Source organism: Silurus meridionalis, chromosome 23 (genome assembly GCF_014805685.1).
Source record: "Silurus meridionalis isolate SWU-2019-XX chromosome 23, ASM1480568v1, whole genome shotgun sequence".
NCBI classification, from domain to species: Eukaryota; Metazoa; Chordata; class Actinopteri; order Siluriformes; family Siluridae; genus Silurus; species Silurus meridionalis.
Window position 1 is genome coordinate 9,201,526 of NC_060906.1, and position 68,320 is coordinate 9,269,845.

The 68,320-nt window shown below is 38.0% G+C and overlaps 1 protein-coding gene across 3 annotated transcripts; it reads left to right on the forward strand.

The window, feature by feature from the left end:
* The first annotated feature begins 16,901 nt into the window (after positions 1 to 16,901).
* kita (KIT proto-oncogene, receptor tyrosine kinase a) lies at positions 16,902 to 45,737 on the forward strand. Of its 3 annotated transcripts, none has more exons than XM_046836324.1 (21): positions 16,902 to 17,127; positions 23,118 to 23,378; positions 23,801 to 24,100; positions 24,309 to 24,448; positions 24,941 to 25,109; positions 25,371 to 25,557; positions 25,660 to 25,775; positions 26,064 to 26,178; positions 28,525 to 28,709; positions 32,092 to 32,198; positions 34,366 to 34,492; positions 34,861 to 34,965; positions 36,780 to 36,890; positions 37,334 to 37,472; positions 37,579 to 37,658; positions 37,792 to 37,925; positions 40,189 to 40,311; positions 40,661 to 40,772; positions 41,693 to 41,792; positions 42,034 to 42,139; positions 42,239 to 45,737. In XM_046836324.1, exons 1-21 carry the CDS (start codon positions 17,073 to 17,075, stop codon positions 42,410 to 42,412), a joined length of 2,946 nt encoding a protein of 981 aa, XP_046692280.1. In that variant the 5' UTR covers positions 16,902 to 17,072; the 3' UTR covers positions 42,413 to 45,737. The 3 variants fall into 3 exon arrangements, with proteins under 3 accessions (XP_046692280.1, XP_046692281.1, XP_046692282.1); XM_046836325.1 differs by having other exon boundaries at positions 23,813 to 24,100; XM_046836326.1 differs by having other exon boundaries at positions 23,816 to 24,100.
* The last annotated feature ends 22,583 nt before the right edge of the window (positions 45,738 to 68,320 follow it).

The following is a 68,320-nucleotide window of genomic DNA, read 5'->3' on the forward strand; positions in this document are numbered from 1 at the left end:
AAGTTTGTGAAACCGGGAAAAACCCAGGAAAAATCCATAAATTAGCCGCTTCATTGTTTAAGCCACGGGGTTCAAAACGTGGGAAAAAAGTAGCGGCTTATAGTCTGAAAAATACGGTTTATATATGTACATTGACCATACAGTTCACAGTTTATATCACATTAAAATGTCTGCAGTTTCTCCTACTTTAGGTAAAAAATACATAATTTAGATTTTTGCTTCGCTGTATCTGCAGCATTAGAGTTGACAATTCACAGTGTTCATAGTAGGTGGGAGAAAACTATTTAGTTATTAGTACTATTCTTAGATCAATAGGGTTTTTCTAATAAATATTAGTTAATGTTCTTCAACTAATATTTGTCTAAGATAATTCCGTCATGCTTATTTGCGTTATGTCTGAGTTTAATGGGCTAACTACAACGACTGCCTTCCCTAAACAACTGCAATGTTAAACAATGTTAGCCATTGCAATTTAAATTAAGCTTAGTAAAATTTTCAGGTGAAAACATTTGAAAAGCTATTCCTTTTGCCACGTTTTATCGCTTTCTACCCAACTTTCAAAATACTTAGCTAAGACAAGCATCTGAATGAACCCATATATATATACACACACACACACACACACACACACACACACACACACACACACACACACACACACACACACACACACATGCAAACTCACAAGCAAATACACACATGCTATTTGGACAGCAGACATAAAACAATGGAGTGTCTTCATGTTCTCTGGGTCTGTGAGGGGAGAAGGGACAGTGCTGCCTTTGGGCAATGTTTCTAAAATCACATGCACTGGTCTATAAAGAGGTTGTTAACTGAAAGCCAATTTCATCTTTAGACTTAAATAAAGTCTACCCTTTTTATTGTATTATATTACTGCTAGATTCAATTGGAATTCAAGATAGTACAAAACATCATACTTTACACTAATTTACGTGCTTAAAAAATTCTAGAAATCAACAAGTGTTATGCAAAAGATTTTGGCAAGAATAGTCCGGTCCTGAGCCAACAAAAACATCAGTGCATCAAAAAGCCCTACAGAAGGATCCGTAACACCACCTAGCTAAATTAGACATTAGCTAATTTAGCTGCCCTGCTAAAGATGGCTGCCTAGCTAAAATACAAGATATATGTATAAACGATTATATTTTCTCTCTCTCTCTCTCTCTCTCTCTCTCTCTCTCTCTATATATATATATATATATATATATATATATATATATATATATATATATATATTCTCTTTATAACGATTATATTTTCTCTACATACATATATATATATATATATATATATATATATATATATATATATATATATATATATATATATATATATATATGTATGTATGTATATGTATGTAGAGAAAATATAATCGTTTATAAAAAGAGAATTACACATCACAAATAACACAGTGTGGACATATAGGATGATTTCCACTAATTCAGAAAAAATTAAAATAAAAGAAAGAAAGAAAGAAAGAAAGAAAGAAAGAAAGAAAGAAAGAAAGAAAGAAAGAAAGAAAGAAATCTATAATTCAATCATGCATGATTTTTCTCTGTCAATTTTTCTACTGATTGGTCAGGATGTAGTCTAGTTTCTTTCATGCATAAAGTTGGGGTATGGTGAGTTATGGAAATATCATCCGTATATGAAAAAAATCAATAAAGACTGTTGGTTTATAATCGTTTGGTCTTCCAAAGATGGCCCTTGTTGACCTTTAATTTGGCCTGCCATGCCATATTATGAGAACCAGAACAAGTTTAATGTCTCTCATCAGAGGTTACTAAATAGCTGTATAAAGCACTGAACTCTAATGTACAATAAATAAGATTTTCTCTGTGCATTGTAAGTTTCACTGAAATAAAACGTCACTAGATTACGTATGTAACCATAGGTCCCTGAGGGAACTTGAGCTGTGTCGAAAACGCTTTGGGAAGCCTCGCGTTGTTCACGCTGAATCATGTTTAAAATCCGGCCAATAGGCAGTTGTAACGTCATTGGTGGGCAACGTTGCACAAACCAGGAATCTACAAAATAGGAGTACGATGGCAGCGACATCAGCTTCTGAAAAAGAAGAAGGTAAGCACTGCAGGGATGCAGGGATGCAGGGAGTATAGCCCGTTGACGCAGCTCAGGTTCCTCAGGGAAATAGGGCTACATACGTAACCTAGTGACGTTCCCTTTCAGGAATGAGAGCTGCGTCGAAAACGCTTTGGGAACGAGTGTCCAATCATGCCATACTGACCAGTCCCTGCCTAGTGTGTCTGAGCACAACCTGTATGCAGGACAGAGGAGCCGGGAATGGCTCTGATGTCGAGGTCGTAAAACCTGACAAAGGTCAGCGGGGTGGACCAGCCTGCAGCGTTGAAAATGTCTTGGAGCGAAACTTGAGCAGACCAGGCCGTAGAGGCCACCATACCCCCGGTGGAATGAGCCTTAACTCCGAAAGGAGTGGGAAGACCAGAGGACTCATAACACAGACAAATGACATCCACAATCCATCTACTGAGCGTCTGCTTATTAGCCGGGAAACCTTTCCTATGAGGGCCATAGCAGACAAACAGCTGCTCCGACTGCCTCCACAGACCGTACTGTATAGGTATGTGTCCAGTGCTCGCACACAGTTGATTTTACTTTTCCTGGTTAGGGGCTAGGAAAGGAGGAGGGCAGAATGCCTGCAAAGCTGCAGGCACCACAGGCAAGTAAGGCATGTACCCAGGTTTAGGGTAAAGGATCGCACTGGCCATGCCAGGGGCAAACTCCAGGTGAGACAGGGCCACAGAAAGAGCCTGTAGGGTCGCCGACCCTCTTAAGGGAGGAAATTGCCAGGAGAAAAGCGGTCTTAACGGACAGATACCTAAGGGCCAACTCAGCCAAGGGCTTGAAGGGAGCTCAGATAGAGCCGCCAGCACAATGGCCAAGTCCCTCACAGGCAGTCTGGGTTGTGTCCCAGGCCTCAGCCTTTGGGTGCCGCGTAGGAAATGTGTCACAAGGAGGTGTTTCCCCAGTGACTGCTCTGCTAGCGGTATAGGCTGTGATAGAGGACACGTTAACCTTCAGGGTTGACGAAGCCAATCCAGTGGCAAACTGTTCATGCAGGAACTCCAGAACTGAACCAACCAGGCAGTTAACTGGGTCCAACAACCACCACGTGATGAACAGATGCTATTTAATTTAAATTAGCACTTTCCAAGTTTGTAGAATTCGAGTTATATTTATATTGAGTTTGTATTCTTGCGTACCATTGTAGATTTATTCACTACTAGAGATTTAAAGCACGTTTGTACGTCGCTCTGGATAAGGGCGTCTGCTAAATGCCGCAAATGTAAATGTAAATGTAAATTTAGCAGCATACAACTTCCTCGTGAAGGGAGCTCTGGAATGGTGAATGGTCTTTACTACCTCAGTAGAGAGACCACCTGCTAGGAACTGCACCCCTCGGGGGCCACAGCCACAGCTTCCATAACTCTGGGAGGGGGTGAACCAGGGTTCCCACTGCCAGTGAGAGGAGATCCCTCCTGGAAGGAATTTCCCAAGTAGGTCCCTAGAGGACGGGCAGAAGGTCCGTAAACCACGGTCTTCCTGGCCAACGAGGTGTCACCAGGAGAAGACGAGCTCCTTCTGGACACACATTTGCTTCTAAGCCATTGCTGCACAGAATCACACACAAAGACATCCATCGCACTCCCATGTTGTAGCTTCCTGGTTTGTGCGAGGTCGCCCACCAATGATGTCACGACTGCCTATTGGCCAGATTTTACACATGATTCAGAGCATGAAAACTGCGAGGTGTTCCCAAAAGGTTTTTCGACGCAGCTCGATTTCCTGAAAAAAAATGATGTTATGTATAATGTAACGCCCTCAATCAAATTTGATTTTTGGCCCTTTATAAGAAAACAGTTTGGTTCCTCTGTTCTAACATATTTTCATCGATCAGGGCATAAAAGATAGAAAATGCAGTACTACAACAAAATTTTATAATAATAATATACAGTATATATAGGGGTTACGTTCTATGAGGTTCTATTGCTTTTTTTTTTTTTTTTTTTTTTTTGGTACTGCATTTTAATGTATTTATTTCATGACAGAAAAGTGTTTTGTTATATATAATAAAACTATACTTTATAGCATTGTTCACCAAACTGACACACAGCTGTACAACTGGCAACAAAGAGAATACACATACTCACTGGAGTGTGCATACTCGGCGAGGTTGTGTGTCATGTGATTGAGATTGGGGATGAATAAAACAGTGCAAAAATAGTTTTTCTTTCTGTTCTATGCCTGCAGACATGTACTATAGGGTGGCTTCACACAGAGTGCACACAGAGGCTCTTGTTTTCTGAGGCTGTTAGTAGGCATGCACACAAACACACACACACACACACACACACACACACACACACACACACACACACACACACACGTACACACTATCCAAATCTCTCAGAGCTTTTTATTGTGGACCAAAAACACAATCTTATTATCACATGCATGAAGAACCAAGCTGTTTATTTGAATACATTTTTATTTAATTCTTCTGTCTTTTGATTCCTCCTTCAAAAAGGCAATGCTTACAGATGGAACACAATGTTTATAATGTTCAAAGTGCACATGAAGGTGCTACAGTATTATGATGGATCACTGTTACCTCAGAAGCGGGCTTTTCCCCAGGGAAGGATATGTTGTGCTTAAACACCAGGCTCTTGTACGAGATTGGAGAATGAGTAGCTCAGAGCATGAGAATCGATCAGGGGCTTTATAAGAGATATTTATGTTTCTTGTTAATCATTTGAAGTGGTCTGATTAAATTGACAAGGAGATCAAGTTACGCTTAAGGCTAACCACCTGACCTCTTTATTGACCACTTATTTCCAAAACCATCTGTGAGACATACGAGCTGTGGGTGTATTGCGTCCTGTAAAGTTTAAAGTGTTCCAGGTTGCTGTGATGTATTCCAGTGAATGTAGTTAAAGTTTGTGATGAACGATAAAACTAACTGTATTAGTATAGTGGTTAATCCGGCTCAAATTCTAATGTAGGGAGGGTAAAAAAAACCCACAAAACATATGTACATGGATTTTCTCTTATATGTGGTTCTTCCGCTGATTACACACAATTATGTTGGCCAACTTTGTATGCTGTAGAATTACATTTTGCTCCCATAGAACCTTGTGATGTTCATTCATGACAATATACAGTACAGTTGCACAAATAAAAATGGTGTGGAAGAACATCTCCAGGTTACGCATGTAACCATGGTTCCCCCAGAGACCTCAAGCGGAGCGGCCACTGATGACTGCTCCCCACCCGTTATGGGACGCGTCTGTCATAAGCATTATCCGACGCCCAGGAACTTTGAGTCAAGAACCCGGGATCTCTCCACACATCTAAAACACGTACGACTCGCCTCGTGACCTTGATCGTTGCCCCTTCGAGAAATCCCTGGGTCTTGAGCCACCAATTAAGGGGTCTCATGTGCAGGAGGCCAAGTGAACCACATTGGACACTGCTGCCATCAGACCCAGCAGTCTCTGAAACTGCTTCACAGTGAGTGACTGGCCTTCCCTTACTCTCTTGAGGACGGAATCGACAGGGGACAAATGTGCCCTCATAAGGGTCGAATCAAATACTACTATTTAAGTGGTTCTCTGTGACGGAGAAAGCACACTTTTTCTGCCGTTCAGCTTTAACCTCTGTTCCTTCATGTGGGCAAGGAATACATCTCGATGCCGGACTGCCAGTTGCTCTGATTGAGCCAATATCAACCAATCGTTTATATAATTTAGAATGCGACTGCCCTCAGCACCAGTGCCGCATCCACACACTTTGTGAACGTGTGGGGTGAGTGGCAAGACCAAACGGAAGGACCTGATAATGGTAAGTTACGGCCCCAAAAGCAAACCTCAAGAACTTCCTGTGAGCTGGAAGGATGGATACATAAAAGTATGCATCATTTAAATCTATGGTCACTGTAAAAAAGGATTCATATTTAGTTGTAATTCCATGCTCCATGAAGATATACAGTTTACCAAGCAATGACAAGCTACCCGTGACATCACAGTGCACCGTCCTCCACCAAGAGTATAAAAGGCCAGAACACGGAGCCGCAGCATGCATTCTGCATCACGCAACCCACTGAACAGCAGCTAGAAGAAGACAGCAAGAATCACCTCATATACAATCAATTCTATACCCAGTAAAGTAGAGTGTTCTGAATCCTGTATCGTGTTTTTACTGACGCGCTGGGGCGAGTACAATCCCCTGATCAGCGCATACCAGATACCAGATACCAGATACCAGAACACGTAGGCCAGAATCTGAATAATTACCTCTTCGCTGGACCTACACTTAGCCCTTCCCTCTTAGGAGTGCTGTTGCGCTTTAGGGAACATTCTGTAGCAATAAGTGGAGATATTAAGGGTATGTTTCATCAGGTTCGCCTACTGCCTGAAGACAAATCACTCCTTCGCTTTGTATGGCATGACCTTCAAACCAATAACCATCCCAGTATTTAAGAGTGGCAAGTACTACCCTTTGGCACAACTTGTAGCCCCTGTTGTGCCATCTATGCTTTGCAATGCCATGTTCTCGACAACACCCAACATAACGATATTCTCAGATCGACAGTAGAAAGGAATTTTTACATAGACAATTGTCTTAAAAGCTTAATGACTGCAGATGAAGCCAAGCAAGTAGTGGATGGGTTATGTGGCCTTCTTGCTAGTGGTGGGTTTGAGATTAGACAGTGGGCCTGTAATATCCCAAGAGTCGTTAATCATCTCCCCAAAGAGGCCCGTTCGGATAGCATTGAGCTTTGGTTATCACATGACAAGACTGATCCCCAAGAATCCACTCTTGGACTGAGATGGAATTATAACTTAGATATACTTGGTTACAAACACCGCCCAACACCCAAAACCACACCCACTATGCAGCACATCTATAGGATAGTAGCAAGACAGTATGACCCCTTGGGATTCATCCTTCCATTCACCACCCGCGCCAAAATTCTAATTCAGCAGTTGTGGAACAAACAGAGGGGTTGGGATGATCCCATGTTGCCCACAGATTTGGTGAAAGCCTGGTGTGAATGGGAGAATGAACTACCCATTCTTTCTCAGGTCACACTATCCCGATGTTATGTTACGCCAGATATGGATAGGCCCAATACCACGAAACAAATCCATATCTTCAGTGAAGCTTCAGAGCAAGCATACGGTGTCGTAGCATACTTAAGAACTGAAGATCAGGAAGGTAGAATACAGCTTGCTTTCCTGATTGGCAGATCCAAAATTGCCCCAAACGTAAACAAACCATTCCTAGACTAGAGCTATGTGCAGCCCTTATTGGTGCCCAACTATGGAAGCTTCTTCGAAAATGAACTCACTCTTAAGTTCAGCCGAGTGATCTTATGGTCCGATTCAACTACAGTTCTTTCATGGTTAAGATCTGAATCTTGCAGTTTTAAAGTCTTTGTAGGCACTAGAATAGCAGAAAGCCAAGACTTAACTGAGTCACATGATTGCCGATATGTAGATACAGCCAGAAACCCAGCCGATGATCTAACAAAGGGGCGTAGCTTAGTAGAGCTTGTTTCACCTAACAGGTGGAGTTTAGGTCCACCCTTTTTACTTAAAGCAGAATCAGAGTGGCCAACCCTGCCACCTCTTAAGACCCCTAAAGATAAAGTGGAAAGGAGAGCTAGTATATTCTGTGGTGTCACACAAACATCAAAGCCCTTAGACCCTAGTGAGTACCACTCTTGGAAAGACCTTGTTGAAGCCATAGTTCAACAACATCCAAGTGACTTAGATCAATCTAGTATACCTACAGCTAAGGACTATGTGACAGCAGAACATCTCCTCTTCCGCAATATTCAACAAGATAGTTTCCCAGAAGAATACGAGCAACTAAGCTCTGGTAAGCCCGTATCCCCTACAAGTAGATTACTAACTTTAGCCCCAGAATTCGATAAAGCCAGTCAGCTTATACGGGTAGGAGGACGCCTACGTTGTGCTGAAGGCCTAGAACTCCAAACAGTTCACCCTATTGTCCTAGGCCCTCATCATCGAGCTACCAAATTACTCATTCAAGACTATGATAGTAAGCTATATCACCCAGGACCAGAACAAGTATTTGCTGAAATGAGGAGAAGTGTCTGGATACTAAGAGGTCGTGAAGCAATTCGAAAATCCCAACATAACTGTATGGAGTGTTGTAAGTGGAAGGCTAAACCTGAGAACCCTAAAATGGCTGACCTTCCTCCAGCACGCTTGAGACTTCATAAACCACCCTTTTATAGTACTGGTATGGATTGTTTTGGACCTTTCCAAACCAAAATAGGCAGGCGTTTAGAGAAAAGATGGGGAATAATCTTTAAGTGTCTTACAACTAGATGTGTACACATTGAGCTTCTCACAGCTATAGACACTGATTCCTTTCTCATGGCTCTGAGGAGATTTATAGCACGTAGAGGCACCCCCTCAGAACTGATATCTGACCAAGGCACTAACTTCCAGGGTGGAGAGAGAGAGTTAAAAGATGCTTTAAAGAATTGCAGCCAAGACCTTCAACGGCATCTTGCCAAACAGAAGATCGAATTTCGGTTCAACCCACCTAGGTGGCAGCTGGGAAAGGGAGATCCGATCTCTTAAAAATGCCCTCCGTACAGTAGTAGGTGCACAAACAGTAACAGAAGAAGTTCTTCAAACAGTACTTATCGAAATAGAGGGAATCCTTAATAGCAAACATTTAGGTTATGTTTCCTCCAATGTAGCAGATTAAGACCCAATCACCCCAAATCTTCTGCTCATGGGGCGGCTAGACAGCTCTTTACCTCAAGTGATATACCCTGCCGATGAATACATAGGACGATGTAGATGGAGACAAAGTCAAGTTCTCACTGATCATTTTTGGTCAAGCTTCATGAGACACTACTTACCCATTCTCTAACTACGCCACAAATGGCATGCAGAGACTAAAACTCTTGCAGTCGGGTCTGTCGTCATGATTGTTGATCCCCAGTTACCACGAGCCCTTTGGTTGATCAGGAGAGTGTCAAAGACATTTCCTGGAGCAGACGGACAAGTTAGGTCTGCAGAGGTCAACGTTAAAGGTCGATTATACACACGGCCAGTTACCCGACTCATTAATCTACCAGAGATAGCAGTTGAAGACGACACCAAGATCAAACCGACTGACTTTTAACTAAGATTTAGAAGCAAATATGATATGCATATTTGGGGGCGGCAGTGTAAGAAAGGATTCCTATTTAGTTGTAATTCCATGCTCCATGCAGATATACAGTTTACCAAGCAATGACAAGCTACCCGTGACATCACAGTGCACCGTCCTCCACCAAGAGTATAAAAGGCCAGAACATGGAGCCGCAGCATGCATTCTGCATCACACAACCCACTGAACAGCAGCTAGCAGAAAACAGCAAGAATCACCTCATATACAATCAATTCTATACCCAGTAAAGTAGAGTGTTCTGAATCCTGTATCGTGTTTTTACTGATGTGCTGGGGCGAAGAACAATCCCCTGATCAGCGCATACCAGATAGTGAGAATCCTTATATGGTCCTTCGAGCTAGAGAGGAAAACTTCCTAACATTCGGTCTATTAAGCCGGATAGGAAACTTCCTAACAGTCACAAACAGTCCTCAGACCTGATTTGGGACACGACCTGCATTAAGGTCTGCATCTTGAACCTGAGTCTTAAAGGCAAGCGGTTCAACTGACGCAAATTCAGAATCAGACGCAACCCACCATCCTTTTTGGGATCTATGATGTACCGGCTGTAGAACCCAAACTCTCTGTCTGATGGAGGGACCACCTCGATGGTCACCTTTCTCAAGAGAGTGTCCACTTCCTGTTCCATGACCAGAGCCTGCTTGAGCCCCACCAGGGTGTTGAACACCCCGTTTAACCAGGGGTGGGTAAGACCCCAACTGAATCGTATAGGCTCTCTCTACAGTGTGCAGTATCCACTGAGACATGCAAGACCAAAGAGACTGATTCCCTTTAGAGACTATCTGGCAGAGCCTGCCAGACTGCCAGAAAGTGATAGAAACCTGTTGACGATTGCATTAACAGCCAAACAGGCCGGTCTGCACCAGCGGGGCATCCGGAGTGCAGCCAAATGGGTCTCTCAGTGGACACAAGGGTGGCCATGGACCAGCCAATGGCCTTAGTGGTTTTTTTGGTAGCCCTAATAGCTAGGTCCATAGAACAGGGGAGCTTACGGACTTGATGACCACCCGAGACTTCTCCAAATTCCAGCTCCCGCAGCAGATAAGCCTGATAGGCCTGCAGGACAGCCATGGTGGGCACACAGCCTACGGCCTGACCTGTTGAGGCATACACCTTGCATACTAGCGCTAAAGTGGTTCTCAGGACCTTGGTGGGCAGCGCTAGCGCCGAGGTAGTTCTCAGGGGCTTGGTGGTCCTGAAGGAAGAGTATAGTAAAAGTGTAGTGGAGGTGAAGAGAGTTTTTGATAGGGTCATGAACGTGAAGCTGGAAGTTGAAGGGATGATGATAAATGTCAAGTGGGCTGTGAGATGGAGGAGAATGAAAGATTCTGGAGTGAATTAGATGAAGTGGTAGATGGTGTACCTAGGAATGAAAGATGTGGAATGTGGAAGGGCAGATGGTGGTGGATTTTGCTAAAAGGATGGAAATAACAGTGGTGAATACGTATTTTAAGAAGAAGGATGATTATAGGGTGACCTATAAGAGTAGAGGAAGGTGCACACAGGTGGACTATGTTCTATGCAGGAGATGCAACCTGAAGGAGATTGGAGACTGTAAGGTGTTGGTGGGGGACAGTGTAGCGAGACATCATCAGATGGTGGTCTGTAGGATGGTTTTGGAGGCAAAGAAGAAGAGGAGGAGAGTAAGGACTGAAAGAAGAATAAGATGGTGGAAGCTGAAGGAGGAAGAGTGTAGTGTGAGGTTTAGGAAAGAGGTCAGACAGGGGCTCAGTCGTGGTGAAAAGGTGTTGGATGATTGGGTAACTACTGCAGGAGTGATGAGGGTGGCAGCTAGAAAAGTACTTGGTGTGACATCTGGAAATAGAAAGGAAGACAAAGAGACATGGTGGTGGAATGAGGAAGTGCAGGAGAGCATAAGGAGAAAGAGGTTTGCAAAACAGAAGTGGGATCGACAGAGTGATGAGAAAAGTAGGCAGGAGTACAAGGAGATGCGGCAGCAGGTAAAGAGGGATGTGGCGAAGGCCAAGGAAAAGGCATATGATGAGCTGTATGGGGGTTGGACACTAAGGGAGGAGAAAACGATTTGTACCGATTGGCCAGACAGAGGGACCGAGCTGGGAAGGATGTGCTGCAAGTTAGAGCAATAAAGAATGGTGATGGAAATGTGTTGACTAGTGAGGAGAGTGTGTTGAGAAGGTGGAGGGAGTATTTTGAGCAGCTGATGAATGAGGAAAATCGGAGAGAGAGAAGGTTAGATGATGTGGAGATGGTGACGCAAGATGTGGATAGGATTAATAAGGAGGAAGTGAGAGATGTGGAGATGTTTAGGAGAAATGGCAGTGGAGTTTTTAACCAGATTGTTTAACAAGATTCTGGAGGTGGGAGGATGCCTAAGGAATGGAGAAGGAATGTGCTGGTACCAATCTTTAAGCATATGGGAGATAGGCAGACCTGCGGTAACTACAGGGGAATTAAGTTGATCAGTCACACCATGAGGTTATGGGAAAGAGTAGTGGAAGCCAGGCTGAGAGAAGAGGTAACCATCTGTGAGCAACAGGGAATAAAAGTCAGTAGGAGTAAGACAGAGTACATGTGCATAAATGAAAGGGAGGGCAGTGGAGTGGTGCGGTTACAGGGAGAAGAGGTGGAGAAGGTGGAGGAGTTCAGGTACCTGGGGTCAACAGTGCAAAGTAATGGAGACTGTGTTAAAGAAGTAAATAAAAAAGATTGCAGGCAGGGTGGAGTGGGTGGAGAAGAGTGACAGGGGTGATTTGTGATATAAGAGTATCTGCAAGAATGAAAGGGAAATTTTATAGGACTGTGGTGAGACCTGCGATGTTGTATGGATTAGAGACAGTGGCATTGAGTAAAAGACAGGAGCCAGAGCTGGAGGTAGCAGAGCTGAAGATGTTAACGTTTTCGTTGGGAGTGACAAGGATGGACAAGATTAGAAATGAGTTTATTAGAGGGACAGCCCATGTAGGATGTTTTGGTGACAAGGTGAGGGAGGCGAGATTGAGATGGTTTGGACATGTGCAGAGGAGGGACATGAGTTATATTGGTAGAAGAATGCTGAGGATGGAGCCACCAGGTAGGAGGAAAAGAGGAAGGCCAAGAAGGAGGTTCATGGATGTGATGAGGGAAGACATGCAGGTAGTTGGTGTGGAAGAGGCAGATGTAGAGGACAGGGTGGTATGGAGACGGATGATCCGCTGTGGCGACCCCTAATGGGAGCAGCCGAAAGAAGAAGAAGGAAAAGATATTATAATTTACTATAGTGTTTTATATTATATTACATTAAGAAGAAAAATAAGAGTTAAGTATTAATAAATCTGGCTTGAGATCTTCCGAAATAACTTTTGGGTGTGATAACCAAATGTCCAGATACCTTCGGAAATATACTGTAACTAGACTGAGGGAATGGATGCTGTAGCTTTTAAATTTCCCTTTATTTCAAATGAAATGCCTAAATGTGATTGATCACAATAATTCTATGCTGAAACATTTATATCTTGATATAAGTGCCCTAAATGATAAACATACATGCCATGTATAAAAGCTTACATATTTTTTAATCTTTATGGTCAGCAGATCTGAGATCAGCTAAATAAAGTTTTAGATTTCGGAGCAACATGGTAGACAGCATTCACCACCATCATCAAAAGAACAATAAGAAAAAAATGAAAACAGTCCTTCACTCATCCATCCAGCTGCTTTATCCTGGTCAGGGTCTCTAAGCTAATCATGGTAAATATGGAACAGGGCAAAAAACACAACATGAACCCATCAAAGCAAGTTTTCTTTGTGAGCAACTGAAATCACTGTGTGTCATATTTATTCTTCATACCAAAAAACCACAAGATTACAGTACATACTAGGAATTGTTCACACTTCATTTTCAAATATTTTTCAGTCTTCAAGAAGAAGTGTCTGCCAGAACTCATTATTGTTTTCTGTCCAGCATGCCACAACAAAATGTAATGCACTGCAGATTTTTTAAGCTTTCCTTGACATAAGAAAATGTCTACACTCCATTAAATCTGCAGGGTTTTGTAATGTAAAAAAATAAAGAAACATTATATATTATATAAATTAAATATATTTCCACCTTCAATATGTTTAACATCCAACAAAACTCAAATAAAAACATTATAAAATATAATTAGGACTGTATAAATATTTGTAAATAAAAATGTGATAATGTGATAAATAAAAACTAATACTTTATTAAAGACCCCTTTGCTTGTAATGCAATTCTTTGTTTAGTTTTTTTTAGTTTATCAACTTACCGATTACTTTACTGATTAACATATGGAGTCATGGAAATGGAATTTTCACCTGCCTTTAATTCGATTTTTAATAAAAATAAATAAATAAATAAAAGTTTTCTAAATAACCATATCATTCAAATAGTGCTCACCAAAATGTTCTTTCTGCGCACTGTGGTTACAATGAGGTTTTTTCATATCCCTGATCTCTGTTATTATATTCTTGATCTCTGTTATTATATCCCTGATCTCTGTTATTATATCCCTGATCTCTTATTCTCTGATCATTTGGTCAACTTGATGTTTCCGATAGAAATGTAGCTTACTCGTTCTTTTCTGTTTTTCACACCATTCTGTATTAGAGAATCTGTTGTTCTTTTATCTGTACTTTATACCAGTGGTCCCCAACCCCCGAGCCTCACTCACTTGGTATCGGGCTGCACAGAAAGTATGCATAACTTACATTATTTCCGTTTTATTTATTATCTGATTCTAAGCGATGTTTTATTTTGGAAAATTATCGGATTCTCTCCGCCACATTTGTCTATGACTTACTCTTGATCCATGTGATGATGCCTCGGTCACATGTCATTATTTGAATGCATTGTACTGCTGCAAAATGATTGGCCGATTGGACAAGCAGGTGTAAAGGTGTGCCAATTAATGTGAACAGTGAGTGTCTGTGTAGTGAGTGTTATACTGCTGTTCATAAGGTTATGAAATTATTTTTATCATAAGCACAGAATATAGAATATATAAGCACACAGAATATAGAAATAAATGCAATAATTCAATAAATGTGAAAGGTAATCATTTAATATAGAATAATAAAGAATGAAGAGCTGCTTGGAAGCTGAAAAAATTTCCAGCACTATTGATGGCTGCTTAGCAACCCAGCACACAACATGATGAGAGCTGACTGGAAATCATAAGCTATAACATTATACCAGTCCTAATTCCATACTAGGTTTGGTTTTATTTTTACTTTATTCTTATCTAACAGTTAAGTATTAAAGATGTCTACAAAATATATTTTCCGGCGATTATGCGAGTAGGAATAACACACAGGTGAACTAAATGATTATGTGGTTAGTAGAGCACCAGAAAATTAAGGCGGTGGCATAGCCTGGGGTGTAACAGGTTAGGAAATGGCAGGTGAAAATTACACTCCCTGGTTTTTCCCTGGTCGGAACTTGAGCAGAACACTGTTGCTTTTGTCTCCAGACAGTATAGTGTAGGTGTGTTGGGAGTTTCTGCTATTTTCATAACCTTTTTCACAGTAGTCATCGAATACCAGCACTGCCATCTGTACACAGTTCCAGTGAAACAATAACACAGCAGAAGACTTTTAGATATGTTGACAGTTTTTTCTGCTTGAATACTGAATTGTATAACTTGTTATTGATGTAAAAAGCTCTCTGCATACACCAAAATCTGGGAGACAATTACATTGTAATTGTAGCTGTATTGTTTACTTGGAAATGATGGAATGATGAAGTGCTGCAGACGTATAGGCTGTACTGTATGTGTGCTTGATAAAAACTAGAATGGAACACACTATTGAAGAAAAGGCAAAATCTAGCAGAGTCTAGCACAGGCATGTATGCATTTAAAGGCAAAGAAACAGTGAATAATCAACTACTTTTATAGTTAGTAGACTAGTGACTCAACATGTGGTGTGGATGAACTTGTGGAGTCACATAACCTCATATCTAAGGAGAAAATGTGATTTTTGTGGTCTATATAATTATTGTTATAATAACCTCCATTCTTCTGTTAAGGCTTTCTAATATAGTTTTGAATGTGAAAATTGTTTTGCTTATTCCACCACAGGAGCAATAGTGAGGTCAGGGACTGTTCAGTAGGAATGAGGCATTGGCTCAAGCAGGACATTAGAGCTCTTCCACTCCAACCTGGTCAAACCTTGTCTTTATGGACCTCATTTTGTGCACAATAGCATTGTCGTGCTGGAACATGTTTGAGCCTCTTAGTTGCAGTGAAGGGATATTTTAATTTTACTGCATACATTGGCCATTAAGGGATTTTAGACAATTGTTTGCTTCTTACTTTGTGCCCGCCGTCTGAAGAAGCCCCACATATTGGTGTGATTGCACTAGTGACATTTTTAAGCTTGTGATTAGAGAGCACTTTTTTGCTTTTGAACTACTTTAACTGCATGCTTGAATGCATATCTGTGTGTGTGTGTGTGTGTGTGTGTGTGTGGGTGGCTGGGCCCCCCAGGTTTACCCCAGGTGTCCAGAGAATGACTAGGTCTTCTATGAGGAGCATAATATCTGCCTTTGTGTTTGCATTCGAATTCATCAAGCATTAATGAATCATTATCGATTTTATAAGGACAGGACAACACAGGGAAAACTCAGCTCAGAGGGGAAACTAAATCAGCAAGGATGAAGGCAACAAATAATCCAGGGGCCTTGTGACTATGTAACAGAGCTATATTGTCCTGAAATGTAGCACCCTATATGTAAAATGTGCAGGATAATAAGCCTTTCATTCATACAAATATGCATAAAGTGGCTTATATTGTATTGACTAGTACTGAGTAGTTGGTGGCCATTTTTAAACATTAAAACAAAGTTTTTAGTGTGCTTTTTTGTTTGTATAGACATATTCCCTGTCTATAAAAGCTTCTATTTCTCTGCACTGCTTGTCGAAATGTAATATTATAATTATTATAATATTACAAAAAAACTCAATGCTTCTAAAAAAATGTCAATAATGACAATGTTTCACTTTTGCTATTGTATCAATTTTCTAGATTTTGATAGACACCTTGAGAGGTATACAGAACAGTTTATGAATGCGGGGAAAATATTATCACAGATGTGTTTATGACTTTTTTTTACTGAATAAATGTTTTGAAATGGAGCAAACACTTTCAGAGAAAGTATGCTTCAGGGAAAGGAAAAAATACAGAGACAAGTCATTTTTTTTAATCTAATTTTATGTGGGTTTCATTTGAATCTTCATGTGAACATTATTATTTGACATTCTATGATTTTTTTTAATATCCTTTTAAACTCAGTGTTTATTAATACACCTTAACAACAACAACAAATAACATTTTATTAGTCTTGTATAAATTGTGGGGATTGTGGTTCTGAGAGTAATCATTACTCTGGTGACTTTAATTATCAGCCATCCCACTTCCCTACAGAATGAAAGCAGACGCTTAGGGCTACTGACATCTTGTAATTTGTGCATGTCAGAACTCAAGGTATGACAAGACGCTTCGAAAACACACACACACACACACACACACACACACACACGCACGCTCTTATTATTGTAGACGCATGAGCCCCGCCCACTTTCCTCGGAACCCTTCACGTTAGAGCGGCTCCTTTAAGAGCGCAACACGCGTCGCGACACGCCAGAGCCCCTACTACAGTGGCGTTACTGAGCGCCCAGGATAGGATACCGTGCGGACACGCGCATCCACACGCACGTGTGCGCGCACACATACACACACACACACACACGCATATACACTTACATACAAACGCACACAAACCTCAGAGACACATAGATGGAATTATAAGAATGGAATATCTCTGGGTTCTGTTTACTGTTGTTTCACAGTTTGTCGTCAAACCAGGTAAGATGCTGCTTTGGAATTGCAAAAAAAAAAAAGTTATTGAACACTGTTTTTGTGCGTAAAAATGGTGAATCGTAAATTGGGTTGTGTGTGGGGAGAGAGGGGGTTTGTTTGAGGATTAAGAGTGTGTATTGGTGTTTTGCGTTAGATGCGTGTGCATGTTGTGCTTTGGTGCGTAAAATGGTTTGGATGCGTAAACTGTGTATTAGGATTGCTGTGTGTGTGTGTGTGTGTGTGTGTGTGTGTGTGTGTGTGTGGAGAGAGAGGGTGCGGGGTCTGAGGGGATTAAGAGTGTGTAGCTGTTTTGTATTAGATACATGGTGCGTAAATATGTTTGATATGCTGTGGATCGCAGTGTGTGTGGAAAGAGAGAAAGAGGGAACTGGCTGGGAATTAAGAATGTTCACAGATGTTTTGTATCAGATATGCGCGCATGTTGTGCTTTGTGGTGCTGGTGGTGATGGTGATGGAGTTTGGTATTATGTGGGATGAGAGACGTATATGAAAGTCTCGAGCTTGAAGCACCTAAGCGCTCGAGCCGTTCGCACTATGCATCCAGGGATGAGGGAAGCGCACGGGCTTTATAACGCAGCAGTGTGGAAAAGTGACACCTGTAGGTTTGCTGAAGCGTGGTGTTCGTGCAGTGGAAACTTTTGGGTCATACTTATTGGAGCACGCTTTGGCTGTTCGGATGCATGGTGCATTGATGGAATGCGTGTTCTCTTTCTTTCTTTCTTTCTTTCTTTCTTTCTTTCTTTCTTTCTTTCTTTCTTTTCTCTCTCTCGTGTGTCTTGGGCCTTGGTGATGAGCAGTCACTGGAGGAGATCAGGAGAAACCGGATATTGGCGTGCCTAGCCGCGGGGTGATAACGTAACGCAGCGCTGCTCGTGCGGCTCGCGCTAAATAATTCATGGCGCGCGCCCATGTCCGACGCGCGCATCACGGCGAGAATAAAAAAAAAAAAAAAAAGGGATATATGTTGTGCATTTACTAAATTGTTTAGTTATAATATATGATGCCTATAAATATTTAGGCTGTAGCCTTACAGCGTTTTAATAGTAGTAGGAACGATTAGGCGCGCGCTGACGGTAAGCGACACCGTCACGTGAACGACCTCGTTAAAGCGCGTCTGTTATCCCAGACGACCAGACGCACCTTGCTGTACGTTCCGAATCCATCCTTTTATATCTCATAGCTTTGAGGAAAAGACTTTATCAGATGCCAGAATCCTTCTAGACTCTCAGAAACAAAGGGTACAAAAGGGTTCTTTTGCATGCGAGCCGCTGGTGCGCTGCCCTTATCTAACATTCTCTTACAGAACCAGTCTCCCAGGCACGGATCCAGGGGCCCAAAGGAGTCAAGAGGCACCAAAGCCATTGCCTTATACTGTATAAACGTAAAGGTCCACACATTAATTTTAAAGATGGCACCAGACATCATGATCACTTACAGAGCGAGTATTACAGAGGGTTGGAATTGTTATTGATGGCATTCAATACATGCCCAGGAGTCGTTCTTTCAGAATCCTCAACTTATCTTTGTATCTGGAAAGATGCACTTAAAGAGCACATATTTGTAGAATAAAAAGTTCAATACGCACATTGGCAGGAGTATGCGCATTATATTATATGCGCCATGCGTTTTGCACACTTTTATTTCGTGCCACACTGAACAAACAAACAAATAAAACAAACAGGCAAACAACTAATATTTAAATGCTAAGACGATTGTTTGACTTGCTGTAGCAACAGCAACACAAAGCAGTAAATGTAGACTGTGTTCTTCACGGGACCAAACCGGTTCTTCTGATGCACCTTTTTTTTTCTTCTGGCTTGTTTATTTTCCTGGAGGTTGCCAGATAAGCCGCAGGCTGCATTATAATGAACGGCCATACTTGAAGATAAAAAACGTCGAAGGCGCTTTAATAGTTGGACTCAGGCCAAGACAGCAGTGTGGAGTTGGAGTGTGGAGAACACACCGACTGAACCAGCTAGTTTAGTTTTGGATGGAGACCTTCTCGCTCAAACGACGGCGTTAAGACTGATAGTGCAGGATGTCAGGAGGTCTTTCCAGGTCGTACACTGCTTCCAGAGCCAAATAATGTTCAGAAATACATCAGCCGGCGCAGACAAATCAGCTATATACACATAAACTCAATTAATCCCACCAGTCTAAAGCGATTTTGCAGACCAACTGGCCCATTGTGGTTTGGTCATCGAGGTCACATGACGGCTGTAGGTATTCATTGAAGAAAGACCTATGGAAAAACCTATGCAAACTGAGTATATTTAAAATATATAATGTTCTTTTTTTTTTATTATCTTTGTAAGGTGTTGTCTGATTCGCATGCATCTTATTGGAAAACTACGGTTGCAAATAATTAGTTTTGACTTTAGTGTTCTGTATTGGAACGCGTTTTTTGGCTAAACCCTTACCCCAGCAGTTTTCTGTTCATTCGGATTCTGTATTTGGCATTGAGTTGTTACATAAGGAAGTACATGATAGATATGCATCAGTTAGATGCATTGAAAAACGATAGGAAAAATAAAAAACATTCACTATGTAACCAAACGTTTGTGGAGATCATTGATCATTAAGCTCATAATTTTATTTCCCACAAAATGTTGCTACAAAGTTGTCACTCAACTGTGTTGGTTATTCCGTTAAATTTGGGCTTTCCATTCCCTGTTCCATCATCACAATGCCTGTGCGCACAAAGCAATGTCAACATAGTTATACTGTGCATCCGTGACTCAACTGAAAAAACTGACTGAACCCCAGACCTCCTTACAAACATCAGTGATATCTCAATGCTCCTGGAGCAGCTGAATGATGAAAAGACACTTCAAAATCTAGTGCAAAGGCTTCCCGGAAGAATGGAGACAAAAAGGGGGACAAAGTGTTGGAATGATAGGTATGATGGTCATCTGTCCAAATACCTTTGGCCACGTACAGAAGTCTATTTCTTTTGGGGATATTGTATGTTAATATTGCAATTTTATTTATATTTTTTAAATTTATTTTTTATATTGAAATTGCAGAAGCCAGCACAATGCAAATACGGCCTCTTACTACAGCAATGCATGCGATTCAGTACTTTTGCAACAGGTTCGACTGGTTTAATTACACATAAAAAGAGACAAACAATTATTTGCCTCTCTCCTTTAAATATGATGCAGTAATCGAATATGTGTGTATATGTCAGCTCTTCTACTGCAACAAAACATTTTTACCAGATTATTTGCCAATCCATGCCATTAAAGTCAGGCCGTCAATCACCAGTGTGTCAAAAGATGAAGCACTTTTTGTCACGGCAACCTGTTTTTCCTCTCAGGCAACAGCATATCTTGTTTAAACAAGTTTTTTTTTGCAAACAGTTAAATAGGGAAAAATTAAAAAGACTACTTTAATATAAGATCTTTTTTAGGTTGAGTTGAACAGTCAAAAGGTAGTACGAGTATGTCAAGTGATTGTCAAGGTAGTAAAAGTGTTTACATTGACACAATTAAGCAGATGGACCCAGCAATAGAAGCATGGTAGTGTTGGGATTTGAACTCCAGATCTTCCAGTCAGAATTCCATCTTCATCTGTAAGCTACCACTTAGCGTTTACTGGCAATGTTTTATGTTTGTTCTATGTCAACTCTATGAAGACATGTTGTCCCAAAGTTGGAGTGGAAGAACTCAAATGTTCTGCACAGAGCAATGACCTCAATCCCACTGTACACCTTCAGTATGAACTGGAACACTGACTGAATCCCAGACCTCCTCACAGATATCAGTACTTGATTTCATTTAAACTCTTGTAGATTAACAGCCACACTCCAAAATTCAGTGGAAACCCTTTCCAGAACAGTGGAACTTTTAATAACAGCAAAAAGACAACAATGGCATGTAAAAATGCACAAATGGGTGTGTTGTTTGGGTGCCCACATACCTGACATAGCAACTAGCTATTCTTAGTGAGTTCTAAGTGAGTCTTCGTAGCCGAATAATGATTTATACCTGGAAACATGATTAATTCATATTAATTACATATAATTTGTTTTGCACATCTAATAATTAATTTTGTCACATAGCATCAAAATAGAAACATGCATGCTGATATGCAAGGAAACAAAGCTGCCAAACCCAAAAACAAGTTTTTATAGCCAGATTATATTCAGCTTTGTCAGTAACAAAAAATGTAATCCTTGGCAAACTGCAATAAATATTGAACATTTAAATATTTAAAAAAGAATTGTTCTCAGTACATGACTTATAAAGAGCTCCTTAAAGCAGCACTAGATGTGGCAAAGATTGTTGTCCAGATCCTATAGTTTGGATGCTTTTTTCCCCCTTCACAGGTCTTTAACACACTGTAGCACACTGTAACCATCACTCATCTGTGCATCCACTGAGAAGCAAAACAGGCAACAGGAACCAGTCAAATCTCACAATAGAGAAATTTACTATAAACCAGGAACCTCTAAACCAAAGTAAACATGCCGGTAGCAGATAATCCTAAAGTATACACACTCATATATATCTGGTGACATATTTATTGTTGACTCTCTTTCTCACTTGCTTATTCATATGCACACACATACACACAAATACCTCTGCATAGGATTGAGCCATTTTCCCACTATTTAGCTTCTATACTTTTCTTATTTTTATGCTCTGCTTTTGTGTCACCTTATGACTACTATAAGCGGATGAAGCAGTATTTTTTTTTGGACCGTTTTTAAATCTTATCAGTAATTCAGAATAAGGAAGTGTTATTCATGTTATCTCAATCGCAAAGCACGATCAGTTAGTGGATACAATTTCAATGAAAACGTACAAATGGGGCTAGTTTATTTCTACCCTTTATGTGGAAAGGGCTGAACAGTAATTGTGTGTGTATATGTTTGCACTTTATGCATGGTTACTGTTTACTTTTGTAGAAAAAAAAATACTATATGCCATGCTGTCCTTCTGTGCAAATTCTTGTTCAAACATTTGTATCCGTGTTATGACTCCTTGGCATGTTTGTCAGTCACATGCAAGGAGTATTCCTGTGGAAAGTTGCACGCTCAAGCAGCTGACGTTTGATTCACGGAGTAGCTTGTACAAACAAACACTGAAAGGCAAATTAAAAGTGTATTCCTGAACAATACAATGCCATCAAAAAATAGTTACACATCAGATAATAGAAAGAAATTGTAAGGCTAGGTTTGATGGGCGTGTTGATTAGTATTTGTATTGTGTTGTTCAGAATTGCGAAGGCAGAGGAAGACACACCGTTTTTCCATTCCACTTTGCCAAACATGTTTGTAAGCTACTTAAACCGGTGCATGTTATGACAAGGTAATTTGTCATTAAGAGCAAGAGGAGCTTCAGTCATAGATAAGGTCATTGGGAAAAATGGCTCAAACACACACAGACACACACACATACAACACACACACGTGGAACTGATAATGTTCAAAACAAACGTGTGATGATTGACGAAGATTATAAATTGGGTGAAATTCTTGGAGAAAAATAAAGCAAGCTGATCTCCTGACTGTGATGAAATGCAGAGCAGCATAGTAAATGCTACAAAAGATTTTTTCTGAAAGCTCTATGACTCCAAAGGTAGAAATCGATTCAGACACTTGGTGTGCTGTAAATGAGCAGCGGTCCTATTTCTGTCAGGGAACCTCAGCCAACTCTTTAGTTGTTCGGTAATTACTGGGTTGCTCTTAAATTCCTATATGTGTAGGGTTGAGTGTTTATTTTTAATATAGTTACTGTGAACCCAGTAATATTTTTAGGTAAGGGTGGGTAGCGTAGTGGTTAAGGCGCTGAAGGTCATGAGTTCAAATCCCAGTCACACAAAGTTTCCACTCCTAGGCCCTTGAGCAGAGCATTTCTCTACTCAGTTGTATGTATGAGATAAAATGTAATATGTTCTGGATAAGGGCGTCTGACAAATGCCATCAATGTAAATGTTTAATACGGTAATTTCTTTATTTTTTAAACCAGGCAGTACCAGGCCCGTAATTACACCAGACGGATCCCAGCTTGCGGTGCAGCTGGATGAAAACCTCCTTCTTCATTGCCATGGTGATTCCGAAGTGCGTTGGCTACGGGAAGATCGTCCAACCCGGATAATAAGGGAAGAGCAGAGGGACCACCAACTGTCAACCATCAAAGTGCCGAAAGCGAAGCCGCAGCATCAAGGCAAATACATTTGCTTGGAGGAGTCTTCGGGAGAGGAGAGTTTCATTTATGTGTATGTGAAAGGTAGGTGACTCTCATAGTCTATTGTGTGTTTAGGAAAAAGAGTATTGTATCTGGTAGGCCGAATAGTAGAGTTCTTAGCTGTGATATGTATGCATGTAGGGACAGATGTATGCCATTTATAACCCTTCCCTTTATCTATGGACTGCTTATGAAATGATGGACCATTTGCTTTTTAAATAAGCCAAATCTTATAGAACCTGGTATGTTCTGTGTACAAGGGTGCTTGCTCAATCTTTTTTATCTGTCTTATTTTGTTTCCTTCCTCACACACTTTGTCTCAACCGTTTGCTTTGCCCCTCTCAATCTGGTGCCTCTCTCTCTCTGTCTCTCTGTCTTTCTCTTTCTCTATCTCTCTCTTTCATACTGCAATGTCATGTCTTAATCTAAGACCCTTGGTTGTGTTTCATTGGTTCTTGATTTAGCCTTCCTCTTAGCAGATCCTGACAATGCCTTCAGGAAGACAATCATCCCAGACATCATGGCCAAGGAAGGAGACACTGCTTTAATCCCCTGCATCGCCACAGACCCCAAAATGGCCAGCCTGCAACTGAAGACATGTGATGGACAGTCACTGCCTACAAGGCTGAGATACACTGCTAACACTGAGACAGGCATTTCCTTGTTAAATGTCCAGATCAGCTACAAAGGATGCTACATCTGCAGTGGAAAGCTGGGAGAGAAGACAGCCCTATCTAGGGAATATATGCTTAATGTGCTAGCGGGTGAGTGATAGTTCTCTTTCAGTTTTCTCTCAGTTTTCTGTATTAATCTGTATTAATCTGCTATATATATATATATATATATATATATATATATATATATATATATATATATATATATATATTGATTCTGCAAATCACTACTACATTACTACTTAAAGTTTGTTGAATATTTGTCCTGCTAACATTTTTTGCCCTGATTGGCTATCAGTTCCAGTTGGACGGCCCAATATTACACTTCAGGAGCAAAGCAGAGTTCTCCTAACTCAGGGTCAGAAGCTCACACTCACCTGCTCCACTTCCAATGTCAACAGTGAGATCAAGGTTAACTGGTTCCCACCACCTGGTGTGGTAAGAGCACAGGCAAATTCTTCTATGCACACCTGTACTATTTTACACACACACACACACACACACACACACACACACACCCGTGCACATTCGAAGTTTTTTTTAAGTAACGACCCAGTTACACTTTGCATAATAACTGCATAATTACAACATACACAAAATTACTATGCAGCACCAATGATAGCTTATAAAAAAAGCAATTTTTTACATGTAAGTACTATATTTTCAACATATGAGCATGTACATATTACAAAAATATTGAACTGGGACTGTAAACCGTTATATGATGCAAGATGTTGCAACCTAATATGCTTCAATATGTAATACAGTGGCACACTGATCAAGGCAATCTCAAACTGAGCCTTAAAATGAGCAACCTGCTTTATGGCTTAGAAAATCTAATCGGAAATCTATCATGTGACTTACTGTCTTTTGTCTGTCCCTTTTTTTTTTTACTGATTTGGAGACAATATTCCTGTTGTACTTCTACAGAAAGCTTCCGTGCAGCAGAGCTCCCAACTTTTGACAGATCCTGTCCTGCACAAACGCACAGCCACACTCCAAATGCAAGCTGTGACAGCTCAGGACTCGGGAAGCTACCGCTGTGAGGCATGGAACAGCATAGGGTCTACTGCTGAGAGCGTCTGGGTGGATGTCTACAGTAAGGCCGCTTGTCAAATGACACATAAATTTACACCACAACATAGACATTTTAGTTTTGCTTTAGTAAAATATCATTAGTCAGGTTCATGTACTCCAAAGAAATTTGCATGACTTTGTTTGTGCCCCAAATATATATGGGTATATGTGGGTTTTTACATTCAGGCAACTTTTTAAAAGAAAATTTTCTTCCATTCTTTTTTTGTCTCCCCACATTTCACTGTCTCCCCACCTATCCAACTTTACCATGTGTCTGTTCTAGGCAAAGGATTTATTAACGTGACCCATGTAGATAACAGGACGTGGAGAGTGCGAGAAGGAGAGAGCTTGTCCTTGGGTGTGAATTTGGAAGCCTACCCTAAACCACATGTCTTTTCCTGGAGCTACAACCGGAAAAATCTCACTAACACAACTGAGCATGTTATCACCACACACTCGCATGCACACAGGTATGCACACACCTGATGTACACATTTGAATTGATCACCATTCATTTGTGCTGTTTGTTTTTTTTCTACACATGATGCTTTATTGTTCTTTTTTCTTCACAGTTATCGCAGTCAGTTGAAGCTTGTGCGTCTGAAAGTATCAGAGAGTGGGGTCTACACTTTTCTGGCTTCCAATGGGGATGCTAGTGTCAACCTGACTTTTGAAGTTCATGTTCTAAGTAAGTGTCAATAACAAAATAAAATAAAAAAAGATATATATATTATATATAGGAAGTCGGGAAGTGGGTCCTCTTCAGTTAATCATGTGACTAACAGCAGTGTGTTACACAGTTGTTACTATAGTGTCAAATAGCATATGCTGTACAAACGTTTACGAACATGATTGGTTCTCTGTTTACTATAATCTATTATGGCTGCAGATTTAAAAATAATTTAATATTGCCCAAATAAAAAGTTCTTTTTTATTGCACATATCATCTAACCAGTAATTTGGCTTTATCCTTTAGGCAAACCAGCAATTGTATCTCATGAAGGTCCGGTCGATGGGCAAGTGCGCTGTGTGGCCGAAGGTTATCCCCCACCTCAGATCACATGGTACTACTGCGATCAACCCCATGCCAGGTAGGCATGCTTATACATTGCCAAAATGTTCAAATTTTGGTACATTGCAGTCTTTCCATATTAAACCTAATCTTCCAGGCAAATGGTGCACCACAGGCAGCAGTCGTGTTCATGGGGAATTCAAGAGGTGTGGTTTAAAAGAATGTAGTGTGTACAAACAGTCAGAATAAGTTTAATAAATGTCTGTATCTGTATAAGTTAAGCACACAAAATAATTATTTATTAATTGAAACTTTTTAAAATGAATTTAAATCCAGGTGAAGTGATTTGCTTTCTTTTTTCTCAGTGTTTTTTATTGTTTTTCTGTCCCTCAGAAATGCTAAAAAAAAACACTGGAAAAACAGCCTGTTTTAGCATGTCATAAATAATGTCTATAAACACTTTGTAAAACATGGCCTCTGTTTATGTTGTGAGCTTCATATTTAAGCATTTACTTAAAAAAAAACTTCTTCCACCTTATCCCACCCTATTCTGATGCGCACTTTCAGTCTCTGAAAATAACATTTTATAAAAAAATGTATCATGTACCATATATTTCAATCGGTATTCATATCCGTTTGAGTATATTTGTATTATTGGAATAATTAAGTATATATATTTTTTAGTTCTATCTTTGTTCACCAATCAACCTATCAAACTACCAATTAATGCTGATACTAAATCAAACAAAAAAAATGCTAAAATTATCTTTTTCTTAATAGGCTAAGGTGATGTTCGATGATCAGAGCAAGCGGATTGGTCAAATGGCTCTATCATGATCAGAGCAATAAGCCTATGATAGGTGATTAATAGTCATGTGAGTCTGGAAGATAATAGAGGAACAGTGTGTACTTAGAGGGACAGTTATTCTTAGATGACACACTACTGAGCGAAAACTCAGTATCCCGAACACCACCAAAACAAACACTGTACTATAACTTAGCAGACATTGAGTCATTATTTCTACATATAATCAAGCTTCCATCATTTCGCAACTTTAACATAAACTGTATGGTACATTGTTCTGTTCATAATGTCTATCCTGAATAGCTGAAAGGTGTGCGTTCAAACCTGTGAATGCAAAGGTAGTTCCAGTCAGTTTAATTAATGGCCTAAATTTAACAATGATAACTATATAATATGCAAAAAAGTGTTGCATACATAGTGGGACTGCTTTTGAAAACATTTCCTAATGTTCTAATTGAGCAAAATGGATTGTTCAATCTTTTGATTTGCCAATTTTGATTAATGGTCTGGGGCATAAGATGAATTTTTTACAGTTGATGTGAGATATATAACATAAAAAACAGTACAAAGAGTTAACACCAACAGATTTGTATTTGAATATTTAGAGACGTGACATAGACGCACATACTGTAATTCACACACATTATCTCTCATAACTATTTATAAAATTTGAATCCATTCCTATGGCACTAGTTTATCTCTGTGTATGATTTAAAGCTGCAGAATTCTAGATCTAAGGATCTAAGAACTAAAATGAACACAAATTAGTAATTATTTAAAATTCGTAGGTTAGTTTTGCACTGTCAACATCAACTTTAACTTGGTTCACATAGGGTGACTATTTGCCTGTGTACTGTGCATTAAAGTCATACACCCAGCCATGGATTATCCCTTATATTTAGAACAGTCATTGCCATTGTTTGATGCAGTTCTTTTCAGTCCATTTGCGTAAAAAAACCATAGGAGACACTTTTTTACTTTAGAAGCTAGGAATCTTCTATTAAGAACTGTCCCTGCTGTTATTTTATGGCGGTTTAGATAATAGTGAAATGCATTAGGAATTTATTTTACCCTTGTCTTAGCATGAAATCCACTATCTTTTTTGGGTAAAATCAGCAATTATTGATGGTAAGCGGTTACAAAATGCAATTAATTGATACATAGATTGAATTAGTGTAACATTACAATCTATTTGCTCTGAAATTAAGCTTGATGCATGTATGTGGTCTGTAGGATTCTTAGGTTACAAAAGAAAAAAAAAAACGTTTTGGAATGTCTTTATGATAAGGCCTAGACAAAGCAGCACTACTAGACCTCCATGTTATCTATGTTGAGCATGTTGGAACATGTTGGTACGTGAATGCAGGGACATCGGAAAGACATTCAGTCCTGTGACTTTCTGTTTAACGTTCATTTGGTGTTAGTTGCAACAATAATACGGTATGTCGGTGTTAGAACAATTGCAAATGATTTTTAAACAGCTAAAGTGAGCATGCATAATTGCATGTCTACATGTTGTAACTTGTGTGTAGTTATTTTTTGTGTATGCGTATGTGAGTTCGAGCCTCTGACATCAATTGCTGCATGTTCCTGATTATTGTTTATTATGTGACCATCTAGGTGTTCTAATTTGTTAAATGCCACACAAGAGGAGGAGGACGTTGTCACAGTCACCATGACTAACCCACCCTTTGGGAAGGGAGCGGTGGAGAGCCGCTTAAACATCACCAAGAACAATTACCCCACCCTGGAGTGTGTGGCTTCAGCTGAAGGCGAGATTGTCTACACACTGTTTTCTATCAGTGGTGAGAAGACAAACAAATACATACACCCTCCTCACACAACAAAGCACATACACAGTTAAGGCTTAATTCCTAAAACCCATCCCATACAGGGAAGAAACAGACAAAGGTCCCAGGATCTTAGGTGATATGTCCCCCAGTCATTACATGTTATTCAATTAAACTGAATGTTGCTAGTGCGCTTCTGCTGATGCCGTAAGCATTCTGCTAATATCTGCTAAAATACTCCAATATACAGATATGTATAATGTTGCTAATACTTGTTAAGAGCTTAAAGTTAATGAGTGAATATATCGAGCATCTCTATTTAGAGAAACGTCTGAATTATTTCTTTAAAACCATCAGATGCATACCTGTCTTATGTCTGACTTCATTTAATCTCAAAATTCCCTTCTGCTTTTGTGATGCTTTTTTTTTTCTGAAGACACCCAACTCAACTAATTTATTTGGATTTATTTATTTGATTGTTTGTTTGTTTTATTTATTTATTTCCTTAATTGAAATTACTTCTAGGGGCACGGTAACAATAATTGTTTTTTTGGGGGGGTTTTTTTGTTTGTTTTTATTTACATTTTTTACAAGGAGTTGATTAGTATAGAGAGGTATACAAAGACAAATGACCAAACCTGGCAGAAATGGACTGTTTGAAGATCAGTTTAGTAGATTTACATGCCATGCGACTAACGAACCAAGATATTTTAGTGCAAAACATTTGCATACCCTAAGGACAAAATGAAAAAAGCAACCAAATAAAGTACTAAGCCAATGTGGTAGGTATTTAGAAAAATAACAAAAATGTGTTGATTGTATTTAAAAAATTTAATTTAAAAAAATATATATATATTTTTTATTGTTAATTCCAGTTAAAATCTAGCCTTTTTTTGGTAAATATATACGCTAATCATCTGTATGTTCACCAGCTGCCTTAATAATCTTATAACTGCTTATTTCTAATCCCAATCCTCTTGGCAGTTATAATTGAGCAAATCCAAAAAAACATTCTCCATGACATCTGTTAAAATTTTGACAGATGACATACACAGCCTTTTTCCTAAAAAAGAAGAAAAAAAAGAAAAAAAAATTGACAAAGAAACAGAGAAAGCAATTGTTTTAAAGTCTGTTTCTTTCAGTTCATTTCAAACATATTCTGCTGATTTTATGTTATCTTATAACAGGACACACATCATATAGTTAAATGCTTTGATTTCCCTTTTGTATATATTGAAATTGCAAATAGACTTTGTTTCCCTTTTTTGTAATCCAGAACATTTAGAAGATACAAATCTTTGTGCAGAGCTGCATAAACAGTTTGTGAAACACCAAAGCAATTGAGCTTGAAGTTGTAATGCTTTTGTAATGTCTTTGTCCAACACAGATATAAATCATTTCCATTTTGTGTTCAATTTTATTACAAACTGTCCAACCGAAGTTGAGTGGCTGGCTTGGCTTCATCATAACAACCATTATTCTGCTCTGCTATTGTTTGGTTTTCAGTCCATTCAGGCATTACACTTCATTGAATTTCTCTCAGCTTTCTTGCTCTTTCTCATTCTCTTTCTGCCTGAGATGCTAGACATCTCTTTGCTTCATCTTTTCTTCTGCTTTCCCATTCACTGTCATTAGAAAATTTCCTTGGATCTCTCCGGTTGTTTGTATCTTGTAACATTTAATTTATTGCAGATAATGAACTTTAATTTAAATTATCTGGCCAGCTTATCTCTGCATTTCATTCGTTTTTGGTCAATCTCTCATGCTGGGTTGAATTTCTGGTTTATTTTTGTATTACCAAACATCAATGGAGCATGTATATACAGCAAGGTAAAGAAAAATGAACTAGAATGTGTTCAATTGAGTTTTTATTTCCCTCTACCCAGCATTTTTATTTGTTCCGAATCTGAATTCTTCTTTTTCGATTAGATTAGAGAGTCTGCCTGGGGCTCTCATGTTTCTGGAGTGTGTTTGTGCTGGGATGGAGGTGGTTAGAAGTGTTTGCACTGGTGCAAGTTCAGGACTTTTTCAGCTGGAAGGGGCTGCCTGAGTCTATCTGGCTGTAATAAAGTATGCTAAGGGGTATTCAGTTCAATTCCCATAACAGAATATTAATGTACCAAGACTGTTCTTTGCAGGAGGCGTGTGTGTGTGTGTGTGTGTGTGTGTGTGTGTGTGTGTGTGTGTGTGTGTGTGTGAGAGAGAGAGAGAAAAGAAAGATGGGTCCCCATAAATTAATATAATACTTATTAGGAAAAGGTCCCAATAAACCACCCATACCAGTATAGTTTCTTTGTGTGTGTGTGTGTGTGTGTGTGTGTGTGTGTGTGTGTGTGTGTGTGTGTGTGTGTGTGTGTGTGTGTATGTGTGTGTGTGTGTGTGTGTGTGTATGTGTGTGTGTGTGTGTGTGTGTGTGTTAAAGAAAAGGATGAAATTAAGAGACAGGGTTTTAGGCGTGTGTGTGTGTGTGTGTGTGTGTGTGTGTGTGTGTGTGTGTGTGTGTGTGTGTGTGTGTGTGTGTATGTGAGAGAGAGAGAGAGTGAGAGAGAAAAGAAAGATGGGTCCCCATAAATTAATATAATACTTATTAGGGAAAAGGTCCCAATAAACCACCCATACCAGTATAGTTTCTTTGTGTGTGTGTGTGTGTGTGTGTGTGTGTGTGTGTGTGTGTGTGTGTGTGTGTGTGTGTGTGTGTGTGTGTGTGTGTGTGTGTGTATGTGTGTGTGTGTGTGTGTGTTAAAGAAAAGGATGAAATTAAGAGACAGGGTTTTAGGCACAATGAGACAATGGAGGAAGGGATAGAAAGAAAGAGAAAGAGAGAGAAAGAGGGAGGGAGGAAGGGAGAGAGGAGAGTGGTAAAAGCCAGTGACCGGTTTACAGGGGATTATTTTTTGCAGTGTTTGCATTCTCTGATTTGGAATGAAGAGAAAGCTTCTTATGGCTAAAGAGCTTATTACACCTCAGAGTACAAAGCAGAAAAACAATAACACTCAAACAAACACAGAAGACCAAACCTAGCAACGTTGTTGGAAACGTGGACAAAGTCATACAGGACAAAACAAGCTCAAGTTTGTATAGAATTGCCATAGCACACTCATTATATGTCAGTCACCTGCTAAGAAATTGTTTCAGTTTTAATATGACATTTGGTCTGATTTCTGTGGTAAAAAAAAATTGAAAGATCTCCATGTGGATAAGGAAAGAGCAGTCACTAGTTTACGATGAGTATCAGTTTAGAAGAACTTATACATCTTCAAGAGTCTTTCTGTTTTGTGTGTCCTATATGAACCAGAACACCAGTTCAATCTAGCATCACCCCTCTTTCATTTTTTCTTTCATTCTTTCTGATATCTTTTTTTTTGTGTGTGTGTGTGTTTTTGTTGTTTTGATCCAGAACGTACTGTTCCTCATGAGCTTTTTACTCCATTGCTGATTGGCTTCATTGCTGCAGCAGCCATCCTTTGCCTCATCCTGTTTATTCTCACTTACAAGTATATGCAGGTAAGGCTGAGCACCTCACACAATGGGGGGCAATGAATTGAAATTAAAATGACTGTTTTTGAATAAATGAACAAACGAACAAATGAATGAATTAACAAATGAACAAACAAACAAATGAGCAAACAAACAAAAAAATTATAAAAAGGGCTGCTTTTTGATTATTGATTATTACAAGTATGCATGCTCATTGAATCCTTCAGTTGCAGAACAATTCAGTTACTGATTCAATGCAATCTAACACAATAGTGGTATTGATAAAAAAAAGAGAGAGCACAAAATATAGCTGCTATTTGCAAATTATGTTTTTATGTTGAAACTTGCACTGTGCAAGACTTTAAAATAGTATATTATGAGTATGTTTCATGTTTCCAGGTAATCTAACACTCAGTTTTGCCCCATCAGGGAACCCCTGGGGGTCTAATCAGATCTCTTTGTGCACTCTTACCCATGATCTTCTAAGTGCCAATTCCCACTATGCATAGGAGTTTAACATTAACAACACCAACCACAACACAGACACACACATTTCCAGACACTTATTGTTTAACAGGTCAACAAGCTTGGGGTTATACTTACAGTGCATACACAAATACGCATTCACTCACAGACACACAAACACACAAACACACATGCACACGCACACACACACACACACACACACACACACACACACACACACACACACACACACACACACACACACATAAGCCCACACCCACACACAAACCACAAACAAGCTTACACTACAGTATGTGTCATCCCTCAAAGCAGTTTCTAGGGTCTGTTGTTCTACTAGAATGGCTGCATGTATAAGCAAATTTGCTAAGGTTGTCAGCTTACAATAAACCTATTTATTCAGCCATTACAAATTTGGCTTCCTTAGTTTTGTACTGGAACCACAAGTCTAATGGAAGTACAATTTTATACATAACAGTGTATAGCACAAAACAACAGTATATTAACTCATTACCAATTATAATAGTAATGGATGACATTTATTACTTTTATTGTCTGCATGTGAGAATGAAACAGCATGATAACCTATTGCACCACAAGATAAAAAAAGCAGAAGTGCACTGTTTTATTGCCGTAATATTAGACCTATGTATGGTATCTAACAAAAGTGCGTCCTATTCATCATGTTCATGTTTTTGTCTGCTTGACAGGACCAAACAAATTTGTGTATTCTGTATTAGAGCAGTTCAAATTTCATGCTTTGAGTACAATTCTCTCATACTGACAACTGGATGTTCAACATGGTAGACTTAAACTGAGTTACAGTACAGTGGTCAGGGTCATACAGAGGTTTTCCAAGATAGGTTCCACTTGGAACAGGCCTTGCAAGTGTCAATCAAAGAGGGTGAGCTTCTATGCTGTGCGTCAGGTGCAGAATCTTCAAAAAAACAGACTGGGGTTGCATGAATGCTGCTGGTACTTGAGGACTGCAGTTCATTGAGAGAAACATGGATCCCAACATGTACTGTGACATTCTAAAGCAGAACATGATAAGATCCCTTCAGAAACTGGTCCGAACGGCAGTTTTCCAACATAATAATGACTCTGAACACTGTGCCGAGATGACAACTGCTTTGCTGAGGAGGCTGAAGGTGATGGAGTGGCCAAGTTTGTCTACAGAACTGAAACCTATTAAGCACCTGTGGTGATCCTCAGGCAGAAGGTGGAGAAGCGACATGTGTTTAACATCCAGCAGCTCCGTGATGTCATTATGGAGGAGTGGAAGAGGATCCCAGCAAAAACCTGTGCAGCTCTGGTAAATCCCAAGCCCAGGAGAATTAAGGCAGTGCTACATAATGGTGCTCACACAAAATAGTCACTTTGGATACAGTTTTGACATGTTCACTCAGGGTGTGCTCACTTTTGTTGCCAGCTATTTTGACAATCATTTTTGTATGTTGAGTTGTTTTGAGAGGACATTAAATCTGTACTGCTACACAAGCTGCACATTGATTACTCCAAAATATATTAAGTTTTTTCTTTCTGTAGTATTGTCCCTTGAGAAGATTATACTAAAATGGTTGCTGAAATGTGAGAGGTGCACTGACTTTTGTGAGATACTGTATAACTGTGTTTGTTTTGTTTGGGAGTCTTTCAGCATAATTTGGCGCTCATTGTGTCCCATTGCTAAAGTCGATCCTGCATCTTTCAGAAACCTAAATTCCAGATTCAGTGGAAAGTCATAGAAGGAATCCATGGCAACAACTACGTCTATATTGACCCTACTCAGCTTCCGTACGACCACCAGTGGGAGTTTCCACGGGACAGGCTGCGATTCGGTCAGTTGGGGTTTTGTTTACTTTCTCCTTTACCGGCGCCATCAGTCAATGCCAATCTGTGTGGCTCCCACTTCCTTCTTTTTTATTTTCTATTTTAGAGTGTCAGTGTGTTTTATAGCATACTGTACCTACTGTGTTTTATGGAAGTAGGGCATCATTCCAAAGCTACAAAGAAAACACTCCCTGTGCCAAAAAGTATATTAATTGTTAACAAGTTCCCCTTTCGATTTAGATTAAAGGTCAGCACCCCATTGCTTTTCACATGAGAGAATATTTATGGCAAATGCACATGTTCCCCTGTGATCTGTTAATGAAGAGGCTTTGCTACAACAGATCTGCATCATAAAGTTTTTTTTCTGCTTCCACAGGCAAAACTCTTGGCTCAGGAGCATTCGGGAAAGTAGTAGAAGCCACAGCATATGGAATGTCCAAAGCAGATACAGTGATGACTGTGGCAGTCAAAATGCTAAAACGTAAGTCGAGTTGTAAAAACCTGCGTTGAATTATGAGTCACACAATTGGTGTTAGCACAGCATGACTGCTGTAGGCATTACAGAGGGTGCTAGAACACCTTGGTTGGAAACACTGTATCACCGATATCGAACAGCCACTCTGGTAAATAAAACTGTCGGAAAACTGACTCGTTCACTGGATGGATTTAGCAGGTTTCAGTTCCAAGAACTCAAGATCAATACTCCTCTCAAAGATCAGGTTTTATTACCTGTAAGACAAGACTAAGTGTTAGAGGACACAACTTACATACCCTTACATCAGTAACATAATATGGATTTTATTGTTAAGTTTCATGTACAGGAAGTGCGATGTAAGGTGTGTGTGTGTATATATATATATATATATATATATATATATATATATATATATATATATATATATATATATATATATGTGTGTGTGTGTGTGTGTGTGTGTGTGTGTGTGTGTGTGTAAAATTTGCATAATCATAATCATGGGTTGCATTTAAAAGGAATTTGTCATGGTGTGCTGGTGATATTCAAATATAATAAAACATTTTTTTACTTGAAAAATACAATAAAATAATATTAATAATAATAATATAATAATAATAATAATAATAATAATAATAATAATATAATAGTACAATAATTAAGAAAGAAAGGCATGAACTATACAGTTAGTGCATGGAATGTAAAGTGCAGAGATGCAAATAATAATGCAAGTGAGGCAGTGCAATGATAATTTTTCCTGAATATGTTCAAGGTGCAGGGTGAAAATATAGTGGTCAGTGTTGATTACAGATGATGGGTAATATTGATGAGATCAGTTTCTGTGGTATATATATATATATATATATATATATATATATATATATATATATATATATATATATATATATATATATATATATACTGTATCAGTATACTTTATCACACATTTTTATACTTTTTACAGTTTTTATATTTTTTAAGTTTTTAATATTATAATTAACATAGGCATAGACAACTATTGATGCTTTATGCAAATGTATGATTATCAGTGAAACCATACTCAATATACAGCATGAAAACTAGACACTTTCAAAGGTCATAAATGTTATTTAACAAACACACATGAAAAAAGAACATTAAAATACCAGGTTCCATTACTTGTCTTTGCACTGAGCAATATACTTACACAATTCTGTTTACATTTTCAGATGACAGAGCAGCTCGTAAAAATCCTCTTGTAAATGTTGTAAAGTAATGATGGTGTTTTAAATTACGTAAATCATCAGGACATCAAACGAAAATTTTGCTGTGTTTCAACAGTTTTAATTGCCGAATGCGAAACACATTAATTCAATTAGTGGCATTAAAATGAATTTACGTTATTCTGTTGTATATCGTGATATATACAGTATATATAAATAAATAAATATACTGTATGTATATATAAGTGGGTAAACCCTTAAAAATTCAGCAACCATTTTATTATAAACTTCTTAAGAGACAATATTATGGAAATGAAACTTGGATATATTTAGAGTAGTTAATGTGCAGCTTGTGTAGCAGTACAGATTTACTGTCCTCTAAAAATAACTCACCATGCAGGCATTATTTTCTAAATAACTGTAACAAATATGAGTACTATAGTATTGTCCCTCATATTTATATAAGAATTTATATAATAATACAAATTACAATAAATTTAGGAATAAACCATCATTTTATTTAGGCTAACCTCAGAATTGAAGATACAGGTGTGGCTTTTGTATGCCTGTACTACTAATTTCATATTCATTTGTTTGTTATTTGATGTTGTGCCACAGCGAGCGCTCATGCCACTGAGAAAGAGGCTCTGATGTCGGAACTGAAGGTGCTCAGTTACCTTGGCAATCACATAAACATCGTCAACTTACTGGGTGCCTGCACTGTTGGAGGTAAGATGAATAGAAAGAGAGAATATGTCTGCCATTTGTTTAATTCCTTAAGAGCAAAAATGCATAGACATACTTTGAACATTTACTGCTCACACACACTTGTTGAAAGTTTAAATATTTAGCTTTTTTTTTTGACCGAAATTAAATATTTAATTTCTTAATACCCCCAAACTGATGATTGGAAATTTTCCTTTTTTTTTTTAATTTTTTTGTTATTCCATTGATAGTCATGTCAGTAAAGCAGGCTAAAACGAATTGAAACAAATTGAATTGGGTTGAACTGAACTGGATTAAGAGAAATGGGAGAATAAACCAATTAGGTAATGTGGTTAGCAGGAAGGCGTAAGGGGGTGACAAGATAAAACAATCAGCCCTCAAGTAAAAAAGTAATGTAAATGCGTGTATGTGATACTGATTTGATTGTTGTTGTGTCTTTTCCCCAGGTCCAACCCTGGTGATAACTGAGTACTGCTGTTTTGGTGACCTGCTGAACTTCCTGCGCCGAAAGCGTGACTGCTTCTGCTGCTCCAGACTGGGAGATGACTCTTACTATAGAAATGTCTTGTTATGTCCAGATTCTGGGTAAGACGTGTTCAAGCGCATATTTGCTTTTTTTTGCATTTTCCTTTGTAAAATTAAATGTGCTAACATAATAAAATTGTTTATTATGGTATTATTATGCTTGCAGTGAAGGTAGAAATGGCTATATGTCGATGAGGCCTTTGGTTTTAGGAGTTCAGTCCATGGAGAAACGTTCATTACCTAAAGGTAAGGTACAGTGTGGAAGAATTGCACTTCTCTTCTCTTCTCTTCTCTTCTCTTCTCTTCTCTTCTCTTCTCTTCTTCTCTTCTCTTTTGTACTCTACTTTAATAAGAAACCTTTTTCTCTCTTCTCTTTAAGGTGTTGGCTCTTATACTGACTGTGAGGTGTTCAGTGAAGTTCTTCAGGAGGACGGTTTGGCTTTGGACACTGAAGATCTACTCAGCTTCTCTTATCAAGTTGCCAAGGGCATGGACTTCCTGGCGTCTAAAAATGTAAGTCTCTTCTCTCCTCTCCTCTCCTCTCCTCTCCTCTCTCTTCTCTTCTCTCCTCTGCTCTCCTCTTCTCCTCTCTTCTCTTCTCTTCTCTTCTCTCCTCTCCTCTCTCTCCTCTTCTCCTCTCTTCTCTTCTCTTCTCTTCCCTCTCTTCTCTTCTCTTCTCTCCTCTGCTCTCCTCTTCTCCTCTCTTCTCTTCTCTTCTCTTCTCTTCTCTTCTCTTAGTGGAAACCCAATACTCTAGGCACTCCAGTATAAAAGCTAAGGGATCACATTTTCTATTCAGAGTGTCCGGTTTTGGATCAGATTACCAGCGATAGCGCTCACATGTCCACAGGCATGTGTGCACATCCTTACAAGTGTGTCAAAATACACACAGGCACAAGTGCCTCGACTTGGGTATCAGGTTGACCAAATGAAGGCGTTTGCGTTGCCGTTGCCTATTCATTACCTATGACTCAAAAAAGACCTTTTGAAAACAATTGACTGTTTATTGAAGTAAGACACTGCACATTCAAATGACCTATGAGAATATTTTTTATGTCAAACAAATCAGCTATTGTGCAAACCTATTACAGAGTTTAGAGGTCTCAGCATGATAAATGTTTTGACTTGGGCTCTTCAGAGAATTATGAAATAATTTTAACTTCTACAGTAAATGACTGCCCTTTGAGAACAGCCAGTTATTTTTACCGGAAATCTTGTTTGGTTTTCTTGCCTTCTTCTTGGTGGTTAAGCCTTTGCATTTGAATGCATTACATCTATGAGTGTTCTGATACTATGTACGCTCTCAGTTATTTCTGATGCTTTAAATGCAATAACAACTAATGCTTACAAGATAAAATCATAGATATACAAGGAAATTTATTGAGAATTTATTGCTTATCTTTCTTTTCTGGTTGATTGAATTTACCTGTCGAACTGCCTTTGAAGATACTATCACAGCCGTCACAACCATCCTCTTTGAAAAATAAACACTTCTTCCCTTGAAACTCAAATAAACCCGAAGAAAGAAAATCCATGGTGAAAATATGCATGCCATGCCTTAATTCTTTAAAGTGAATAAAAAAATTTTGTTGAATGAGAAGTTGTGGGAAGAACACAAGTGTGTCTGTAACTATAAAAAACAAAACGGTCTGATGTGCAGGAAAATTGAACATTAAACTGCATCAGTTATTTACATAGATTTCTCATAGATCACTATTTTTACTTTTAGTACTTGAGTATATTAAAAAGTAAGTACTTTTGTACTTTCACTTGAGTGTAAATGAAAAATGTGTACATTTACTGGAACCATATTTAAACAGTGGATTTGTATAGGACTACGGTACTTCATCCACCACTGCAATGAAAGCAATGCACTACAGAGTTGACACTGGGTAATATACAGATATGAAAGGTAGAATTCAAGTACATGTCTGATACACAGACAACATACATTATAGTGAGGTTAATAGTCTTTAATAGTCTTAGTTTTGATTCAGCCTATAAAACTATTACTCTCATACCATAGCATCCTACAATGAAAAGATTTTATTTCTTGCTTATGGATATATCAATAAATAGGAAGTGCTCACTACTTGGTTATTTCAGTATATTAAATCCATATACAGTATAGTACAGCCCCTAAATGGCTTTCCATCATTTTTATTTGTATTGGGTTTTCTAGAAATGAATTCCGTGTAAAAAATAACTTAATATTGAGGTGAAATTAAGAAATTTCCCCACTGTGGGACGAATAAAGGTATATCTTATCTTATCTTATCTTATAACAATGGTGAGGGAACATAAACATTGACTAAAATTCAGGATAGCAGTAATGGAGGTCTTTATTAAAGATTTATAGATGTTAATCATTTTTACTTGTTAGGAATTAGTATCTTCACTATGAGCCATTAACTAAAAGCAGTGTAACAGAACACTGTGTCGGTTATATTAATCATTGTTCAGCTATGTGGGTTGAGGTTGTTTCTGTGGCAAAACATGCAAATCTGTTTAGCTTAACTATTTGCTTAAGTGTAGCTAGCATAGCCATTAGAAATGAACTGTGTGTAAAAACTAAAAGCGAATATACTGTATGTGTATATACTGTATGACAAATATTATTTTGAGATCACATTCAGTTTTATCATTTTTCCAAGTATTTCAACAGCACCACGTAAACAGATCACATAGCAGTTCTTTGCTAATGAGAATGCAGTTGGACACGTAGTTTATAGTATTTATCTGTGTGTTGTGTGTGTGTGTCTGTGTGTTTGTTCAGTGTATTCACAGAGACCTGGCAGCCAGAAACATCCTTCTGACACAAGGTAGAGTGGCCAAGATCTGCGACTTTGGACTTGCCCGTGACATCACTACTGACTCCAACTATGTGGTAAAAGGAAATGTAAGTTGTTTTCCAGACATGCAAAATTATTAATCATCTGCCTTTGACTACTATTTCGATTTTGAAAAATGGCCAGACTAAAATGTTAAACAGATGTGAATGCGAATGTGGACAATTACAAGGCTTTAACTTGATAAAATATTAGATTTTTAAGGTAATGAAGCTACTATACCCCAATAGTCATGCAATAGAACTTGACTCAAGGTACATTAATTATATATTTCAGCATGCACAATTAAATACAAAACCAACTCTACTACAACACAAAAAGGTGTCTAGACATGCTTTGTGAGTCAAAAAATTGCTTGTGCAAATTAACTGGAAAGAATTAACACACGTTGCTGTGCAGGCTCGTCTGCCAGTGAAGTGGATGTCTCCAGAGAGTATCTTTGAGTGTGTATACACATTTGAAAGTGACGTCTGGTCTTACGGCATCTTGCTGTGGGAGATCTTCTCTCTGGGTAAGTTTCACTTATTTCTGCACATGAATCCAAATAAGAAATAACAGGACCTGACATCAATTACTAATGCTAAGTGCTACATTTTAGTGACCACTAGAGAGGGTGACCAGTTACGAAATGTGATCTACTAATTTGTGTTTAAATACACACAGGCGAATTTGTGTAATTAACTCAGCCTCTTCAAATAAGATGTGCTCTGTTGGCATGGTGAGATTAATTGAATGCGATTTACATAAACTGTAGGCAGGAAGCAATTTGAGGAATTGTGTGTGGCATTCATAAGCTTCGATCTAGCTTTGGTTTGATCATACTCTTCAACTCTGGCTTAATTGCACTAGCATGAGAACATGCGCCTGATAGAGACTACAAAGAACATCTCGCCAAAACAAAAAATTTAACATGAACGTGATCTCAGATTCACAGAAAACAACAGAGAAGATTTGAATGACATTCTAGCAGTTGAAAATGCCAAAATGTACAGGGTAGCTCCTCTTGGTTTGAAGATTCAAAATGTTTTGTCTATATTTATGACTGAATAGTTATTTGAAACCTCTTTTGAAACCATACATAATTTAGTCATGATTTTGTCCAAAATAACACCAAGGGATTTTTTTTGTTTTGTTCCGTATTTCTCTAGATGGTAAAACTTATAAAAGTACATCAGTCTTAAGAAATCAGTCTTGATATATCAAAATGGGTCTCCACCCAATAGATAAAAAAAAATTTCGTAAAAAAATCCCCTACACATCTTTACAGTGTAAGAAAAGCAAAGCAAAGCGCAAAACTGTATTGGTCGCACATTTCATTGAATCATGTTTGACTGCTACATTGGAAAATTACAATTTTCCATAACATTAGAAGTCATAGAAATGTGTGAATAGAACAGACCTTAAGAATGTACTATTACTTGAAATTTTCAGGAAGCAGTCCTTACCCTGGAGTACCTGTAAACGCCAAATTCTACAAGATGATCAAGGAAGGATACCGAATGGATTCACCCGAGTTTGCGCCAAATGACATGTAAGTGGAAGTGTATTCATCTGTTTTCTTGTCTCTGCTTTTATTAGTATATAAAATAGATATTTACTTTAAAATTACTAAATCCATGATGGTATAGGTGAAATAAAACTAAAACACAGATGACAATATTGTTAGAATGAAGAATGACCATTTAAGTTGTTCATACGCTGCCTGCTACAGCATATAATATGTGTGTCATGTGCTGCATGTTCAGTACTGTATGTCTGCCTTTTTTTGTTAGGTATGAAATCATGCGATCATGTTGGGATGCAGATCCCTCCCGGAGACCCTCATTTGGCAAGATAGTGGAGAAAGTTGAACAGCAGATTTCAGACAGCACCAAACATGTATGTTGTCCCTGTCCAGCCAGCTTGAATATATAAATGTACATTTTGTTAAATTTCCTTATCTAATACAAACATTTCCAATTTTCTTCCCTCTGTTAGATCTATCTGAACTTCAGCTCCAGGTTGCCTGTAGTCACAAGTCCTCGAGAGGAGCCTTTTTCTCACTCCTCACCATGCAATTCAGGAAGTGGTCATAGCACTCCTACTCTGCCTCTACTCTCCACTGACGATGTTTTTTTAGAGGAAGCAGCTCCCAGGCAGCCACAGGCATAAAAAAACATCTACCAAAATGCTGGTTTATCCATCAAGACTAAGCCTTTCAGACTAGCCTGTGCTGAGGAAAATACGACTGGATCGAACACTGGATCAGTCATCAAGGCGGAAAGACGTCACATCAACTTCCCACAACTCTTCCCCTTTCCTGATGTACATAGCGGATGATGTACAGAGTAATTTTCACTCTTTTTCTCCCCCATTGCTGCAGGATCATGTGACATGGGATGATGGGACACAGAAGTTTTAGGGAGAGTTTATAATTTTCCTTTATTTTCTTTGATATTCTGCACAACAGGCCTCCTTTTGTGGTACTTTTTTTTTATTCTGCATAGGTACTGGGGAACAAAGTTGATAATCTATCAGGATTTATTTTCGTGATCATAGCACGCACACATAAACATGACGCCGATATTTAAAAGCTTTGTGTGTTTTTAGGCGCTCCTGCACAGTTGGCAATGTGATGTAGTGCAAATTTGTCGAGACCTATATACAAGTGCATATGTTTTTATTTTTTTGAAGGCAAAAGGTCCAGAATCCACAGTCAATGGAAACCTAAAAGAGGGAGGAACTTTAAAGTTGGGAGACAAATGTCTAGGAGAGGACTTACAACACTGTGTCTTAGCCCTGCATCTGTATTAAGAGGGGGCAGTGGGGGTAGTATTGTTCATGCAGTTTATTATCAGTATAGAATCTGAAATTCCACAAAGGATTTCACACCCAGTTTTGCCCAACCTTTATCCACATGTGCGCAGCATGTCAATTTACAGTCAGGAAAATAAAACAGAGCACAAACATGACAGAAATGTCTTGCATGCCACCAAATATACCGGCTCAGCAAATTACACTTGCAACGATGAAAGCTTATGCATCTATCCTTCATTTACAGGTCAATACAAATAGACAGAAAAGCACTTTTAATCACTATCTTGTATGTAGATGCGCTTTCTTTGCAGTATATAGTATACATATATGTCCTGGATTCTTTGTTTTTGAAAGCACATATTAGTATTGTGCTTGATCTAATGGCTTTAGGACATTTTGGTAGAGATATGCTGCCTCAGTATTATTCAAATACGGATTGAGTAAATTTTTGACAGCACGCTTTGCTTATATGCAAATGACAGCTTAATAATTAGGTGAAGTGCATGTTTTTTTTTCCTCTGGTCTCTACATTTCTGGTGGTTTCGATGAGTACAGGAACACAACAGCTCCCTTGTTTTTCTTAAGTCGTTATTATTCATAGATTTTTTTCCTGTTGTTACAGTATAAATAACAGCTTCTTATAGAACTTCTTTTTTTTTCACAAGGAAACAAAGTAGCACCTCAAAGTGGTAAAGTGTAAACGGCGAGTTGTCTGTGCAGAATAACATATAGGCTTCAAGATCAGTATTATGCTTGGATTGTTATGTGAAGGATTTCGTCCAGAACTTTAATCTAGAAATTGTGAGAAATCTAATTAACCAGAGTCCTTCAGGCTTCCCAAATACACCGGCTAAGATGTTGAGCAGATTCCAAAGAAAATTAAAAGGACTTTGTAAAGATCATTTCACCTTCTACTTATCCACTTCTACTGTGGTATATACATGGACATGGCTGAGTAGTGTAAATTTGTGCTTCATCAATGAATCTCTCACATTTCAAATTACAACTGTCTGTGGTGTAGGTGCAGCTGCCTAGACCTTGGATTAGTTAAAGCATTTTAAACATTGCATATTTTGTGAGGACCAGTCTCAAGAGACTCCAATTCCAACATTTGAAGCTGTTGATATGGAAGCAGAGAAATATGTTTTTGTAGATATGTACATTTTTACTAAAGCGCATTGGTTTAAAGATATTGTAATGTATATTATCCTTTCTGTTCACATGTTTATGAAGAAATCAGTTTTTTTGTCATTACATACAGTATATGTACAATAAGTGTTGCCGAGTATATCTGAGCTTAGGACATTAGAGTTAGGCTATGAAGGTGCATCAGAAAAGCATTGTATGTCATTCTCAGCACCACTACCAACTGTTGTGCCTCAGAGTCAACAACACTTAGAATAAAAGTCTGCTCTTTTGCCAATAAGAATCTTGCTGTCGAGGAAATCGACAACTGAAAGCTACTGCTTCTCAGAAATGGGTGCCAATGGGCACACACTTTGCATAGGAACAGCCAATGGGAGGCGTCTCATTGGATCTGACAGTGGAGGGGTAGCTGCTCTGAGGGAGAGCCAATGAGAGAATTCTCAATTCTTGTTGACCTGCCAGTTGGGAAAAGAGCAGCCTTGCATTAGAGATGGAGTGTTAGTCTGAATCCTGCAACAGACTGAGCGATTTAGACCATGCCAGGTAGACTAAGTTGTAACAGCAGTAGCCAGGCACTCGTCAGTAGTTAATTTCCTCGCTCTCTTTCTGTTCTTTGTGTCCAGCTGCTTCCTCCAGCGGAAGTTTCACTTCCAGGGCACTTGAGTTGGGGAGATCCCAGCCGCTCTCTATCCCACCTCCACCGCTTTCCTCTCACCCTCTTCCCACACTGTGACATTGTTCTAAGGGGCACCTGTCTGCACTTGTGTGTATGTGTGTGTGTGTGTGTGTGTGTGTGATTGTGTATGTCTGTGGCTGTGTGTGTTCCTTGTAGCATAATGCAGGTCATTTTGCTGGTAAGACACCAGAGCACCGATGAGCTATTATTTATACAGCTTGTCAAATACACTGTATACCATAAACTGGTTCCCAGCTGCTGGTTTATGGCCAAGATACCACTCCTGTGCTTTTGCTTGCTCTATTGTATCATGTGTAAATGATGTCACTATTTTTTAGGGCCGTGGTACGTTTATGCTAATGCTGTAAACATTTAAGTGCACCTCTTTGTTTTGTGTGTGTGTGTTTTTCATATTTCCTTTGCATATCCATTGCAGAATGGTTACTCAACTAGTTCCACCCGTTGGCTGTGTGTATATGAATTAAGGTCCTAACATAACATGTGGCTTAAATGCCTGTAGCAGATGTGCGACTTCATTGATATTTGGTACACCTAGTGTACAGCAGTATATCACAACATCTAATCACATGTAAACCAATGTAACGTCATCATGTCGTATTTACTACAGTATATGATAAAGCATGGATATTTTATTTTTTAGGTCTGTTTTAGGACAAATGATTGGTGATTATTTGTCCCTTGAAGAGAAGGTTTGATCTGCGCATTTCTTCATTGTATATTTATTTAAAAGGTTTTATTTTGCAAACCTTTGAAATGTTTTATTGTGTAAGACCTGTCATGTGTGTCTGTCATGTTTTGTTATTATACACTGTAAATAAACCATTGAAACAGAAATGATTTCACCAGGTATGTTTTTTGTTCTTTTTATAATGGACAAGTTAACATAAAATATACTTTGCTATACATACCATACCAGATGTATTCTTTCCCTTCCTCATTTTAGAGCATAGCATTACAGCGGTCAGGTACTGATGTTGGATAATATCTGGGGTTTAGCTGGTGTCCAGTTTATCCCAAAAAATTGTTCAATGGGGTTGAGGTAAGGAATCTGTGCAGGGCACTCAAGTTCTTGTAATCCAACATTAAACTGCTCCAAGAGCAGCAATGATGACCTTATAAACAAGGCATATAGTGAGCTCCTGTTACATCTGTGTGAGTCTCAAACATTCATTCAAAGGCTATTTTATAGCTGGTGGGGCTTTTCTGGAACAAAGCTCATCCCTTATCTAAACGCTAGGAAGAGAAACAAAGGATTAGCTGTGAAATATGATTGCTAGAAGCAGCAAAGCAAAATGCTAATCATGGAGGCATTGAGTGAGTGCAGCAGTCTGTGCAATGTAGCGAGTTGAACAGCAGACATATTTGATGAAGGTGTGGTGTGCTTAGCCAAAGGTCTTCTAGTCAGGAGCTCTAATATGGGGTAATTAACTGAAGTATAAAGTTCAGCATGTAAGCACACAAGTGGTGAAGAGTCTGCAATGGTAAGGGAGAACTTTTTGAGTTCCAGTGGCTCCAAAAGCATAAAAATCCACTCCAAAGCAAAAAAGTTGATAGAAGATGAGGAGATAATAGTCTAATGCAAGTTTCAGAGGGCATAGTCACAACCATAGTCACACCAAACAAAACAAATAGTTAAAAATTGCACAGAGTGCATAAGTAGAGTAAATAGATATTTATAATAAATATATGTAACAGTCACATTGTGACCTGTTAAGGTTCTGGCATGCATGTATACACACATGGTTAGAAGGGGTAAACTATAAATGGATTACTTTAAATTGAAAATAAGCATCTATGGAGTAGTACAGTAATCCCCTGCTTTTGTTTATTGCAGAATTGCATTTGCCACATAACCACCGCGATAAACAGGGGATTACTGTACAGTGGTCCTGAGGTGCCCCCTGTGCCCCTTCAGCTTTCCACTGTTGTGCTGGTGTATCCCACTATATAAAGAAAGGCAGATTGTGTACAGTTAAACTCCACAACAACCTAGAAGTTATTTAACTTTTTAATAGCAATATCTTTTCAACACTCAAACAAAACCCAGTATAAAATTTTAAACATGTATCACTACCCATACATGTTTCTAACATTTTGTTTAACCCCTAACCCACAGAGTGTTTTTATTGTATTACAACATTCCTTTCTTTTATATCTCAAAAAATATGTTTTATTGTGTACAATTTCACAGGTTCTGGCTGCCCAAATGGGGTCTCTTTTGAAATAGTAGAACTTATGATGTTTAAATGCGGAATTTTGATTACACCCAACTGCAAATCATATTTATTGAACAGTGGGCTGTCTCAAATCCAGAGCTGGACATCTGCTTCCACCGAGTCTGTGAAATAAAAATAATTCATGCTTTGGTATGAAACACAGTCGTTACAAGTGTTGACACTGGCAACGTGGCAAGATCCTGCTTTGCAATATTTATTTCAAACTTGATGCTGTGTTCTGAAAAAGGTTGTTTCTGGCAGAAGAAACTTCGAGTTCAGATGTCCCATCTCTGCTGTACTGTATCCGGTGCTTGTGACTCTCCTGCAAAGACTGAGCTCATTGTTTGCTCATCTATCTGATAAGAGGAGAAGGATTTCCCACTATTGAAACCTGCCAAAAACACACAGTGAGTAAGCAGCACCTGAAGAGTCTGTTTGAATGCAATAACCAGCAGAGAGATGGAGAGTTTATGAGCGTGTTATGATTTGACTGATAAGAACACATCTGTGCAAAACCTGTAAATCCTTTGTAGGTCTTTTGTAATTGTAAATCTTGTATGGAGTTTCCCACCAGGACATAAATGAGTAAAGTCCCTTGAGTTGAGCAGAACTGCAGCACTCAACCGCTTTAAGAGATTTTCTATATGATCTGCAGAGAGCTGGGAGAGAAATACAAACAGCTAACTTTTTAAGCTACATGAGGTGAACACCAGATCATAAACCTAATGTACAGATATAGGGGTGGTTTCAGGATTTTTCATCCATCATTTTCTCCGTACAGTGAGTCACTTTTACAAACATATCACACTCAATACAAGTTCAATAAGGTTCCTAGTTACCATAAAACACGTTGTAATAAAAGCATTTTTGAGAAGAAGGGACATGATGGGCAGACAATAAAAACACAGTCTCTTAGGTACAATATTGGCTTAAACAAATAAAAAAACCCCAATGAAACCATGCACACCGTTTTGTCACTTGGAACAGGCACACGTGTTTCTAGCAACGACCACAGAATTTCACCCTCTTCCTCTCATACCAGGCACCACTGTTATTCCAGTAATTTATGCCTATCTAAATATGAAAATATAAGCTCAGTCTTTGAATCTTGCTATGACACATTTAACTTGTGTTCATTCACTCATCTTTTACAAATAAAAAAAACAAATGACAGCAGTGTAGCGAAGTCAGTTTATTCCACTCCCCACAATATCCTTTTTTGTATTACTCATACAGGCTAACCAAGGTGCCTAAGAACAAATGTTGATGTGTGTTTTCCTCTCTGCATTTAGCGAAGTATGACTGGCTGCATGGTATTCCTTATAGCAAACCGCCTTTATAGCAGTGCATACAGCGTGTATGTCTGTTCAAGTGCACATGACTACATATTTGTCTCTTAGAGGTATGATAGAGAGCGAAAGAGAGAGAGAAAGAGAAAGAGATGTCTCCTTTAATGAGTGTTGTTTTCCTGTGGTTTCTGCGGCTTTACTGACAGTTTGACCTGCACGTTGTGTACAGAACAGAAGATAGATGGTGGAAGTTGGTAGGAAAGGAGAACCAGCAGTGAAGCAAGATGGAGTGAAGAGATTAAGAAACACAAGGTGGATGAGTGCATACCAATTTTGTAGGGAAGAGGGAGGGCGGTTCACAAGCACAGTGCACACTTTTCTACTTTTGCATAATATGTATTAACTGCTGTGCTTATGTAACAGTTCTTTGCCACTTGTTTACATTTACTGTGCTGACAGTCAGTCCATTTCGGTTTGTCGCACTCTAACCCAAGTCCGAACCAGAGAGAATACTGTGCAATATATTATGAGAGCGCATGGGCCATACTTAAAGACTCCATCCTCAAGTTTAAAATAAAATAAATGTCAGTGTGTAGTGTGTAAGGCTGACGAACAGCAACAGGTTTCTGTGACATAATAATTTAACACCAGTTTTTTATTTGAATGTAAATCCCTAAATTTGTCGTTGTTTTCACTTCTTTTGACACAACATTTTTACATAAACTTATACAATTTTTGCATGCTTTGCATCTGCTTACACTCACAATTTAGGCAGTTTAAAGACATGTGTGACCAAATTTGCTGACAAACTACAGAGACAGGCCTTAAAAACAAAAACAGATATGTCATACAAAAGATCAATATGTGGGTTCTTTAAATACATTTTAACAATTAAAATCACAGAGAGGGGCAGAGACAGGTCTAAATAGTGCTTTAGCTCTAAAGTTTTTTTTGCATCAAATGTATTTAAAAATCCTTTCTATAAGTCTTGGAGAGTCGTTATATATTATAACGATCTTATAATATTTATTTATAATTAATTATAATTAATTAGGAATTACTCATAAAACCAAAAAATAAACACTAAGGTCAGTCAATATGGTCATTAGATGATAATGATGATTACATCACCATCAATAGTGAACTAAAATCAATTAATCAGAATTTCTCTTGACTTTTTTTGTCATAACAAATGTGTTTTACAAACACAGTTACAGCAGCCATAGAAGAGCCCAACTAAAGCAACCACTGATCTCCAAAATGGTGAGGTCAAACGAAATATTTAAAATCAAATACAAACCTGTGTTAAGTCTGAAAGAATGTTTTGTAGATATATGACAGAAATAGAGCCGAACTCTAATAAGTGGAGCTGGTAATGTTGTTTTAAAGTTGTTTTATCATCCGTTTTAATTCAGTTGATTTTGTCTAAGGCTCTGACTGTATGTCAATCGTAGTTTTGTTTCTTGTTCTTTCTTTCAGTGATTCTGCTTGTTAACAGTAGCTGGTTATCAGTGTCTGAATTTACTTATTTGTTTTTATTTACTCAGTCAAGTGGACTATACTAGTAAACTAATAAAGGGAGTAATCAATGAGGGTGTAGGGTGTGATTTAAGACCACACAATTACTTAGAATGCATTGTTTTATAGGGAATTTTACTGTTTTAATAAAAAAAAAAACAGCATGTTACTGTCAGAATGTGGTCATTTGTACAGCAATGTTTTACAGTGTACCTGTATGTTTGTACCTTCTTGTTTGTAACTCTAAAAGAACTTTAATGCACTACTAGTGATAGAAATGTACTTTTGTGTCTTGGCATGGTTTAAAATTGCATCCTGATATTTTCCCATATAATTTCACTGATGTTCTGCCGGCAGGATCTATGATCAGGATGTAATTTTAAACCATACCAGGGCAGAACAAAGGGACCTTTTTTTAACACTAGGTGTGCATTAATTTTATTTTAGAGGTACAAACAAGAAGGTACAAAAATATACCAATGTTCAGAGGTACATTGCTGTACTCTGATAGAGTTCTGCTGGAGTGACAAAGAAAGCATTTGTACTCTTTTATATACATTGCTTTACCTTCATTTTTCTGTGTTTGGAGTATTTCCAATTCATCTGATTATGTATCTACTCTCACATCCCTCCCTCAAGACTCAAAACATTTACCTCAGACATTTCATTTATTAACATTACAGCTCTTGCTGGTTGTAGGCTGATAGATTGACAAGCTAAAAAGAGTTGTCAGTTGTCTTCCAAACACCAAGCTGACAGAACATTTACAGTGAAATTGAAGAATGGAGAAAACAAAGAAAGGGGGATGCCCTGAAAAGTGGAACTCTCAGTCATGCGATTGTGTTAAGGAATGCATGTGAGGCTGCATGCCTCTAGACATATCAAAGCACTGACTGTAAACCATTGCTTTGTCTTATCATAGTCTCTTCCCCTATTCACTTGGTGGGCAGACGGGATCCTGCATCAGATGACTGGAATCGAGTAGCAATTGACATCAAACACTATAAGCCTTTGAACAAACAGGTAATGATGTAATAGTGATTGTACATTTCCGTCCAGCGTTTTTTACACTATACTTTTACACATTTTAAGTTTATAGTTTTGTTCAGTAATACATGAGCATGCCTTTTTACATAAAAAAAAAAACCCATACATAATTTGTTTCTTCAAATGGTAACATGAATAAAATTTGCATGTGACAAAAACATCAAGTTGCCACAGGTTTCAACGTGTTATGCCATGAAACGGCATGTGTCCATTTAAATAAAAATCATATGCGAACAATAAAACAATATGTGATCATATGAAAAAGAATTATACATGGAGAAAATCACACGAAAAAAAATCAAGCCATATTCGAAAAGCATGTAAAAAAGAAAAAACTAAATAATGCAAAAAAAGTATGGCAATAAATAAGTGAACAAATCGAATAAACAAAAATGAAAACCTAAAAATGTCAAGTGAAAAATATTATATATGTTGGGGTGGTCTCATGTCTCACTACATGTGAAAATGTTTGAGGCAGTAAAAAAACAACAGGCAGGAATTAGTCATGTGATTAGCCACATGTGACGTTTTTATGACATATAAAGAATGTATGTGTTGTGTTGCATTGGAGGCTGGTGTTAATACAGATTATAAGAAGATATTATTTGCAATGTAGGTGAATCTGAATTGCAAACCAATTGCATCCATTGTGTCAAATTTTGTTTAACTTGTTTAACCTGGGATATGTGTGTGTGTGTGTGTGTGTGTGTGTGTGTGTGTGTGTGTGTGTGTGTGTGTGTGTGTATGCTTGTGCATGTTAGTGAAATCATCTCAAATGACAAAATAATTAGACCCTGGTCTGATGCACATGTAATGATTGATAGTAAAAGACATGAGTTCTGACATCAAATTATAAGAATAAAAAAATAAATCATGCAAATGCTTGCAAATGTGTGTTTGAACATGAGAAAAGTAGAAAGTGGCTGTTTGCTTCCTCGTCCTTGGAGCTAAAAATGCTCTTTACAATTTATTTGCCAAAAAAGAAAAACAACCATCATCCACATCATCAGATGTCCCATCTGTATAAACAAATCAACGAGCAATGTGTTTCACACATTTTTTAAAACACTGGCCAAGGTTGCAAAAAATAATGCTCCATGCATATAAAACTTTATATCTAATGAGTAAATTCTGCAGTAGTTGCAGTAGCTCCCTGAAATAACTTTTAAAAAGATTCACAAGGAAATGCATCCTCTTTGAGGTTGTATAAAGGAAACGCAAACCTTACTAAATGTTTTTAAAGGATACAGTGTGTAAGATATGATTCTATGAGATGAGTACTGGATGGTACAATTTCTAAATTTCCCATTGGGATGAATAATCTATCTATCTATCTATCTATCTATCTATCTATCTATCTATCTATCTATCTATCTATCTATCTATCTATCTATCTATCTATCTATCTATCTGATCACAGCTGTGTTTTTTAGAATGTGCAAGAAGGCAGCTCTCTGGTGAGCACCATTCTGTTACTCAGCAATTAGGCAGAAAAATGACTTCTAGGTTATTTGATTAACAACTCTTCTAACAAACCATCAGAATCCTTAGCGCAAAGAGACTGGACTGACACTTGCACATACACACACACACACACACACACACACACACACACACACACAAACACATTAAACACCTTCCCTCTAACTTCACTCTTAAAATCTGCTGACACATCAAACTGTTGGACTGTAATTACTATTGTTTGCTACAATGGCTTTGGGTTACAGTTGCCATGAAGCTACAGTTTTGCACTCAAGTGTTTATCAGTGAAAAGTTTAAAACCTCAGCAATAATGGAGCTATAATAAATGAACATTCAGCATGATCCAGCTGAGGATGGGTTCCCTGTTGAGCCTGGGTTCTCTCAAGGTTTCTTCCTCATAAAAGTATAGGGGCTTTAACAATTATATTTAAAAACAAATAAAACTAAATCGATCGAAGTTTGAAAAATACAGTATTTAATATTAAGGACCATGCTTTTTTGCATTACTCCACATCCACATTAGCTCTGTGCACTGCCACTTACTGTGCTATAGATCTTATTGTACTGTTGTTAGGTAATATTCCAAATGTATTCATTTATTCATTTATTCTACGAGGAGTAATATACCTAGTTGGTTTGACTTCTTTTTATTATATTTCTTTGCATATTGTCATGCTGTGACTGTCATATCTTTATGATAGATGCTTACGCATGTATCGAGAACCTACCTCTTCTAGAAACACTTAAATTAGCACTTACCAAGTTTGCTTTGTAAAAATCACATATCTATTAATATAAAGTTTTTTTATCTAGCGTACCAGTGTAGATTCAAAGGACTTTTGTACGTCTCTGAGGACAAGGGCATCTGCTAAATGCTGCAAATATAAATGTACATTCCCAGGCCCTGATTTGAAATACTGAACAAGAATGACTGGTATGAAAATCGATGAGTCGTTGTATTGAGTCGTTGTGACTTGTGTTGTTTGTACACATTTGCTCACATTCACTTTATGTAGTCCTGTGTGTAGGTGTGCTTATGTCTTATTTAATTTTGTGCTGTCTAATGTAACTTTATGGTGTTGTATATAACACCTTAGTCCTGAAGGACAGTTTATTTCACTGTGTACTGTTCAACTTTATGGAGTTGAAATGACAATTAAACCCACTTGTACTGACTTGACTCTTCATCTATTCTGGGAAATACAGCTGTGACAATCTTTTTCTAAGTTCTCATTTGTTTTGAACATTGTGTGCCTTACAGCAGGTAAGAACCATCCCTTTTAACTGGGAGCATCTGGAATAAAATGGATACAATTCACTTGATAGATTTTTTTATACTGATGTTCAAACCAGTCTGTTTGGCATTACTGCTCAAACTCTCAGTTGTCTCTTGTAGTTGGACGTAATTTGAAGTGAGAAAAACAAGTGTCAACAAAGTCTAACTGAGAAAGGAAAGACTGTTGGATACCCTTCGGCTTATCTGATGAGCCCGTAAATAGAATTCTAGACATAATAATTCCCTGGTGCTCATCTAAATCCACCTGGAAAAATATCTTTAGAGATTCCCATCAGTAATGGTCATGCAGAGTCATAGTCATAAACATTTTTTATTTGGTTGAGGTTGAGTGACACGTCAATTCAAATCAATTCTATTCTTCTTGTGTCTTTAGTAATAAACATTATAACAAAGTAGCTATATAGAAATTGAAAGGTTGAGAAAATACATTTTACAATACTTATCAGTCACATTTGATTCATTCTGATTTGGATTTTCTTGACATTATTTTGGTTCTATCTGCCCGGTAAAGGTAAAGAGATTATAAAGCATGTACAGGATCTCATTGTTGAATGGCAATAATCTAAAAAGGGGTTTGAAAGAATTATCAAGAGATTACCTGAAATATGGAACACTATGAAACCCATGAGCAATAAGTGAAGAACATGGAGTACCACAGTGACCAAGAAAAGGATATCATTCCAAAAAAAAAGAATAGGGAAAATAGGGAAACCTTTAACATTAAAGAAGCATTTCTCACTCCCGGTATATCTCGGCTATGAGGTAGGGTGGCTAGATAGAAGCCCTTACTCACACCTAAATGATCAAAACCATGTGGAAATTTAAATTACAGTTTGACAAGACCAAGGTGGAATCTTCTGGGCATTAAAAGTTTGGAAAAAATGTTTGGTGCAAATCAAGTTTATCACCCAAAACACCATACTTATGGTTTTTTCTCAGAACAAAAGGAATCATGGATCAATGCAAATTCCAACCTATTTTGGAACTAAAAGCTACAGGCCTATGTTACAATACTAAGGATTAAGATAAAATTCACCTCAGCAGAACAAATCCAAGTCAACAAAGAAATGTTTTCAATATTTAGGAATGGCCTAGTCAGAGCCCAGACCCAAATCCTTTAGAAAACCTGTGAAATGCCATGAATACCTTCACAATCTAATAGAGCTTGAATACTTTTGTGGAAGTCAAGATATGTGAAGCTGGTAGACTCTTAACCTAAAATACTGGGTTCTGTATTACATGAAAAAGGTGATTTAAAACAAAATTAGTTATGTTGGATGCATTCTTTTATTACCAGGTTATTCACTTTTTTTCTTCTTTTCCCAAAAAAGTTTCTTCTCATTTAATTGAATATAATGTTGGATGTTATATCACATTTTTTTTCACATACAAAAACCTGCCATTTTAACAGGGGTGTGTGGACTTTTTATATCAACCCTACATTATAAAGAGCAAAGCATAAAGGTATATATACAATATCATAACGTAAGGAATGTTGCCCTTGTTGACTGTGTAATAAAAAAAACACAGAAGCTTCAAAAATAATAATTGTTTTTGAGAGTTGATCTGAACTTTGTATTCTTTGTATTATCATCATTATGTGTGTCTTTGGTTTTTGACATATGGTTTACAGCGTTATTTTGAGAATACGTGATGAGATCCCTGACAATTTAGAGCATGTGATTTCCAATGAGTCTGCCTACCATCTGACCAAAATTAATTACAGGAGAAAGAATGGGATAAACAGCCATGGTAGTCAACTTTGATCAACTTGTCACCCTTGTTACAACACAGTAATCCTACTTCACTTCCTCAGATCAAGTGCAATGTGGTATAAATTGTTGGCTATAACCATACACAAGAAATCAAGAAATTATTTACCACAAAACCACACATGCAAGCAACATTCATTCCACCATTTTCCTTCTTTTTCAGTGAAAGTTTTAAGCCTGATGATGGAAGGTATGCGGTAAGAATACAAGTGTATGAGTATGTATATACTTTGGGAGTGCAAAGACTTCAGAATTTTCATGGTAGCATTATTTGGAGTGTTTTTTCTTTTAAACATTGTGTGTGGGGTCTAATTTTCTGACAGACATCCTATTGGGAAAAACATGTACTTTCTTGGACTCAGGTAACACTTTTTGTAATAGGGTGTAATGGGTTTAACATGCTGATTTTTACATAAATAGAGATCAATACACAAATACACCATTAATCTTCATTGCTTGGTCCTCACATACTTAAACCATTGTTTGCTACATGGACAAGTGGCCTGGATCTAATCTCTATCCTGTTATTTTTAATATCCTTATTATTCCCGCTTTATGCACACTATTCATATTCGGATATTGTCTGATGAAATAAAGTTTAAATTTCTAGGAGTAATTATTTTTAACAATTATTTTAAAAAAAATTATATTTTTTTATCTAGTATTTGATTTATTAGATTTTTATTTATTTAGATAGTACCTTTTGTTTCTGTATTGGACAACTGTTTGACCTTCTGTACTGGTGTTTTAACAGATAAGTTTAACAGATAAGGGTTATTAAAGAAGTCATTCTTTCTATAGAACGTTGTGAGTGGAAAAATTGTAAGTGAGCTTTTATAAGCTTTCTGGGAAAGAGACAGATATCCTCAGCTGAGACATATTTGTGAGGTGTTAGTTTAGCATAATAGTTCTGGTGCAGTCATGAGAATGTCTGAAGCACTCTAATGCAGTGGCATTTGTACATAGCCTAAAGACAGATAGATGGGTCTCCATGTGATGTTGAGATTTTACAGACTGCTATTGTCTTTTGAAGCCTCTGGCTGGAAGTATGCAATGGTGGTTAGAAGTGAGTGAGTGAGTGAGTGAGTGTGTGTGTGTGTGTGTGTGTGTGTGTGTGTGTGTGTGTGTGTGTGTGTGTGCTTTGTGTTACCACTGTGGCTTGATGGCATTAGTACTACTTTTAGCATAAGCAAGTGGTTTTGTGAAAGAGAAAGAAAATGAGCATTTGTGTATTAACTTCAACATAATGCTTTTAACGTTTTAACCCCTAAATTAGTTCTAATGCAACCAACTGCCATTTAGAAGACACATAATAAGTTGACTCCAGTCCATCTGTGTCCAACTGTTGTGATACATAATGAGAGTGTGAACACAATTGCTAAACTAACAGCTTTATAAAGACCAAAGGTTGAGGCCAGTTTTCTGGAAAAAAACATTCATCAGGTTTTGATTTAAAAAAATGATGTACAATATATAAACCAAAAATTTTACCTCTGCAGATCCCCATAAATCCATTGTTTAAAAATACTGGGCCTAGAGAAGTCTTTCATTGCCAGTATCTGAGTAGTAAGTATGTCATTCAGAGAAGCAACCACAAAGCCAAAGACAATTTTAAAGGAGCATCATAAATTCACATCTGAGAAATACACCAGATATTTTTTAGATACACTACAAATTTTGTCCCTTATGGGAGAATAGTAAAAAGTAAGTCATTATTTAAAAAAAAAAGAACTTTGGCCAGATAGATCCACTTGGGGTGTGAGGGACTTAAACAGTTCATTATTCTGAGCAAACGATTCTCAAAATAAAGCATGGTGGTGGTAATATGTTTATGATTTTTATCAAAAGGGTCTGAGAAACAAGTTATGGTTGAAAGTAAGATGGAAGGAACACAAATAAGAAGAATTTTCTTATATTTCTTATATAGTAATATTAAATAGTAATATGGTATTTGTACCAATTATCAAACTTCTGCTCTTTTTTATTTATTATTTTTTTGTCACAATAGAATTTATATGTTTTCCACATTCAATTGTTATACATATTGAGTACCTAAATAATCAGTATCCCAATTAATTTTATGCAAGGTCCAGGTTGTGTTACAAAAAAGCTTTCATCTTCAAATTAGGGGGAAATTTATGCAATGCAAACTTATGTAGGTTAAATAGGATGTAGGATAAAGTTTGGGTACTACCACTTCCTATATTTTGCCAGCTGTTGAGGAAGTGTGTGAGAGTGTGTTCAGGGTGTATGTGTGTTAGTGTGTGAATTTGTGGTATGCATGTATGGTGGAGGCAGAGTAAGTGTTAGGTGCAACACAAGGTCATTTCAGATTGACATCTCTCTCTCTCTCTCTCTCTCTCTCTCTCTCTCTCTCTCTCTCTCTCTCTCTCTCTCTCTCTCTTTCTCTCTTTTAAACACACATATGTAGATCACCCATCTCATCTTGTTGATAGATGGAGAGAGGTGAAAGCCGCAGAGTATAGGTGGGAAGGATAGAGGGATGGAAAGAGAGAAAGAGAGAGAGAGAGAGAGAGAGAGAGAGAGAGAGAATGAGAGAGAGAGAGAAAAGAGAAAGAAAAAAAGAGAGAGGAGTGGAGAAACTGGTGCTCCGTTTATCTAAATGCACTCCACTTCCTCTGGCACTACCACATGGGTTTTGCAAGTACAGAACCACACACATGGATTCATGTGTATAAATGTACACACACATGCAGGCACACACACACACACACACACACACACACACACACACACACAGACACACTGTTGTGCTATAATAGTGTGAATCCAGTAAATCGATTTGACATATAGGTTATATCCTTTGTAGGCAGTTCAAACCCATTAAAAAATAAATAAATAGTGTCTCAACCAAGACCAAGACTTTGTACTAAATGGGAGATGAATAGTCAAGTGCAGGTCTTTGTCTTAATTCCTCAGACTAGGTCAGGTCCATTTTTATTTAATTCAAATATCTATTGGACCTCAGATGGCAACTGGTTGCACCAGAACTAATTTCACAAAAATACTGGTGACTACTTTACTGTATTACTTTTAATACTCTATAGAGTAAATAATCTAAGGTACTGTAGTGTATCATATCAGATTCATATCATGAGCTATTATGGGCAGATTCCTGAAATACAATTGAAATACATAGTACTTACAGACTACAAAATGTCAAAAAAGCTAAAGGGGATAACAAGTTTATACATCAAGGTGTATAATAAATGAAATGTGGCTTTATTTTTTCCTAATCAAGTGGGCAAGTCAATTCAGTTTGTCAAGGTATTGTGTAAATCTGTGTATTCATAATTAATTTTGTGTTGTTTCTTGTAGTTGTGTGTTGTTTTATGCACCAACTTGGTCCTAGAGGAATTAGGTAACCTGGTCATAAGTATGGTAGGTGATTTTTGAGCATTGCATTTCACATTTCCAATTTTCTCTTATAATTTCCTCCACTCTTCTGGGAAGATGTTCCACTAGATTTTGAAATGTGCTTATGGATATTTGTGTTCATCAGCCAGAAGGGTATTACGAAAAGCAGGTACTGATGTAGGTGAGGAGGCCTGGGGGTGCAGTCAGCGTTCCAATTCATCCCAAAAGTGTTCAGTGAGGATAAGATCAGAGCTCTATAGCAGGCCACTCAAGATCTTCCTCTCCAAAGCACATTAATCAGATCTTTAAGGAGCTCAATTTGTGCACAGGGGCATTGCCATGCTGGAACAGTTTTGGGTTTCCAAGTTGAAGTGAATGCAAAATTTTATAATAGCACATCTAAAGACGTCCTGTATGATTGAGTGCCTCCAGCTTTGTGGTTACAGTTTGGAAAAGAACCACATATGCTGCTATATTGCTACTGAAATGTCAGGTGACCCAATTTCTTTTGGAAATATTGTGTAGTAAGACATAGTAAGCTGACAGATAAGCAAAATATAGTGGAACGTAATTTGCCTTTAGCAGTAAATGGCAAAAAAATCCACCCAGTCTGCCCTAGCTGTGACTATTGTGTTGTCAGTTAATCAAGAAAAACTCAAGATCAATGATTTGGCAGTAGGGTTTTCATTCATATACTGTACCATGGACATCAGACATAAAAAAATGTATAACTCAAAAAAGAAGATGGAAATAACTTCATTTGAATAACATTTTTATTAGCTGTCATGTAAAACATGGGTATTTCTATTCACAGCATGATTCTGTGACACGAATATGTACTTGTTTTGTAACAAAACCATGTAATGGCAGGCAAACTGGCAAACGTGTAATGATTGTTCACCTGTAGCTTCTTACAATCATTCAACCTAGTCCTGTGTTTTTGTGCTTTTGACGCGCTGTTAACCCTATGTTGATTTCCTTGAGCCGTCCTTTACATCCCGGAGTTCTACATGCTGACAGCACTTTCTTTCTGTGCTCATGTTAACAAAACATGTTATTTTGCTAACATGAACAAAGAAATCCAATTTGTATCTGTAATTCATTTATACTCCTGACTGACAGCAAACCTGTTCTGTGAATATAATAAAACAGTAAATATAATAGATACATTTAAAAAAAAATGTCTAATACCTATTTTTGTGGATTTTCTTTGAGCCACCAAAAGATGACATACAGTAGGATATTGGGGAGGTGGTACTGTAGTGGTTAAGGCGTTGGACTTTGGATTCAAGGGTCATGAGTTCAAATCTCAGTTACTCCAAGCTGCCAATCTTGGGCCCCTGAGCAAGACCCTTAACCCCATAGCTACTCAGTTGTATGAATGAGATAAATGTAAGTTGCTCTGGATAAGGACATCTGTCAAATGCCATAAATGTAAAGGTAGTGAGCATTCTGTGAGCTGATAGACATCAATAAATGGCTTATTTGTAAGATAATTTAATATATCATTGCATGTTAATATGTCAATAAAATACAAATTAATACAGCTCTGCACTCATCACATAAACCTGTAAGTAGGGATCTTTCATCAGTGGGCTCTCCCAGCAGAGAAAACTAAGAATGACTGTAAAACTGAACTCAAAACACAGTCTGTTGTGTGCCCTTGCACCAGCCGTTGCATCTTTAATGAAAGGGACAGACGATCGTTCTGAGGCCGAAATGTTCCATGGCTGGACTCATGTCCATTATGTTGGGGCTCAGGTGCTGACCTTATTAAAAGCCATTCATGCTTTTGTTTTAAATAGTGAATAATTCATATGTGAAGTGTGAAGAGGTAATAAATAATGAAGGAGGGTCATTGGGGTGCATTGGATTAAAATGTGCTGAGGGTTTTATAAGAAAGAACAATACAATTTTTTTGCCAATGTTACACTTTTTGTGCATGTATTTATGTATGTATACATTTATACATGCATCTATATCTGTATGATCTCTACCACTGCTAAAACTATGATTGGCTAATCACCATGAATAAAATCTTTTAAGTAATCAATTTGAAATCAAAGTTAAAATCACTCATACAAACGCATGCTTTGATATTATTGGTGTAAATATATAAGCTATATGTATGAAATTGTTTGTATGCATTTGTACATGATGAATAACATTTATACACCCATGTAGATTTCCATAAAAACACAGTTTTACCTGCACACAAAAAAGTTAAAAATCCTTCGAAAAAACTAGTCTGTTTATCTTATGAGCCAATTCAAATAATAATAATGTTAACAGCTGCCAGAAAAAAAAACAGATCTCTGAAAGAATGCAATTTAATACTCTTATGCCATGGTATTTTTATTATATTGCTTCTGAATAATTACTATTATTCACATTACAGGAAATTCTAAACTTTCAGGCCCAGTGTCAAAGACAGACTATAAAAATAACAATTTCATTTTAGCTCACTACAGGATTGTGGAAAATACTAAAGATAATGAACAGCTTTTTAAATCTTCATACATCATGTTCTCACCTTTCTCCACCCTTCCTGCCATTTGCCCATCATCCCTCTCTGTCTGGAGCCAAGACAACATAAGTGATATAATCATCAGTCATATCACAGGAATGTGAGCAGGACTTGGGCATGTCTGAGCTATAAAGTGAGCAGCACTGTGGCACTGACTTTATCTCATGGCTAGAAGTGTGTCTGTTTTTATAGTTTTGTTTTGTGTCCTGCATTTCCAGCTGTAATATGATAAATAGCCTTGTACAGATTGTACTTTATGGAGACCTGCTAGAACAAGGTTGTGTGTGAAGATATGTTTATTATTGCAGCATTCATCAGTCAGCAGCTAGATACTGTAGACCTCAGAAAGAAAAAACATGCAGTTCAGAACCCAAACCTGGGAGCACAAATAGTCTGTGCCACATGGACGGCACGTGGTGTCAGCTCTAAAAAAACTGAAAAATCTATGCGGTCTATTACTATTATTTGATTAATGCATATCAACAAAATAAATCTCATATAATATAATACTCAGTTAAATCATCATTATATTACTGTAACTTATTTTAATCTGTTTGAGGCTATTAATTTATTACTGTCAGCCTGATCAATCAAAATCTAGGTCATGAGATGCTGCTGTTCAAAATGAAAAATTTGAGAATCTGAATGCTTTCATGTCCAAAGACATGTAAAAGTGCAAGACCAGGACATTGACAATAAGACAGATGCAAGAATAATGCTCAGAAAATAAAGCGTGCATCAAGTGTATTTAGCCTTGTGCTTTAAACCATTTGCGAACAGAACAGTGACAATCCAAGAAGCATTTTCAGTATGGTGAGGACTTGTCCCAGACAAATTATGCAAATAAGCTGGAGAACCTCAACAATGAGTCTTGCCCTTGGGTCTTTAAGCTGCTCATTATGTGTGAAATACTACATTGAGTGCATTTCTAGAATATCTTTTGCTGGCACCAGAAATCCTTCATCCACTAGTGCATTTAATTTCCATATTCAGTAACATTCAGATGATGTATGCTGCTGTATGCATTTGCCCTTGAGGAAAGAAACTGATGTTTAATTGCTGGCAAAATTTATTGCCTATTGTTCCCTTCAGCACCTTAGGCAGAAGGATAAGATGACAGGATCGGGAAAAATTATCATTGATTAAAAACACAGTTTTAAATGTAGAAATACAGGCACAAGGTCAAGAAGACCTACAGATTATTGTGCATGATTTAGCAAAATCATAGCAGGCTGTGAAAATCTAGGGCACTGAGACAACTTGTTTCCATCATTTGTTTTTCACAATTTCCCACCTGATAATGGCACATGGTACATGACTTGAGGAAGTTTTTTTAAGGTCTTTTTGGAGACTCTTGTGTAAGTGTTCCATTCTTTGACCCGAGTCTATAAATAAAGATATAGTTAAATTGACTGAAGAACAGGGCCCAAAGTGCTTGATGATGGATTAGTCTTTTAGCAGACATCTTCACGATTTCTGAGTAGAATTTACAAGGGGGCAATTTCGGGTGATTTCCTTAGTGTTGAGAGAGTATAGTGCTAATTCTAGGATGTTAGCAGTCACACTGCTAGCACTGCTACTAAAGTGGATTTTTAAAAGAGAAGTCAGATGTCCTCTTTGTTTGTGGTCATACTTCCATAGCTTCCATCTTAGCTCTGTCTATCTCCATTTATTCCTCATTTAAGATGTAAAGTATTCTATGAACTTGACAGAGGGAGAATGGAATTACAATATTTATAGCTTGACCAGGTGCATTGCTAGTCTATATGGCACTACTACATATTTACTGTATAGTGTTTGAAGGCTAAATAAAAAGTTTTCCACTCATTAAAGACTCAAAGGAATTAGATGTACTATGGAGATCCATTTTGGTAAAAACATGGGATCCTCTCATCTGTTCACAATAACTGTGAGGATCTAAATGCATATTTGGAGGTCTTCTTTTCTACAAAGAACCCAGCTGCTATGGATGAGGTGAAAGGGCAAATTTAGGGTAGTTTTAGCTCTTTCTTATTGTATTCCTTCATGGTCTTTCCCTCAGGTTTTGCCAGATATTATGTTTTGCTATGGGGAGGGAATAAATTAGGAAGGGAATCGATGGAACAATTTGGTTTTGCTAAATACTTCAACTAGGACAAGGTAAGGTGCAAGAATTTCAACTTTAAGTTAAAGTTAATTAAGTTAAAGCAGGGTGAGCCCAGAATGATAGTATTCCATGGAGATAATGTGATTATGTGTTGTATGAGGTTACCATTACCTTTCACAGAAAAGATACGTTCAGAACAGTAGACTTACTTAGGCTTGCGACATGAGGTGGATTTTTAAATATTTCCTTATCCAAAAGAGCCAAAAGGAGTTAAGGAGCTGGAAAAAATTTTTATTGCGAGCACCAGATTAAACAAAAAAGAATTGTACTTTTTTTACTCAGCCCGTCACATTGTGTTGCTTCGGATAGCACTTTTTTTTTTTCAAAGAATAAACATTCACCCTCCATGTCCTTGAATGCTCCTTAAACATACAGATGCTGGAGCTCCGTATGACTGACTTCAGATATAAATATGACACGGTTGTATTTCACTAGCATTATAATAAGATAAGATGAACCTTTATTTGTCTCACAGTGGGGAAATGTCCATGTTACAGCAACAAAAAAAAAGTGCAAATATGAAGTAGAAACACAGTACAAATGTATACAGTGTAGAATATAAATAAATTAAAAAGAGAAAAACAACAATAATGGTAATAGTAGTTACACTATCAAACAAACAAATTGCACTTGGTAATATTGTACAGTTTAAATTGTTGTTATTGCACAGTTGCAATTGCACAAAATATTTTATTACTGTTATTGCACATTTAAAAAAAAAAACAGTATTAACAATGGGCATTAATGGTTACTGGTTAACTGGGAGCAGCTCTGATTGTAAAGTCTAATAACAGCAGGAAGAAAATACCTTCTGTATCCCTGCTCAGTGATGCAACTGTTTCATACAGGGGGTGAGATATTTTCACCAGCAATTAAGATAGCTTAGCTACCATCTGCCTTTCTCCCACCTCCTGTACAGTGTCCAGGGGCATCCCCAGACTGAGCTGGTCTTCCTGATCAACTTGTCTAATCTCTTCTTGTTTGCAGTAGAGATGCTGCTGCACCAGCAGACCACTCCATAAAAGTCAAAAGGTCTTCAGTAGTTCTTTCTTGTGAATTGCTCCTGTATTATCTCTACAGTCCATTTTGATGTTCAGATAAACACCCATATATTTATAAGAGTCCACTCTCTCAATGTCCTTTCCCTCAATATTTACTGGTGAATGTAAAGAGCATTTGTGCCTCGGGAAATCCCCAACTAGTTGGTTTTCCCCGCATTGATTTGGAGAGAGCTCCATTGTGACCAGTCCACAAAGTCCTGAATCAGTTCTCTGTACACCCTGTCATTATCATCCATGATCAGGCCATCATTAGAGAACTTTTGCAGGTAACAGGTTGCTGAGCTGAACATGAAGTCTGCACTGTAGAGTAACTGAGCCAGGACCGTTCCCTGCGGGGTGCCGGTGTTGCAGACATCCATGTCAGACTCACAGTCACAAGTCTTCACATACTGTGGTTGATTTGTGAGGTAATCAGGTATCCGGGTCGATAGATGATGGTCCACCCCATATACACCAGCTTATCCCTCAGAAGCACAGCTTGGGTGATGATAAAAGCACTAGAGGAGTAAAAAAAAACAGGCTCCGACCAAATATGTACACATCTGGTCTGCACAGGTCTTAGGGAGTCTGGAGCTGATGCCTTCTGGGCCTGAGTCTTCCTTGCCTTTATCCTTCTGAGCTTCATCCTCACCTGTGCTTCTATAATGGGGCAGAATGTATTGGTGGGAGTAGGGTCTGAGGAGACTTGGTAGGGGAAATCAGGATGGAGCAGAGGTGTAAAGAGATGTTTGTGTGTAAGCTGTGAGCTGAGAGCAGCACAGAGAGGTGGTGCTGGAGCAGCTTGCTGTAGGAGCAGAGAAGAGGGTTGCTGCAGGGGGGACTGGGTGGGGACATCGGTATGTAGCTGATCAAATAAATTTTTTAAAAATCTATCTATTATCTATTATAAGTTCATTCACCCATTTCTGGTCACCCTCAGCATGAGAGCTTGGCTCCTTATGACCAGTAATGCTTTTGAGTCCCTTCCACACATTGCTGGCATTGTTCTGCTGCAGCTGGTCCTCCATCTTCCTCCCGCATGTTTTTCCTTCCCTGATCTTCTTTCTTAGTTCTTACCTGTATACAAACCACTTGTACATATGTAGGCAAAAATCTGTCTCTCGCACAATGAGGACCTGGTCTGTAGAGACCAGAAAGGCTCTGAAACACTGTTTTGATACAACTGCATGGGTGGAATTGTGCAGTCCACATGGGGAGGATATTGACAATTTAACAGACTGTATTACTGATTATATCAAATTCTGTATGGAGAATTCGGTACCTGCCAAGACTCTACGGTGTTTTCCTAACAATAAGCCACGAATTAAATCTGATATAAAGGCTCTCTTTAAAGAGAAGAAATTCTCTCTTAAAGAGAGATTTTTAAATCAGGAAACAAGTAGGAGCTAAAAACTGTACAGAGAGAAATAACTAGGTTGTGATCCGATCTTCCCAGTGGGAAGCCTCCTTGTAGTTGGCAAAAAATAACTCTTTTTAAGTCTCTGGTGTGCCATGAAACATAGATCAATGTCCTTAGAGCAATAATAATTAATAGTGATGTAACTAGGTTTGCACCATCTATTATTCACAAATACTGCCAGCCTTCCTTTCTCTTACCACTCGCCATCATTTTGTTTCGCAAAGCACATTAGTTTAAATTCCAGAGCTCCAGTCATATATGGTGTTAACTTGGTTAGTCATCACTCGGTAAACAGCATGATGCTACACTCACGGAATTCCCTATGATGCCGGGTAATAGCTGCTAGCTCGTCCATCTTGTTGGCTAGAGAGCTTACGTTCCCCATGACGATGGACAGGAGAGTTGGTCTATAATGTCTTATCCTCACCAGCTCGGTTCCCCCATCTTCTCCTTCTTAGCTGGCGAGGAATATCCAGGCTTTCCTGGAGTAGCACTGACGTGTTACGGAACGCTAACAGCTAATCCCTGGTGAAAACAATAGAACTGTGGCTGTGAACAGAGTTCCCAGGCATGACTGTGATCAAAGTCCAAAAGAGTGGAAAAAGCAGAATAAATTCGGGGACTTTGATGTCCATAGTGCAGCTCACATTCACACACATACACTCAAAAAGAAAAACAAGAAGCGCTGAAATAAATAAATAAATAAATATTTTACAAAAATTTAATTGTAAATGGGAGCTGCTGCAAGAGGCTGCCACTCGAGCAGTGGCATCTTAAAATATAATAAAACGCAGTTACAAAGAAACTGACAGCCACCCCTGCCACCAGCACCTGCAAGTACCATCACCACCACCATCCTATGTTTGGTTTCATATGCTATTTACATACTGTCTGTTTCTCTGTATGTTAGGGTGTCTCACTGTTTAAGCATGATTTCTCTCATATGCTATATCTTACATGACCACATATACAGTACATATATCTGCATACCTATGTCAATTAAATCTAAAGGCACGCCCTTCAGCTAAAACGCCTATCTTAGTTTTGCCTTTTATCTTCTTTTAACATCTGTAAGAAACATGTCGAAATGTATTTACTTTAAAAATTTTAATTCCTGTTATCCATCTGTATAATATTCAGACTTGGACATTGTGTGTATTAGATCACTTTCAGCAAAACAACAAAAGCATGTCTCTCCCCCGTGACACACAATACACATTTCCTTGGTATTCCTTGTGATCACTAGCTTTATTTGTGTTGGCCTGAAGGCAGGGCCCCATTATCTTTTTTTTAATGAGGCACTAAAAGGGGCATCTTATTAATACAGAATTTCCAGGAGGTCAAAAATGTTTTTCTAAATTATAACGTTTTTCATATTTGAATAAGTGCAAATTAAGCTGTTTGCCAAGGCATCCACAGAAGTTTGCAGATTTTCAATAATTGAAGGAAACAAATACTTTGAACTATTTATTTTTCTGGGTCTATGAAAATAAATGGTAGGTTCTGATTATTATTTGGATATCCTCCATATATAAACAGAACATAACATATTCAACATTTGGTCTTAGTAATTCATAAATAATGTATTGTCTTACAGCAGGGATAAATATGAAAGCACACACACACATGGGTTGCACACACACACGCACATCATATTCATCATAGTTCATAAATCGTGAACAGGTTGTTGGGGATTTTTTTAAAGTTCTGTTTTTCATTGATATATTACTTCTACAGAACACTTTTTCAAATATACATAAACATGCACACAAACATCCTGCTGTGTATCCTGTCCGTGGAAGGTAAGTAAGGACGGAGAAGTCTACTATCATATCTTCATCCTGTAGAGAGTATACCAACATCCTGTTCCTGTAGGCGACATCCTCAGAAGGCCAGGAAAATCAAGCTTCCTTCCGCTACTGTCTACTCCAGTGTAGAGAAATAGATTCAGTAGAATTCACGTGCATCATACATTCAAACAAACAGACACGTGCACACATGCACATACACATGCACACATTCACAAACATAGAGCTCAATATTGGCTAATTAAAGATAATTAAATAAAAATAAAAAAATACCTAGTAAAAATAAGCTATAATAAAATTGCAGGCTTTTTTTTTACCTTGTTTAACTGCCTCACATTAAATTTTTTTTTTTAAATCACGTACATTGCAACAAAAATTTAAAATATGAATAAAATGAATATATATCTCCTGTTCCAATTGACTGCATGCTTTTTTATCCGGGCATCCAGTCCACTATTACTCTCTTTTTGTTATCAGGCT

Excerpts from the sequence above, each read along its gene's own strand:
- kita (XM_046836324.1), top strand. The coding sequence starts at position 17,073 with ATGGAATATCTCTGGGTTCTGTTTACTGTTGTTTCACAGTTTGTCGTC. Across the intron at positions 24,449-24,940 it reads GGTTCCCACCACCTGGTGTG|AAAGCTTCCGTGCAGCAGAG; the intron begins GTAAGAGCACAG and ends GTACTTCTACAG. Across the intron at positions 28,710-32,091 it reads CACACTGTTTTCTATCAGTG|AACGTACTGTTCCTCATGAG; the intron begins GTGAGAAGACAA and ends GTTTTGATCCAG.